This window comes from Pan troglodytes, chromosome 6, assembly GCF_028858775.2.
Source record: "Pan troglodytes isolate AG18354 chromosome 6, NHGRI_mPanTro3-v2.0_pri, whole genome shotgun sequence".
NCBI classification, from domain to species: domain Eukaryota; kingdom Metazoa; phylum Chordata; class Mammalia; order Primates; family Hominidae; genus Pan; species Pan troglodytes.
Window position 1 is genome coordinate 166248376 of NC_072404.2, and position 69054 is coordinate 166317429.

The following is a 69054-nucleotide window of genomic DNA, read 5'->3' on the forward strand; positions in this document are numbered from 1 at the left end:
GGGATTCCACAGCCAATTGGGAGAAAAGCGCTCTCGAGGGTGGGGGTATGCTTTTTCCAGGGCAGATGGGGTTCAGCCCAAGTTACGGGGCAGCTTTGGTCCACTCTGGATTTGCCTGGATTCGCGTATGTGGGGGCGAACGCGTCTTATCGGGGGGCGGCCGGCTGGGGCCAGGCAGCCCGGATCCCAGCCGAGGAGGTGCGCGGTGCTGAGAAACCGTGGGAGCGACCATAGAGAGCGCGCGGGCGGAGCGAGCGGCCGGATGCGGTCACCATAGAGACGGGTGACTGACAGGCAGCGGAAGAGGAAGCTGCGGACAGGGGCTGTGAGGTGGCAGCGGCTGCAGCGGCGGAGCCGGCGCCTCAGCGGGCACTGGGGTCTGTTCCCCCTTCCCCGTCCCTGCTCCCTGCCAGGCGCGTGCGGGACGCCGCTCTTGGTCCCCACGCCTCCGCCCCGCCCCCTCCCGGGACGCCGGGAGACCCCGGCCGTCCTTTATCCGGTGTCCGCCGGCCCCCGGCCCTGAAACCCGGGCCTCCTCCCCGAGGGCCTTGGGCGTCCCTCCTGGTCCTGCGCTCGCGGCCTCGATGCTGTCTCTGGCGCGGCCTCCGCTCCCGCCGACTGGCCTGAGAACGAGGTCTGTGCCCCAGTCTCCCGGCCGCGACCTCCGACCCCGCCTCGCAGAACGACCCGAGCTGGTCTCCCGAGCCCCCTTCTCAGCAGCCCGGTGACGTGGCCAGTTTATTTCTGTTTTCAGACGAACGGCGAAGACTCGCGTCGGGCCTTCGTTCTAGGGCTAGACTTGGTCTCTGATCGCCGAGAGGTAGCGCAGGGGTCCTGTCGGAAGCTGGCCGCGCTTCTGTTTGCGTTCCCAGGACCCTGGCATTGTCTCTAGTTGCTGCTTGTGCTCTCTCTTTGCTTTTGGTTTGCTTCAATTGGCCCCTGGGGCCCTGGTAAAACCAGGCACCGAATCGCTCGCACACAGTAAGAGTTCCAGTCCCCGCCTGCTGTCTCCTCAGCAGCTGGGGTTCCGAGGAGAATGCCCTGCAAGATGGCTCCATCGGCCATGGCGCTCCTGAGAGGCTGTCAGTGCTGAGTCACCGATCTACCTCATTCGGGTGGGCAGAATTTATGTGTGCCATGCGAGTGGCTCCAGACCGCTCCTGAGTGGGAGGAGGGGTTCCTGTAGCCGTTGCGTCTTCTCAAACACGGGGAGCAGAGTAGAAAGAGGCTCTGGCCCCTTCCCTTGTGCCCACCGGGCCTGCCGCAGTGGCTCAGCAGCCCCTTCAGTAGCCCGCCTGAGGACCGATGCCAGAGGCAGGCATTCTTCCGGAAAGGCCCACTGAGGCAGGCTCCGGCTTCTCTGGTTGGGGGCTGTTGTTTTGATGGATCGTGTGTTTTTCCCTTACCTCTTATCGCTTGCTGTCATCTGTTGACTTAGGCCCAGTCTGCAGATGTGTGTAGTGTTCCTTTTTGGGTTAGCTTTGGCAGTATTGAGTTTTACTTCCTCCTCTTTTTAGTGGAAGACAGACCATAATCCCAGTGTGAGTGAAATTGATTGTTTCATTTATTACCGTTTTGGCTGGGGGTTAGTTCCGACACCTTCACAGTTGAAGAGCAGGCAGAAGGAGTTGTGAAGACAGGACAATCTTCTTGGGGATGCTGGGCCTGGAAGCCAGCCGGCCTTGCTCTGTCTTTGGCCTCATTGACCCCAGGTTCTCTGGTTAAAACTGCAAGCCTACTACTGGCCTGGTGCCCATCAATCCATTGATCCTTGAGGCTGTGCCCCTGGGGCACCCACCTGGCAGGGCCTACCACCATGCGACTGAGCTCCCTGTTGGCTCTGCTGCGGCCAGCCCTTCCCCTCATCTTAGGGCTGTCTCTGGGGTGCAGCCTGAGCCTCCTGCGGGTTTCCTGGATCCAGGGGGAGGGAGAAGATCCCTGTGTCGAGGCTGTAGGGGACCGAGGAGGGCCACAGAATCCAGATTCGAGAGCTCGGCTAGACCAAAATGATGAAGACTTCAAACCCCGGATTGTCCCCTACTACAGGGACCCCAACAAGCCCTACAAGAAGGTGCTCAGGTGAGAGCAACGTGTGTGCATAGTCCCCAGAAACTGGCCCTGTTTTGGGCTGGTGTAAATCCTTGCCTCTGCCTTTCCATTGGCAATCGGCGTCGGGCGACTTGGAGCAATTCTGGCTTACTTTCCATCATGGTTTCTTTCTGTTTTTTCCCTCCTTCTTAGGTCTTAGAAAGTCTCACATTCATTGGTGTTAAATTAGGGTTCGATGTTTTTTGTTTGTTTTTGTTTTGTTTTGAGACGGGAGTCTTGCTCTCGTCGCCCAGGCTGGAGTGCAATGGTGCGATATTGGCTCACTGCAACCTCTGCCTCCCAGGTTCAAGTGATTTTCCTGCCTCAGCCTTGCGAGTAGCTGGTATTACAGGTGCACACCACCACGCCCAGCTAATTTTGTATTTTTAGTAGACACGAGCTTTCTCCATGTTGGTCAGGCTGGTCTTGAACTCCTGACCTCAGGTGATCCATCTGCCTCGGCCTCCCAAAGTGCTGGGATTACAGGCGTGAGCTACCGTGCCCAGCCAGGGTTCGATGTTCTTGAACAGAGTAGGAATTGCATCTAACCTACCTAATCTATCCTTGGTAGACTCCCTCCCCTCCCAAATCAATTCCAGTGTCAGCTACTTAGTGGATACTCAGTTCAGTACCTAATTAATATTGACAAGGAAGGAAGTTTCTCCCTTCTCAGCCCCAACTCACTCCTAGAGGGGGATGTATATTCTGAACAAGCTGGGTTCCTAAAGATTAGGGAGTTGACCCCTGGCACACTGGTCTTTCCACAGGACTCGGTACATCCAGACAGAGCTGGGCTCCCGTGAGCGGTTGCTGGTGGCTGTCCTGACCTCCCGAGCTACACTGTCCACTTTGGCCGTGGCTGTGAACCGTACGGTGGCCCATCACTTCCCTCGGTTACTCTACTTCACTGGGCAGCGGGGGGCCCGGGCTCCAGCAGGGATGCAGGTGGTGTCTCATGGGGATGAGCGGCCCGCCTGGCTCATGTCAGAGACCCTGCGCCACCTTCACACACACTTTGGGGCCGACTACGACTGGTTCTTCATCATGCAGGATGACACATATGTGCAGGCCCCCCGCCTGGCAGCCCTTGCTGGCCACCTCAGCATCAACCAAGACCTGTACTTAGGCCGGGCAGAGGAGTTCATTGGCGCAGGCGAGCAGGCCCGGTACTGTCATGGGGGCTTTGGCTACCTGTTGTCACGGAGTCTCCTGCTTCGTCTGCGGCCACATCTGGATGGCTGCCGAGGAGACATTCTCAGTGCCCGTCCTGACGAGTGGCTTGGACGCTGCCTCATTGACTCTCTGGGCGTCGGCTGTGTCTCACAGCACCAGGTGACAGCTCTTTCAAGTCAGTCCCAGTCCCTGATAAGCTAGTGGGGGATGAGTGATTGGCCTTCCTCCCAGCAGCACCTTAGGGGCCATTGTTCCCCCTTCCTGGCCACTGGCCGCTCTGTGGGCCCTCCGTTGCTCACCTTTGGCAATCTGAGAACCTGGGGCTATCAAAAGTAGTATCTTGTTAGGAACCCCTAAGCAAGACCAAAGGGTGCTCCTACTCACCAGTCCTCCCCTGCCCCCCTGCCCTCCACACCTCCCCCGACATCCACACTTCAGTTATGGCAGTGTGGGCATGTCTTAGAGATGGCTACTCCCCAGAGAAGTGAGGTGATCACTTTTCCAGCCCAGAGAGCTGCCCTGTTTCTTGTGCTGGAGAAGAGTGGAAGAACCCAGAGGTGGCTCATCCTCTCAAACCAAAGTATTGGGAGGATTTTCTGGCTTGTGTCATTCATTCCCTTGAAGAACAATGGGAATCTTTGGGGGAAGAAAGTATCATTATTATTATTTTTAATATGTTATTTCTGTGATGGCTCCTTGCAGAGCAGGGCTAGCCCGTAAGCAATGCACTGAGAGTAGCCGAGAGTGTCCTTAGTTGCCTACTTGCTTTCTACTTTCCAAAATGTGGGCAGTGAAAGAACTGGGGTTAAGCGAGGTGCTGGAAAGGGTGCCTCTTCTGTCCTCTGTTCTAACGCAGCAGTGCTAACAGATGTGAACACTGAGTATGGTTAAGGGCGGTTTGGGACTGGCAGCTCTTGTGTGTGTCATTGATTGGTCTGATTGTCCCTCTAGGGGCAGCAGTATCGCTCATTTGAACTGGCCAAAAATAGGGACCCTGAGAAGGAAGGGAGCTCGGCTTTCCTGAGTGCCTTCGCCGTGCACCCTGTCTCCGAAGGTACCCTCATGTACCGGCTCCACAAACGCTTCAGCGCTCTGGAGTTGGAGCGGGCTTACAGTGAAATAGAACAACTGCAGGTGAGCTGAAGAGGAGCAGGTGGGCAGAGGACCGCAGTCAGAGGGTCAGAGAGAGCCTGAGATGTCCAGGCGTGCAATGAACGAGCAGCTGGCAGTGGGGCTGGGCTAGGCCCTGTATAATGGCAGGGCAGGAAGAGGCCGACCATACTTAAATTTAAAGCAACTACAGGGACAAAGGTCTTTGGGGGTCCAAAGCAATCATAAGGTAAGCTCCCAGCACAACTTGAATGCAGCTAAAGGGGTTTGCAAGTAGACTCTGAGGATCAGGAAGCTCTGCACAGTGTTCAGACAGAATAGTTTTAGCTCCTCAATAGTGCCTGTCCACTGAGGAGGCAAAAACTCTGAAGTTTCTTTACTTCTAGAACTGTCCCAAGAAAGCCCAAGGGTAGAAGGGAGAATTCTCAAGTTGAATGTCGGGCTTGGCAGAGGTGGAGTATAGATGAAAACAAGGGTGTGATTATGAAGAGGATGTGAGTCCTTTGGGTATAGGAGAGAAAGGCTGTTGAGCTTCTATTTCAAGATACTTTTACCTGTGCAAAAAGCACATTTTCCACCTCCTTCTCATGGCATTTGTGTAAGGTGAGTATGATTCCTATTCCGTCTGCATTTTAGAGGTGAAGAATAATGTACAAGGGATGCAGTGATTAGCAAGGGACCTCTCACTAAGTGTTGATGGAGTTAGGACAGAGCTCAGCTGTTTGAATCTCAGAGCGCAGGCAGCTGGAGCTGGGTAGGATCCTGGAGCTGGCACTAATGTGAGGTGCATTCCCTTCAACCCAGGCTCAGATCCGGAACCTGACCGTGCTGACCCCCGAAGGGGAGGCAGGGCTGAGCTGGCCCGTTGGGCTCCCTGCTCCTTTCACACCACACTCCCGCTTTGAGGTGCTGGGCTGGGACTACTTCACAGAGCAGCACACCTTCTCCTGTGCAGATGGGGCTCCCAAGTGCCCACTACAGGGGGCTAGCAGGGCGGACGTGGGTGATGCGTTGGAGACTGCCCTGGAGCAGCTCAATCGGCGCTATCAGCCCCGCCTGCGCTTCCAGAAGCAGCGACTGCTCAACGGCTATCGGCGCTTCGACCCAGCACGGGGCATGGAGTACACCCTGGACCTGCTGTTGGAATGTGTGACACAGCGTGGGCACCGGCGGGCCCTGGCTCGCAGGGTCAGCCTGCTGCGGCCACTGAGCCGGGTGGAAATCCTACCTATGCCCTATGTCACTGAGGCCACCCGAGTGCAGCTGGTGCTGCCACTCCTGGTGGCTGAAGCTGCTGCAGCCCCGGCTTTCCTCGAGGCCTTTGCAGCCAATGTCCTGGAGCCACGAGAACATGCATTGCTCACCCTGTTGCTGGTCTACGGGCCACGAGAAGGTGGCCGTGGAGCTCCAGACCCATTTCTTGGGGTGAAGGCTGCAGCAGCTGAGTTAGAGCGACGGTATCCTGGGACGAGGCTGGCCTGGCTCGCTGTGCGAGCAGAGGCCCCTTCCCAGGTGCGACTCATGGACGTGGTCTCGAAGAAGCACCCTGTGGACACTCTCTTCTTCCTTACCACCGTGTGGACAAGGCCTGGGCCCGAAGTCCTCAACCGCTGTCGCATGAATGCCATCTCTGGCTGGCAGGCCTTCTTTCCAGTCCATTTCCAGGAGTTCAATCCTGCCCTGTCACCACAGAGATCACCCCCAGGGCCCCCGGGGGCTGGCCCTGACCCCCCCTCCCCTCCTGGTGCTGACCCCTCCCGGGGGGCTCCTATAGGGGGGAGATTTGACCGGCAGGCTTCTGCGGAGGGCTGCTTCTACAACGCTGACTACCTGGCGGCCCGAGCCCGGCTGGCAGGTGAACTGGCAGGCCAGGAAGAGGAGGAAGCCCTGGAGGGGCTGGAGGTGATGGATGTTTTCCTCCGGTTCTCAGGGCTCCACCTCTTTCGGGCCGTAGAGCCAGGGCTGGTGCAGAAGTTCTCCCTGCGGGACTGCAGCCCACGGCTCAGTGAAGAACTCTACCACCGCTGCCGCCTCAGCAACCTGGAGGGGCTAGGGGGCCGTGCCCAGCTGGCTATGGCTCTCTTTGAGCAGGAGCAGGCCAATAGCACTTAGCCCGCCTGGGGGCCCTAACCTCCTTACCTTTCCTTTGTCTGCCTCAGCCCCAGGAAGGGCAAGGCAAGATGGTGGACAGATAGAGAATTGTTGCTGTATTTTTTAAATATGAAAATGTTATTAAACATGTCTTCTGCCAAACTGTTTTTAGGTCTAGGGAAAATTGAGTAAGGAGAAGAATCCAAGGGAAGGGTATGGGGAGTTGTCCCGAGGGACCCACTGCCTCCCCACCTTCTTCCCTCCCCCTCCCCTCCCCCTCCCCTCCCCAGTTTCCAATGACCACACGGCTGCTGTCAGATGAATGACTTTTAATCCAGCCCCACACCCCAAGGTGGCAGAGGAGTGATGCTGGAGCCCGGGGCAAAATGCTGGGGCCCGGGACACGGCTGAAAGTTCCGTCGTGCTGCTTATTTTTGGGCTCCTAGGTGTTGCGCACAACCAGCGACTGCTCCAGCTCCTGCCTGCGCTGCTGGATCTTTAGAGGAAGTGAGAACAGGAGCAGGTGTCAGTGTTCTGGTGAGTGATCAGGACAATCCCACCTACTGACACCGCCTGCCCTGAAAGAGCATCTGGGAGCAGGGAGGGCCATTGCATGGTGAGGCAGTGTGGTGAAGCTTTACTGTGGGGAGCTGCGAGGGCTGCCCACGAGCTGAACAGGGAGGTTTCTCTTGGAGTTGAGGATGGGGAAGCCTCAGGGCAAGGGTCCCTGCGTACCTTGCAGTAGAAGTAGCGACTGACGGCCTCCTGGGACCAGGGCTGGTGGTAGAACTCAGCCCGGCGCTCCTCTTCGGGGTTGCCGGCTACATCTGTCATCACCTGGGAGGGAGCGTGGGGTGAGCCCTGAGCCCTGAATCCCCTCACCTGCCCCTGGAGTACAACGTTTACTCTCTTTCCCACTGTGCTTGTCTTCCACTCCAGTACTCCCTGAGTCTCCCTCTTCACCTTGAGGTCCCGGCTCTGGGAGCGGAGCAGGTCTTGGACATAGCCTTTGGGGTCTCTGGAGAAGCTTAGCATGAAGTCCCTCTGGATCTTGAGCTGGTTTATGGACTCAATCGTCTCATGGATCTGCAGGTAGAAAGATAGATGCTTTCCACCTGGCTGTGGTGATGTGGGAGACGAGGGGAAAGGAAGCGGGTGGGAAGGGGAGGGAGAGGGGGTTTCTTCTGTGAAGGACAACCCCTCAGAGCCCCTGATTTCTCTGAAGTCCCAGGGGAGGAGGGGATGGGCAGAACTAAACTTGGAATGAGGTTCAGCTCCAAGCAGCATGGAAGGGCCATGTGTGTCCCATTGGCCCAGAGTCTGGTCTCTCTTTTTTTTTTTTTTTTAATTTAACCCAGACTGCTCATCTGCAACCACACCCTGGTCTCAGAAAAGTCTCCTCTATCATGTCTGGGTTAATGTCCCACTCCAGCTCTGGGCTTGGGCCCCACCTTACTGTCCAGAGCACTGATCTCCTGCTGGTTGGCCGTGGACAGGAGGAAGCTGCTCATCTGCCCCTTTAATGGCTCCTCCACCTCCACGTCAATGTCATAGCACGCCGTCTTCTTCTGGTCTGAAGGGTCCACGCTGCCAGGGAAGTCCAGCCCTTCGTGTCCACGATGCCCCCATACAGGCCCCAGGGCCCCGGGGCTGGGGCAGATCCAACAGGGAGGGAGAAGAGATGGGAGTGGGAGGAGAGGGAGGGGCAGGGAAGGCAGGAACGAGATCATTCCCTGGTCTGAGAAGCAAGCTGGGGCCACCTCACCTGATGACATGGTTGATGACAATTGGGTCAGGGGGCAATAGCAGGGCTGTGAGGCGCTGGGGGATCTCAGAAAACTTCAGCCGGGGACAATCAAAAATCTGAAGCAGGACAATTGGGGAGAGAGAGATCACTCTTCTTGAAGAGATCATCATGCAGCTGTAGATCCTTTTGTTCTGGAAAGGCCACAAGAAGCTGAGAGGAAGTCTGATTCCTCAGTGCGCATGGGGATGGGATTGGGGTGGGCTGGTCTGGTGGTGGAGCCACCGGTATGGCTGACAAGGTAGGGGGTGGGTCAGTGTGGGGCAGGGGTTGAGAGTGCGGGCCCTGGGTCAGCCTGCTTATGTATCAGTCCTGCCTCTGCCACTTACTATGCAACCTGGAGCAAGTTAACACCTCAGGGCTCAGTGTCTTCATCTCTAGAGTGGGGATGAAAAGAATACCTATCTCCCAGGGCTGCCGTGAGAAGTCAGTGAACTAATACACATAAAGTGCTTGGGACAGTGCCTGGCACATGGTAAGTGCCCAATAAATATCAACTGCTATTTTTACTCCTCAGGTTTATCTGCCGTATTTATTTTTAAATGCATTAATAAGAATATTCTCTGTTTTGGTGGAATTTTGCTCAATCACTTTTGCAGCAGTTTGATTTTCCTAACTGCCCAGGAGAGTAGATAGGACAGGTATTGTCACTCCACTTCAAAGATAAGGAAACAAGGTTCAGAATTGCTGAGTCACTTACCCAGAGTCCAGACTCAGGACTAGAACCTGGGGATCCTAACTCCAAGTGCCAAGAATATTACATTCCAGAAAGCGGTTGGCTTTGTAGGGTTTCCAGGTCTTCCTAACTTGGGGGGGCTAACATGGATTGGCTGCAGCACAGAGCTAATCCACAGTAGGGCCTGAACTAGAATCCTGGTCGGTCTCTTGGCTCCAAGACCATGACTGTGTACTGCTTCTGCTACTCAGGAATCTAGAAGGGAGGGGTGGTAGTTACCTTGGTAGAGGTACTTCCCCTGCTGGAGAACTCCGCCTGCTCCCCAGATCCCAGGGTTCAGGAGAGAGGTTACCTGCTGGAAATACTTGTCCCCATTGATGTATTCCTTGTCATGGGAGTCCTGCAGCCTGTTGGTCTTCACATACTGCCACAGGGCCTGGACGATGGCTGAGCGGCTCTGTGTGTGCAGCCCCAGCAGCCGGGCTAGGCGGGGATCCAGTTTGAACTGGGGAGGCTGGGAAAAGGGGACTGTGAAAGTTAGACCAAAGGGAGAGAAAGGAAGGAGCCCAGGGCCAGGCCATTCAGGACTAGGGGGATGTGTTGATTGAGGAAACATGCCCCTGGGGAAGGATAGGTTTGGGAGGGGAAGGAGGTCTCTCAAGATGCACCACTTTGGGACCTAGCCCTGCCCTGAGGGCCTTGTGTGGCGTGTATGGGGCAGCATGGCAGGTGCAGACCTGGTAGTCCAGCATGAGGAGCAGCGTGCAGCGCACACTCAAGTCCCCAGGCCGTTTCACCTGGAAGCCATCCGTCTCCTGGGTCGTGGGTGTCCGATGCCACTGTCCAGGAGAGAAGAGCTGTGTCTCCCAAAGGCCCATCTGGAGTGGTGGGGCCCAGGACTCTAGGGTGGTCCCTGACCCAAATCTGTGCTGGTTCTTCAGAGATTCTGGCCTGTGGGAGGGTGGCAATTCAAGGGCGGAGGGGCTCTTGGTCTTACCTCAACGAGGTGGTTGTCAGGGCCGTAAAGATCTTTGTCCAGCTCGATGACCAAACTCTTGAAGAAAGAAGAGAACTTCCGCTTCTGTTTGCTGGGCTGTGGGAGAGCAACAGGGACCATGGGGGCAGAACAAGGACGAGGTGGGAGGAGCAGAAGGAGGCCAAGTTGGCAGCAGACAGGGCAGTGGGCTTAGATGAAATCCTCTGCACTTGGAATGTCTCTAGGCCTGCCCCCAACCCAGCCTGGGCTGACTCCCTAGCCCTTAGTGCAGACACCTTGTTCTGTTCTCAGTGCAGCCCATGCCCACCCCAGGACACCTGGAGAGACCTGGGCCGGGACGTACATCATCCAGGAGCTTCCCCTCCACCCGTAGCTCCCAGGAGGCAATGCTGCCGTCAGAATCCTCAGCATCAGGCTTCGCAGGGTTAAAAGTGTTGGAGATATAGAGTCGCAGCTTCCGCTTTTGCTGTAGAAATAGAGTGTAGAACCGGGCGAATGCTGTGTGCTCCCACCCCGACCATCCTGCTTCCCCATCCTGGTCACGCGACTCTAGAGTCCCCTTCCTACCCCCGAACTAAGGCACCTTCATGGGCCTCTTCAGAGCCTCCTGGATGTCCACCCGCTTCCGCATGATGGTTTGATCCAGTTTCCTCTCAAATGCCAAGAGGTCCATGTAAGCCTGGGACTCGGGGACCAGCTCCCGAATCTGGAGAAGGAGGAGCAGGGCAGGAGTCAGAGGCTCAAGTCCAGGGTTGTACCATGGAATGTATGCATGTTGTACAATCCTAGGGTACAAAAGATGTCGGGGGAGCCATCCTACTTTTGGGCATGTAGCTTTGACAGTGGGAACAGGACGTCTCCCCAGGATGCCATTATCCAGCAGTAGGGGCCTTGCTGTGTAGGGATAACAATTGCTTCTCCCTTTAGGAAGTGCCTTGTGTTTCATCATCGGGGAGGAGGTAGCAACAGTGGAGCTCAGCAAGCACTAGCCTTTAGTCTCCTCATCCTGCCATTGTCCATATCATATGCCTGCTGGGCTTCCCCTGGGCCCCTGCAAAGTGCCTAGTAGGGGCTCAGTCCCTGAGACAGTTGGACAGCGGTGCTTCCTTCTCTGCTGGCACCTTGCTCAGCCCCCACACCTGTCCCAACTGTACTGTCCCCATACCCAGCTGGACCTGGGTCTCTTTAGGATGCTCAGGATCTCTGGCCACCTTCTATCCCCTTCATTCTGCCTGGCAGCTTCGGATCCCCTAGCTCTTGCCCCCTCCTGGTCCCACAGCTCTATGTCTTAGTACCACTTGGATCAAACCCCCTGACAGGCCCCTGTGTTCTGGCCCCAGTGGCTCTGCTGCTTCCCTCCACCTCACCCCCTCCCTCTGGCCTGCGGAGCCTCACTTATTAATGAGCTTTTTTAAACAAAAAGTGAAAGTGACTGTGACGCTGAAGCTCTGCTTCTGAGGGGGGAGGGGAGGGCGGAGCAGCAAAGGGTGGGGGGTGGGCTGGGGGCTGCTGTGAAAGGCACTCACCCTTTGAGGGAGGATTTTGTCAGCCATCTTCCTCCTCTTGGCACTGTACATTTTTTAAAGAAAAAACCAGGTTACCATGGCGACAGATCTGGGAGTAACGAGGCCACCTGCTAAATTATCCCGACATCTCCGCCCGCCTGGCTGGGGTTCCCACAGCCCACTTGTCTGCCCGCCCAAGGGCTATGACGGTGGTGTGTGGAACTGGTGCTCTGTCCTCTCTCAGGACACAGGAGTGACCCATCCATTCTCTGGCCTGGGAGCCCCCTTCTACCCTGCCACATCCTCAGGGACAGAGAAATTTAGACTTAGGAGGGACTGGCTGGTGGGGGCGGTGCTGCCAAAAGATGCGAGCTGCAGACGTGTTTGAGGAAAGGTGGGGATGAGGGAGGACAAAGGAGAGGGAAGCCAGGTTCTGAAGACCTTTTCTGGAAAGCAGGGGGTGCCCTGTCCAAAGGGGCCTAAGCTCAGAGGGAGGGAGAGAGACGAACTCCTTCCTATCCATGGAGCGGGAGGTGATGGTGTGAAGCTGGCGGGACTTGCACCCCTTCCAGCCACCCTGGGCTTGGAAGAGAACACTGATGGGCTGGGGGTACTCATGCCCTGGGACTACCTGGCAACAGGGTGAGGGACATGCTGCAGCCATAGGCGCCCAGAATGTGCATGGGTGTGACTTCAGGCTGAGGCCAAACTGACTAGGCCCGGGGTAGTAGCAGCTGGATGTGGGCTCTTTCTGACCCACTAGCTGCTTCTAACTAACCCAAAAACCCCCAGAAAAACCTTGGCGGGTTGATCAAGAGATGAAAACGCAGCCTAGAGAATAGCTCCATACTGCCCCCGTGTGGTGTTCTCAAGCACTGCCCCCTCCCTATGCAGAAATCTAAGGCTAACAAGCGGATTTCATTAAAGGTCTGGCTTGTTTTAAACAGATTATCTATGTGTAACTCTCCATTTATACAAGATAAATCAGGGAATTACCATTTGCTGTACAAAATGACGATGCACTTTACTAAAGAATTCATCATGGGATTCCTATAAGTGGTGATTTTTTCCCCGATGTGTAAAAAATAATAATGAGGTAAAATTGATATTACACCTTTTATAGAAACCCATCTGTTGTGCAAAAAAAGCATGTGTATTTGGCTAAATACTGAAACCCAGAGGGGCACTGCTGTTGCCAGGAGCCAGCAGGGGCTTTGAGGGTGCCACCAGCTACTGGAGGAAAGCAAGGAAATGGGCTGGCCCTGGTGGCTTGAGAGCAGACCTGGGCCAGAGTACCTAAGAATTAAGAGCAGGACTGGGTAGAGACCACCTACCCACAGGGCAAATGCCCAAGCTCCACCCCCATGGTCAGAGAGTCCCATTGAGAAAATCTGGAGTGGCTTTGAAACAGCCCTGGGGCCGGCAGGAAGGCTCAGCGGAGAACCACACTTTGGGGAACACAGTCCTACAGCTCTGCCCTCAGTCCCACTGGAAGCCCCGCCCCCACCCCAAAGACTGAAGCATCACCCAGAACCTGATGGGTGGAGAGAAGGACTGAGCAGGTGACAAGGAGAAGGGTGAGGGGAGCGTGCAGGGAAGCTGTACCGGCTGCCGACGGCCGCAGCCTGTCTCTACCGTGGGCACACAAAAGAATCAGGCCGGTGCCCCCTAAGCCCACCTCCCCAGAGGGCATCCGACCCGGGAAGCCTCGCTCCCTGCTAATCATTCTTCCTCGCCCCTTCCAATCCCCGCTACTCGCTTACCTGGTCCCTGCGGGTCCCCCAGGGCCCGCCCCTGCACGCCCCCTCCGCGCCGGGCCTCCCACTCACCTGCGGCTCCGCGCGGGGGCGGTGGGCACCGGCTGGCCCTGGCTCTGTGCCTGGCTCTGCCCGGGCGGGGGCGCTGCTCGCTTGCGGGCGGGCTCCATGCCCGCGGGGGCCAGGCCGGGTCGCACGGCGGGGCTGCCCATGTACGGGGAGCCCGGGGGGCCCATGGGCGCCCCCTGGTGGGGCATCCGGGCTCCAGACGGCATCCCGGGGCGCTGGGGGTGGGCGGGGGTGAAGCAGAAACGGGCGCCCGTGGGTCAGACCAGGGCCCCCCGCTCCAGGCGCGGTGAGCCGGCGTCTCCCCTCCCCCACCAGACCCTCGGCTGGTGACCCTGAGCGCTGAGCGATGGGTGGGAGCGATGGGTAGGAGGGGCAGGGGCGCCGGAATCTGCGCGGCTCTGGCGGAGGGGCTTGGCGTCTGGCTGCAGGAAGCTAACTGAAGCCAGGCACCGCACAGGGCATTGCGAGCCTCGGGGCTGCGGAAGGTACCGCAAAAATGAATATTAATGGCGCCTTTCAACCTTTCAAAGATGTTCACATCCACATGCTCCTCTGCAAGACAGCCTGAGCAGGTCCTTTCATCCCCACTTGACGGATGGGGCCACTGTGGCTCAAGGAGAAAAATGACCTCGCCAAGGTCACACAGCTCATCCTGGCCCAGGCAGCCCCTGAAGGGCTGCCTCCTGGGGGCCCAGGGCTTTGCTCTCTGCGGCTTGGTTGAGGTCCGGTACCCGGCTCCCTGCTCCGACTTCTGCTCCTCCTCCTGCTCCTCCTTCTCAGGCTTCACTTCTTGGGCGGTTCTGCCTGGTACTCACTAGCTCATCTCAGCCACTCTGCTCCCTGTGTCCCTGCTTTTGACCCTTGGGTCCCAAACCCCACTCCCCTCGGCTGACTCCAAGTCCTCACATCCAGGGTCTTCGCTGACCAAGCTGCCCCCATAATTTGCTCCCAGGGTGAGGGCTGGAGGCAGGGCAGGCAAGGGCAGCCTGCCGGGGCGCCCCAGACACAGCCAGGATTCTCTGATTGGGAGAATCCTGTGTTAGAGGTGTTAGAGGTGGGCTGCCCAGGGGGCCTGGGGTGGGTCAGGGCAGTGACACTTGCACTCACATTTCCCTTCCTGTCTGCCCAGGTCAGCAGTCACCTCCTCCTCTTCCCATCCCCACCCCAGTGAGGTCAGCAGTCAGGGTTCACGGGGGCTGTGGAGACTGAGAGGAGGCGGCTCCTCCTCCCTTGCCACTACCCCTGGGTGGTCAGATGGGGTGTAAATGAGATGCAAATGCATCGAGCGAAGTGTTCCAAACCCCACTTGTCCAGACTCCAGAAGGGAGATGGGGAGGGCCAGAGAGAGTTTCAGGGGCTGTGAAACAGAACGAGCGGGGTGGGATGGGGACTGGGACCACGAAAGCAGGAAGAAGATCGGAGGGCAGGGGATGCTGACCCTGGCACTGTTAACATGGACACACCACCCACCTCACCCCCAGGCACGAGGAGGGGCCCCCTTGGGCTTGCTGTTTTCCTTCCAACTGCTACCTCTCCCTCCTGGTCCTCCAGGCTCTGTGTCTAACCCTAATGTCCTCCCACCCTCGGTCAGCAGCTGTCTCTGCCTATCTCTCCTGCAGTGAAACCTGCCTGTCCATGTGTCTGCTTCCCTCACCCCACCTGACCCTGTCACTCACGCCTCCAGGGTAGCAGCCCAGAATGGAGCCCAGGCCTGGCCACCAGCTAGGTGGGGCACTGGGGCTCACAGCCACTCAAGAACTGAAGCTCTAAGTTGACCAGATTAAAAAAACAGTCCACGTGTACAGCCTCTCCCCACTAGATGGGCCTTTTTAAAGGGGCTCCCACCAGCAGCCAGGTTAGGACTGGTAACTCAGCTAGCTGACATGGACACCTTGGGAAGTTACCCCCAGGGGTCCCTGGGGCTGGAGGACAGGCCACTCCAGGGAGGCCCCCTCTTCCTGTCAGCTGCTCTCCCCAGTTACCAAGGCCAGGGATACTGGCTCATCTGCTGAAGAGGCCCTGAGAGGGAGGCTTTCAGAGCCCCCAGAGAGCTGTGCCCGCCACCAGCCCCATCCCCATGAAAGGCCAAAATCCTAGGGACTCTGGCCTTACTGAGAGGGTGTCTTCCTTGGGGTCACAACCAAATTTGGCCATGGTAAACCCGACAGCTTCCTCTACACAGGGCCTCCACTCCCTCACCCATCCCAAGAGTCGCAGCCCCTGCTTCTCCCATTCCCCACCCCTCCATACCCCTCCCAGCCGGGCCCTACTGACTCAGCTCCAGCCTCCCGGGCTCCCACGTGCCTTCACAGCCTGCCTGTGGCAGGACAGTGCTCCCCTGTCCCTTCGGTCTCTAGGCCTCATGTCCCCAACTCCAGTCCTTCCTTCACACCTTCGAGGAATTAAGGACATCAGCTTCTGGTGGCTGAGTCCGCCAAGGAGACCCTCAGAGCCCCTAACTTGGGCTAAGTCCCTAGAGCGGTCCTCTCCCCCACCCTAAGGCAGAAGCTCCAGAGCCCTCCCGCTGGGATGCAGAGGTGGCTCAGCCTGCGAGCTTCCCGCTACAGTGCCTCCAGGGTCACCTGCTCCTTGCTCCGGAGACACAAACAGTGACACTGTCCCAACGGATGAACACACAGCCCAGCCCAGCCTCTGCCATGTCCCCATCCCCCACCCCCACCCCCAGGGCAGGGGCAACACCTGGGCCCACAAGGAAAAGAACGAAAGTCAACCTGTCGGCTACAGCGAGGACCCCCCACTTGGGGGGTAGAGTCCCCAAGTCCCACCCCCGCCCCTGACAAGAGCCATGCAAACGCCTCCCTTCCCCGCCTCGCGTCAGACCCGGCCGGCCGCCTGGCGACGTGTTCGGGTGCCAGGGCGCCAGCACAGTCCCGGGGCCGGGCCGTGGGCCATGGCGCCCCCCACTAGAGGGGTGGGAGAGCGGGAGCGCCCTCCCGGCCCCTCCCGATCAGCCCTCCATTCAGCCCGAGCCAGCTCGCTTGCCCTCCCCCGCTAACTTTCCCCCACTCACCACCCCATGGACCAGAAACTCAAAAAGTTTGCTTTTCGTGGCTTTGCGCGCCCCTCCGGCAACTTCGTCCGCGGCCATCGGGGTGGGCTCAGCGGCTCCTCTCACTCTCTCTCTCTCTTCCTCTTTCTTTCCCTTTTCTGCCTTTTTTTTTCCTCCAACTCTCCCCTCTGAGTCCTGCTGGGCTCTCTCACACTTCTACTCGAGCGGAGTGGGGAGGGGGCCCCTTCAGGGCTGCCCTGACGGCCCACGGCCCACGCCGCCGCCGCCCGCCCGCCGCCGCCGCCGCCGCCGCCGCGGCTGCCGCATTCCTGCACTGATAAGACAGAAATAGTCCGGCGGCCCGGGGTCTGCCTGTTGACTCGGCGGGGACGGGGCCGCCTGCCTTTCCAAGCCCGCTGTCCAAACAGCGCAGATAAGCGGCGAGGCGCGCCGACCAGCCCGGCCGCGGGCGCTGGGCAGCAGTGCTGCAGCCCGAAGCCGCCGAGGCCCGCGGGAGGCGGCGCGGGGAGGGGACGCCAGGGGAGGCGGCGGGGGGTCGCCGGCCACCGGCTCTCGCCACAAATAGTTTCTCCGTCAGGGAATTCGCCGGCCGCGCCAGGCAGGGAACAGTCAGTTCCAACTTTTCCCCCAGCGGCTCCTGCTGCATTTCTGAGGCCCTTTCCCCAGAGACCTGGCAGGCCGAGCAGGGAAACATTCGCTGGCAGGAACCGGGGGAGCCCGGCCCGCGAGGCCTCGCGCCTGCCCGGGGCCGGCGGCGGTGGGTGTGCCCGGGCGGCGGCGTGGCCCTGCGTCCACTGCTGTGTGTGCCCTTGTCTCACACGCCGTGTGTGTCCGCGCCCTTTTGTGGCGTGGCAGCTTATGTGCGTGCAGACAGACGCCCTGTATGTGTGCCTCCCTCCACGACAGCCTCCGTGCGCGCGCGCCTGCGTGTGTGGCAGGACATGGCCTGTGCCTTTCAGCTCTGTGCGAGGCTATTTCTGGGTATGTGAGTCTTTGTTTGCCGCTCTGTGAGAAAGTGAGGGCAATAGGGGAAGTATTTCAGAAAGAGGGACAGGGATTGTGCTCATGAGAACAGGAAGAGAATGAATGTGGGGAATGGCGCAGCGCCAGGGGGGTGCTCGGGTGGGTGCGTGGAGAGAACGAGGCAAGCCGGGCTTGGTTTCCTTGGGGTGGGGGTGGAGTGGGGTTAGGGGACCCAGAGGAGTTGGGGCAGCTGGCCTGGGTATAGTGGGTATATTGGGCCGGCCTCAAGACCCCAAAGAGAGGGGTCTTGAGGCTGGGGTGTGGGGTGGGGTGGCAAGGGAGCCCCAGAAGGGGCGTGTGGAAGGAGTTGGCAGTCCCTGGAGTGGAGGAGGGACCGGAAGGAGGAGGGGCAAATCCTGACATACCCAGGCTGGGAGTCCTGGGCCTACCCAGGTCCCCAAAGGCCACGCCCCTTTTTCCTCCTTCTTGGGGAGGAGCCCGTGGGCTTTGGAACAAGGCCCCTTGGGTCAAGTTTGGGGGTCTGCTGGGGCCTCACTGTGAGAATCCAGGTGAGGGCGGGACCATAGCCTAGTGCCTAGGGGAGTTTGTTGAAACACTTACTTGAAGTTGGGCCCTGAAGACTGAAGGGTACTGACCCTAAACCCTTCAGAATGCCTTTGCCCAGGGGGTCCTTTCTGCCCGCAGCCTGATTTCTGCTGGCCCTGGCTGTGCTCTTGGCTGTCACTGTTCATTTAGGTGCCCACTGTCAATCTCAAATGTCAGGGAGGGCATCGGGTCCAGGATGCTCGTCCACCACCCCCAGCTTGAAAGGGGACCTAGAGATCCCCTTGCTACCAAATCTCTCCCAGGGCTTTAGCCTAGACTCCCCCACACACACCCCCACACACAGAGCCTGGGCCCTGACACGGTGGGGATGGGTGGGTGGCCTGCCTCTGTCTGCCATAGGTCATGCTGCTGGGAACCTGGGGAAGTGACTTGCCCAGTCTGCCTGCTAACCTCCAGAATCCCCGCTCACTCCCATTTCTTAGCCCCTGCCCCCGATTCTTTTACCTGGAATGCCCTTTGCCTGCCCACTGCCTTCCCTCTGCTTGTCCAAATCACACCTATTCTTTAAAGCCCAGCCCAGGCCCCACTTCCTCCAGGAAGCCTTCCTTCGTCCTACTTGTATGCAAAGATTTTTCTCTTTTCCAAATGCTCATTGCCATCTACCCAGCACCATGAATTGGCATTGGACTGGCCTGACGTGCACTGTGCTTCAAGGACGTTAGCTTCGCTTTCCCAGAGAGGCTAAGGTCCCCATAAGGTCAGAGACTGATCTTTAACTCCCACTCTTCCTCCATGCCTGGGCACAGGAACTCAACAGCACCCCAGATACCTGATGCTTGCAAAGCTCAATGAGCCAATGCATGGAGCTGGTACTCTGCCATTTACCTGATGGTGTGAGTTACCATGGGCACCCCTACCCACCACGGGTGTGTCTAGCAGGGGCATGGGAAACCACAGGCCTTGGAGGTTCTGGGGGTTGGAGATAGACACCCCTAGGCTTTGTTAAAGCTCAGTGTTCTCAACTATTGGAGAGACCTTTTGGGAAAAGAAGACAGCAAAGGCGATGCTGGGCACTCCAGTTTGGGTAGCTGGGAAGTTTGAGGCAGGGCCTGGGAGATCCCGGGCTTGGTCTTGGTGGTGGAAGAGGTTGCAGGAGGTAGTTAGACGAGGGGCTATGGTGAGGCCCCTGTGGAGGAGCTGGTGAGCTTCACCCAAGTCCATACATAAGCCCCCTCCTGAGCCACCCCTCTGGGAGACATCCTTAAGTGTACACAGACAATAGATACACCTTGCACACATACCCTCCCAACACACACACAGCAGGCACACACACCAATGCAAGCGCCAAAAGGTCGAGGAAGCCACATGGCTCTGCACACACAGGCACACCTTGAGCACCTCCACATCCCGTGGTGGGCCCCATTCACAAGGCAGGCCCAGACACATTTGCGTACTGCCTTTAGGTGGGCGACAGGAGGAGCCTTCAGACCAGAAAGCTGGGGCGGTGCCAATGTGGGGGCCCGGGCCAGGGCTCCCTCCTCACAAAGGCCAGGATCCCCAATGGCTTAACCCCAGAAGGGCGCTCGGTGTGCCACGCCGCCGATGGCTCCTGCGGGTGGGAAGGAGGCCCGGGAAGAGCCTGGATTCCTCCCAGCGCAATAGGGCGCCCGCCGCACTTGGGGCAGGCCGTGCGCCTGTCGGGGGCGAGGGCGGCCGCCCGGCGCCCGGCGCCGCAGTCCCCCCTGCCGTCCCCCCATCGCTCCTTCCCTCGCTGAAGCACCACCAGCACCAAATGGCAAAGCGCCGCTCCCCGCGCAGGGAGAGATGCGCCGCGGCCTGCGGGACGGGCTCGGCCGCCTCGCCCCCACCGCGCCCGAGCGAGCGGGCGGCGGCCGGGGAGCTGGGGGGGCTCGGGCCGGCCCGGCCCGCGCCGCCCCTCCCTCCGCCCGCGCCGGTCCCCGGCCTGGGCATGCGCGCCGCGGCCTCCCTCCCGGTGAAGGTCAGCCTGGGGCCCAGCTGCAGGACTCCGCGGCGGCCGGGGAGGCGGCGGAGGGAGGAGGGATGCGGGGAAGAGACTTAACTCCTTCCCTGCGGGAAGATGGCCACCTAGGCCGGGCCCCAGCCGCAGTCCCGCCCTCCTGCCCTCCGTGAAGGTCCCACCACCGGGACTCCGCTCGGGGGGCGCGGCAGGAGGAGCGGGAGAGCGGGGAACATGGAAGAAGGGGCTGGAAGGAGAGAAGAGAAGCTGGCGAGGGGATAGGGAGGAAGGGAAGGGAGGAACAAAGGAAGCGAGACTGGAGGGAGAACGGATTGCTTGGGAGAGAGCTCTTTCCTCTATTCCCTTTTCCCTACACCCCCAGCAATAAAGCTCTCCTTAGGAGAATACGATCACCCTCACTGGGGCGGCCTGAGTGAGTGTGTGTGTGTGTGTGAGAGAGAGAGAGAGAGAGAGAGAACGCGAGAGGAGAGGGAGAGAGAGAAAGAAAGAGAGAGAGAGAGGGAGAAAGTGAGACCACTTGGCGCTCTGAGGACCACAAAGCCTTGGTTTCGGTGTTCTGGCCATCCCTAAACCAGGCCCCACTTTCCGCCATCCAGCCTACCTGCCCGGGCTAAGCACCAGCCCCAGGGGACCTCTGGCTAGTCCTTGGGGTCACGCCCAGCTCCAGAGAGGGAGGAGGGGAGACTGTACCTCAACCCCCGCCTCTGGTGACGGTCAGCAGAGGGGACGCTCCGAAGGCCAGGCCAGGGGCATCAGGCACCTTCCTCCTCCTCCTCCTGGCTGCCCCCATGCTGCTTCCAGGCCAGGGCAGCTGTGCACTTCCCTATTTGTGTTGGGATGTTTCTGTACCCCCGACACTCTCTGCTGCTATCAAGGGGGCTGTTTCTCTGTGTGACTTTGTCTTTCTGTGTCACTTTTGCAAACATACACGAAAGAGACAAATGCAATATATAGAAGCAAAAAACAAAGAAAAACTAGGACACCAAAATAATGGTGCGACCTTGGGCAAGTCGCTGTACCTCCCTGTCCCTCAGTGTCCTCAGAAGTGAAAGGAGAGGCTTAAGTCAGAGCATTCCTAGAGCCCTTCCAGCTCTGAAATCCAAGAATTTCCTAAGACAGAGGCAGGAACCAAGGCAGACTGGGAGGAAGGAGGGGGACAGAGGGAGGGAGCAGAGCGACGGAGCTGTGCCAGGAAGCAGACCCGCACCGAGTGAGTGGGGGCTGCTCACCATGAGTGAGGCCTGGTCCCAGCTCAGCACCCCCTCCTCTATGGGGTCCTCAGGGACGCGGCCCTCCCACTCACTCCCTCCGTCCTCCCCTCAGAGTAGCTCTCTCTGGGTGGCTCTGCCCCTGTCACGCACACCTGGCTGAGCCCTCACCCCTCCACCTTCAGCATCCAGACAGCAGTGTGGGCCTTACCTTGGGGTCCCCAGGGTCCTGTGCGGCAGGCAGGTGCATGCGAAGGTTAGTGGAATGAATGAGGCCTCCTTCCTCTCTTTGCCTGCGTGGGATTCCTCAGTCTAATGGGATGCTCCTTGACACCCCTCCCACCACACACAACACAATAAACTGCTGGTGGCAGGAGGAGAGCGGGGCTGGGCCGCTGGGATCGGAGCATCCCGCTGGCCCACAGGGAAGGCACATTTTGGATTCACAGCGGGTTTTCTCTTATTCCCCATTAATGAGGTGGTCGCTTGTAGCAGGTCACACACCCCATAAAAACGTGCCACACAGGCCTGGTCCCCATTTCTGCAAGGACAGGGCTGGGCTGTGGGATGATGTTTACATGGGATCCTGAGGGGTGCTATAACTTCTCTCCTACCTTCCAGGGTGTGGCTCTGCCTGGCGGGCAATAGGGCCACATCCAGGGACCCTGAATTGGACAGTGCCCTGACCTGCTGGCTGTATGGCCCCTGGAGGGAGGGATGGGTCACTCAGAGCCATCCTCACTCTCCTCTCCTCTCCCTCCGGATCAACACCTGGCACATCTGGCCAGATTCAGTGGCTTAGATGTGGCTGAAACCCAGGGCAAACACAAGGGGATCGCATGGCCTCGGGACTCATAGGGTGGTTGAGACTCCAAACAGTAGCCAGTCTTTCCCTCTCCTCCTCCCAGGTGTGTGGGAGCCATCTCTGGCTCCACTGGCCTCCTGGTTAACAGGCAGCCAGGGCTGGGAAGCCCACCCATCCCCATAATATCCCCTGGCTCTGCTAAGGCCCCACTCCTGCCCTGCCCCAGCTGTGTCCCAAATGCCTGAGGTGCCAGGGGAGTCACCCAGTGCATGTCTGAGACATCCTACCTACCTTCCCATCTCTCTACAGATGCTGGCTGCATCCAGATGTTGGCTGCCAGGGATCTGGGGGGCAGCCTTGTGGCTTCTGGTCGACTTGGGATCTGCTCATGTCGGGCTGTGTGGCCCTGGGAATGCCATTTCCTCCCTGGAGCTCTGTCCTCATCTGTGACATGAGGGTGCTGCTGCCTTCCCTCCAACCTCTGCCTCTGGAAATGCTGGCAAGGCACAGAGTGCTGCCCGCTTCACCAGGGCTTTGGGCCAGGGCCCTGCCTCTTCCACCCTGCCTGGTGTGGGGAGGCTTTGGCCACCCTGCTAGCTGTCTCCACGTGTGTCCTGTGTTCCCCAGGCCCCAGCCCTCCTCTTTCTTAGTGAGGGGAGCCCCATTCTGGCACCTCCAATTCTCATCTCTGTCTTTTGCAGCTAACAGCTCCCCATGACAGTGTCAGGACAATCCTGGTGACCCAGCGTCCTGCCCCTCACCTCGGGAAGCTTCTGAGGACTTGTGAGGCAGGAACGGGCCTCAGCTACTGCTCTGAACAGGTGTTTGGGGGATTCCTGCCAATCACTGCATTCTGGGGTCTGGGTGTCACCGGAGTGAAGAGAAGTGAATAGTTAACAAAAAGTCCATCTGCATTTCTAAACAAATTTTTGGGAATATTAAATCAAATGGCAGCGGGCAGTGGGATGTGTAAATAAAACCCCCGTGGAAGTGCTGCGTGGACTTACCGCCCGGCTGTCCTTGCAGGTCTGACACTGCACCTTCCACTCTGCACCACGGGGCCAGGGGAGCCCTCGACCTGCCCTCGGCCTTGAGGGCACTAGGTTCAATCTCATGCTGCCCTTTATCCCCAACTGCATCAGTCACCACAGAAAGCCCCAGACCCCCTCAACTCCTGCACTTTGAGCCCCACAAGGCCCTAGACCCTCCTACAGTTGCCATCTCTCCCCAGCCCCTGAAACCCTCCTACTGTGTTGTCTGTCCTAAGGAACATTTCCAACATGCTCCACCTCTTCTGGAAGCATCCTCTTTGCCTTCCAGAAGCAGATGCCAGGCTCCCTTCCAGCAGTGGCTCAACCACTGGCCTAAGGGTGGGTATGGCCCCCCGTTGCCCCTCACTGCTGTTTCCAGAGCCCTGGCTCTGCATCTTACCCCCAGCTAGGGAGGCTTCCTTCGTGCGGATTCTGGCTCCTGGCTCATGTCACTCTCCGGAGCACCACTCCTGTCCAGCCTGCTGCATGCTCTTCCAGACATCTCTGGCCTCTCTGTTCCTTGGCAGCTCCTTTTCCAGTGATCCTCCCTGTTCCCTCAGCCATGCACTCCCAAGGTCATCTCTTAGATCACTGCAGCAACCGCAGCCCCCCACTTTCAGTCCCATGCACCCTACTCGCTGACCACCATCTCCTCTTTTTCCTCTTTCCAGTTCACCCTGTCCAGCTCCCTGACCTCCAAATCCTGCGACTCCTCTGGAACCTCTGCTTCATTTCACCACTCTGCACCCCTCCCCACAGCTTGCTCTTACACATTGAATCTCCTGGCTCTTTTGACAGTGACACATAACACACAACTGACCATTTTAACCTCCCTTGCATGTACTTTTTTTTTTTTTGAGACGGAGTCTTGCTCTGTCACTCAGGCTGGAGTGCAGTGGCGCGATCTCAGCTCACTGCAACCTCCCCCTCCCGGGTTCAAGCAATTCTCCTGCCTCAGCCTCCCAAGTAGCTGGGACTACAGGTGCCTGCCACCATACCCGGCTAATTTTTTGTATTTTAGTAGAGACGGGGTTTCACCGTGTTGCCCAGGCTGGTCTCAAACTTCCTGACCTCAGACAATCTGCCTGCCTCGGCCTCCTGAAGTGCTGGGATTACAGGCATGAGCCACTGCGCCTGGCTTTTTTTTTTTTTTTTTTTTGAAACAGAGTGTCGCCCTGTTGCCCAGGTGGCGTGATCTCAGCTCACTGCAACCTCTGCCTCCTGGGCTCAAGCAATTCTTGTGCCTCGGCCTCCTGAATAGCTGGGACCACAGGTGCACACCACCATGCCTCGCTACTTTTTGTATTTTTAGTAGAGACAGGGTTTCACCATGTTGGCCAGGCTGGTCTCGAACTCCTGACCTCAAGTGATCCGCCCACCTTGGCCTCCTGAAGTGCTGGGATTACAGGCATGAGCCACTGCACCTGACCCCTTGCATATACTCTTGACTCTCTTAAGAGGTAAATCCAGCTTCACCAACTCCTCCCCTGCAACCACGCACCTGAATGTGGCCAGAGAAAGACACACAGCCACCCCACCCGGTCTCATTGTGGATTCGGCACGAGCTCAGCTGGCATTGTGCTGCCCGGCAGGCCACTCTTCTCACAGCACAGTCACAAATATGCCCGCTCCCACACCCCGACAGGAGTTTTTTGCAGCTTCTCCCTCCTCTGACTTCCAACCTCTCCTCCATCCTCCTCACTCCCAGCTTGTGCCCCTGTTTTCCCCTTCACTGAGAAAAAAGAAGCTTCCGAAGAACTTCCAGAGCCTCCCACCACACCCTCTGCCTGCCAGCAGCTGATCCCGTTCCTCCAGATGAGCTATCTGTGCTCCCGACTACAGCCAGCCGTGCCTCCGTGTGCCAGCTCCGTCCCTCCTCCACACCAAGGACACTGCTCCAGCAATTCTCTCCCACACCATCATTTCATCAACATTCCCCTCTCCCCTGGAGTTCCCCCAGCAGCATGCACAAGTACTGTTATATCCCCATTGGAATAAGCGCTCTTCTTTCATTTTTTATTACGTTTTAAAAAATAGAGGCGAAGTCTCACTATGTTGCCTGGGCTGGTCTCAAACTCCCGGGCTCAAGTGATCCTCCCGCCTCAGCCTCCCAAACTGCTGGCATTTTAGGCGTGAGCCCCTGCACTCAGCCTCCTGAAACAATCTCTCTTAACCCTACTTATTCTATAGGTTGCTGCCCAGTAGCAACAAAACTTCTGAAAAGAGTTGTCTCATTTGTGCTCCTCCATTCTCCCTGAATCCCAATCCTGTCAGATGCAGCTCCCGCTGCTCCACTGAAATGCTCCTGGCAGGGCCACCGGTAGCCTCCACATTGGCAAATGCTGCCGTCAGTTCTTAATCTACTGCAAACTCCGCCTCCTGGGTTCAAGCGATTCTCCTGCCTCAGCCTCCCGAGTAGCTGGGACTACAGGCACCCGCCACCACACCCGGCTAATTTTTGTATTTTTAGTAGAGATGGGGTTTCACCATATTGGCCAGGCTGGTCTCGAACTCCTGACCTTGTGATCCGCCTGCCTCGGCGTCCCAAAGTGCTGGGATTACAGGTGTGAGCCACTGCACCCGGCAAAGTCACAACACTCTGTCCTCTTTCAAATATTTCCTCCCGTGGAGGGAGGACACTTCCCCCTCTTGGCTGACCTCTTGCCTCCCGGGTTGCTCCTTCTGAGTCCCCGGGGACCATCCAGTTCTCCTTCCCTCTCCATGCAGGAGCGCCAGGACTCAGGCCTGGGTCCTCCTCACCTCTCCACGCTCACTTCCTCGGAGATCTCATCATTTTTGCGGTCTCATCACGTCCAGCACCACCCGTATGTCGGCAGCTCCCAGTTTCCTCCAGCCCGGTCCTCTCTCCCAATCCTTGGACGCATCTATCCAATCACCTATTTGGCATTTCCACCTGGGTCTTCAGTGGACAACTCAAACATGGTCGGTCCAAAATGAGCTCCTGCTCTTTTGCCTCAAACCCCATCCTCCGCCCAGTCTTCTCCCTCCTTCCAGCTGCCCAGGCCCACACCTTGGAACACCCTGGACCCCTGCCTTTCCCTCACACCCTACATCCACTCTGAAGGCTGCTGGACCCAGCAGCCCACTGCTTCTCACCTCTCCCTGGATGCCGCCCGAGATCCAAACCACGGCTACTGGGTAGCCTGCTTCCAGCCTCACCCCAACAGTCTGTTCTCAACATGGCAACAGGTTCTTTAAAAAGGGAGTCAAGGCCGGGCGCAGTGGCTCACACTTGGAATCCCAGCACTTTGGGAGGCCAGAGGCAGGTGGATCACTTGAGGTCAGGAGTTCGAGAGCAGCCTGGCCAACATGGTGAAACCCCGTCTCTACTAAAAATACAAAAATTAGCCGGGTGTGGTGGCATGCAACTGTAATCCCAGCTACTTGGGAGGCTGAGGCAGGAGAATCGCTTGAACCCAGGAGGCAGAGGTTGCAGTGAGCCAAGATTTCGCCACTGCACTCCAGCCTGGGCAACAGAGTGAGACTCCGCCTAAAAAAAAAAGAAAAGTAAAAAGGAGTCAGATTATGGCATTGCTCTGCTCTAAACCCTCCGGGCCTCCCATCTTATTCCAAGCAAGGGCCAAGGTCCTGAAGGTCCTGCAGGATCTGGTCTCATCCTTACTCCCTGTCCCCTCTGCTCTCACCTCTTGCTATCTCCCCCGCCACCTTCTCTCTGCCCTGGCTTCTGGGCTCCCTGTGGTGCTTTGGAAACTCCAGGTCCGTGCCAGCCCAGGATGCTCTTCCTCTGGCAATCTACATGGCGGACTCCTCACCTCCCAAAAGCCTTTGTTCACATGTCTCCTTCTCAATGAGGCACAGTCTGTCTCCCTGATTAAAAACTGCAAGCCCTCTCCCTCCACACGCCCATTTCTTTTATTCCCCTCCACTTTCCCTACAGGACCCTACCCTTCCACCCTTCTATATCATCTACTCCCTTACATTGATGCCTAACTTTTCTTTTTCTCCATTAGAACGTAAGCTCCAGGCCAGGTGCGGTGGCTCACACTTGTAATCCCAACACTTTGGGAAGCTAAGGTGGGTAGATCACCTGAGGTCAGGAGTTCGAGATCAGCCTGGCCAACATGGTGAAACCCCGTCTCTACTAAAAATACAAAAATTAGCTGGGCGTGGTGGCGGGCACCTGTAGTCCCAGCTACTCGGGAGGCTGAGGCAGGAGAATTGCTTGAACCGGGGAGGCAGAGGTTGCAGTGAGCTGAGATCACACCACTGCACTCCAGCCTAGGTGACAGAGAGAGACTCTGTCTCAAAAAAAAAAAAAAGAATGTAAGCTCCAAAAAGGTAGGGGCTGTGTGTGTGTGTGTGTGTGTGTGTGTGTGTGTTTCTAAAGGAGGCAGGGCTTTTTATCTGTTTTCTTCACTGCTAAATCCCAAGTACCTGGCACATGGCAGAACCTCCAACATGTGATGGGTGGAGGTGAAGAGAGCCCACTCCGAGCCCGTTCAGGATCTTCAGCACAGATTTCCAAATGCCAGCTGAGGTTACAACCTGAGACTTGTTTTGTTTTGTTTTTTTTTTGAGACGGAGTTTCACTCTTGTCACCCAGGCTGGAGTGCAATGGCGCTGTCTTGGCTCACTGCAACCTCTGCCTCCTGGATTCAAGCGATCCTCCTGCCTCAGCCTCCCAAGTAGCTGGGATTACAGGCATGCACCACCATGCCCAGCTAATTTTTGTGTTTTTAGTAGAGACGGGGTTTCACCATGTTGGCCAGGCTGGTTTTGAACTCCTGACCTACATGATCCACCCACCTTGGCCTCCCAAAGTGCTGGGATTACAGGCGTGAGCCACCACGCCTGGCCGAGACTTGTTATCATAGGAGTAATAACATCGGCTTAGATTTGTATAGGACTTTACCATTGACCAAGCACTTCCACACACAGTAACCTGTCTGATCCCAACAGATAACCCTATCAGGTTCCTGGCAGGGTCCCCATTATAAAGATAATGAAAATGAGGCTCTAAGAAGTTGTGTGACTTGCCAAAATTCACTGTGCTATCACAGGGTGGGGCTAGGATTGCAAATCAGGTTTCCTGTCCTCAAGGTCCCTGGGTTTTCTCCTTTACCCCAAGCTGCCTCCCCAGTATCCCCGTGCTAAAGCTTGCCTGCTGGGGGTAGTGACAGACTAACCAACACACGCACCCCACCTTCCCCAAACACCTGCCTTTTAAAGAAGGAAATCAAGATCCCTGGAAGCCTGCAGAGCTAAGCTGAATTACCCTTAATTATCCTTTTAAACACACCCCTCAAAATCTCAAGCTGATTGTTCGAAACATTGGGAATACAAATTCTAGAAAATGTGCTACTACCAAGGTGTCTGAAATGAATTTCAAATTTGAGAAGGTTCCCTTTGTTACTGTGGAAATATTACTTTTTAGCCAAAAACAAGAAAAAAAAATGAATGCTAGTTAAACTTGGAACAAGCCCCTTGTTCCTCTGGCTTCTGTGGTCCTCACAACCAAGTGTAACTCCTGTGCGACATACACACCTGAATCCCATGGCGACACACCACCCCGCCCCCTACCTGGACCTCAGTCGGCTATCCTTTGGGAACATGTCGTTACCCCGACATAGCCAAGCGGTGCCCTCGGACAGCCCCCTACCACCTCACCTTGCCTTCCTGGTGCCACTTGGTGCTAGGTTTGGAGAACTTGGAGGATCCAACTGGCCCTTAAGAGGGGTAGGAGAAGCGATGAGAACAGCAACAGGCTCTGTCTAGGCCGAGTGGACCATCAATTTCTTGGAGAACCAGGCAAACGTAAGTGGGATTGAGAAAGAGATGGGGCTTGTGAGGCTTGTCCATGACCAAGGACTTCACAGTAAGCTCAGCATCTTGCCGTCCCCACACAGCACACTAGTAACTCAGCAGACTTTACTCTGGGGCTCAAATGGCTACAGTGGCACCAAGAAGCCTCATGAAGACTCACCAAGGGGTGGGCGGTGGGGAGGTGGCAGATGTTGGGGCGTGCTCTCAGCAAATCCTTGTAACTAAGGCTGGCTGTGCTCTCCACCCCTGCCTGAACCCACTGCCCTGAGCAGGGTCTCTGCAGTCCACAGTGTGATGGCTCCTAGCCTGGATTCTAGAACAGGGTTTCTCCAGTTGGCACTGCTGACATCGCAGGCTGGACGATTCTTTACTGTGGGAGCTGCCTTGCACACTGTATGATGTCAGGAGCATCCTTGGCCTCTATCCTCTACCCAGTGTGGCAAACAAAGTATCTCTAGACATTGACCCTTGTCCCTGGAGGGTGAAATTGCCCCAGGGTTGAGAACCACAGCCCTTAGGTCAATTGGTTCTGGGTTCAAACCCCACCCAGCCACTGAGTGACCATAACCCTAATCATGTTACCTGACCTGTCTGAGCCTCAGTTTCCCCATCTGCAAAACTGGGGGTCCCTCACATGATGCATGGGTGGATGTGAAGATTAAAATGTGGTTGAGCATGTGCAGAATTCAGCACAGTGCCTGGCACAGGGTCAACACTTAATGAGCAGCAGCTGTTAACATCAGCTTCCCATGTGGTCCTGCCTGCCTGTCCCACAGCCTGGATTCCCTGTGGCCTTGGCTGCTGCTCATCTGCCTTATCTCCCGGACTTGGATGATCCTGCTGCCAACCAACCCCCAGCTAGGGTGGGGCGCAGTGGAACCAGGGAGCTCTCAGAGCCCTTCAGCGGCAGGCTCATCACAAACGGCATGACGGGTACAGGCGAGGGCCGAGCTGCTGCTCTTAGAAGCCAGCCAGGTGATCATTCACAGTGGCTAATTATGGTGGCTCTGGGAGCCCTGAGGGAAGTGTGGGGTCTACTCAAGCCACTGGACGCTTCCTTGGGCAGAGAGCAGCCACAAGTGTTGTTAGCATGTAGGGGTCATGCCGTGGGAAGCCTGTGGCCCCGCAACTGAGCTGTGGGGGCTGCAGCTTGGGCTGCAGGACAGGAGGGAGACATTCAGAAGCCACCACACGTAGCACATCCACTGCACTTCAACCTTTTTTTTTTTGAGACAGGGTTTTGCTCTGTCGTCTAGACTGTAGTGCAGTGGTGTGATCACAGCTCACTGGACCTCCTGGGCTCAAGCTATCTTCCCACCTCAGCCTCCTGAGTAGCTGGGACTACAGGCACATGCCACCATGCCCGGCCAATTTTTAAATTTTTTTGTAGAGACAAGGTCTTGCTACATTGCTCAGGCTGATCACCAACTCCTGGGCTCAAGGAATCCTCTCACCTTGGCCACTCAGAGTGTTGGGATTACAGGCGTGAGCCACCATGCCCAGCTTTGGGACTTAAATTTAAAAAGACTTTGTAAGGCCAGTTATTGGCCTAGAAAAGCTGAGGTTTGGGAACTGCTGGTAACGGCATCCGAAGAAAAGTAGGGCCTCCTCCCACCCCATGCGCTCCTCTGCCTTCTGTCCTCTACGCGTTTAGTGAGCACCTCTTTTGGGGCAGCTCCTGGGAAGTACTGCCCATTTACACGCATGACATGGCCTCTGCCCTTAAGACCTGGTGGTCATCGAGAAAGACAAGATGGATAGAGGGCTTTGTGCCAGGTGTGTCCTTAGGGCCCCACGGGAGCAGGGAGGAGGGGCCCCTAACAGGGTGGGGCAGGGCTACCCCAACAGGTGTCTCAGAGTAGCGACACCTAAGCAAGACCCTGAGCACAGCCAGGGAAAGCCCCAACTGGGTGGGATGCCCAAGGCTGGCATGGGGTGCTGTGGGTCTCAGGGGCTGTGCCTCCTTGGGCTCCTCTGTGAAGGTCAGGGGAGAGGCACCCAAGATTCATGCTTTATCTTGGCGAGAGTCATGAATAGTGGAAAGGGCAGGACAGGTGCCCTGCAGAGCCCAGCAGGCTAAAACTAGTAACAGGGAAGCCAGCACACACAACTCTTACTGGGAGCAGCCACTGTTTGTTCTGAGCTCAATTAATGTTCACAGTCACCCTACCTTGCGAGTACAATCCTTAACCCACCTTACAAGTGGGGAAACTGAGGCCTAAGGAAGCAAAGTGACTGGTGTAAGGTTGCAGAGCTAGTAGGGGTGGAGCTGGGATTTTCATCCAGGTAGCCTGTGTCTAGACTAGATCCTAGCCCAGAGACTGTGGGCAGACTTGATGGGAAGAAGTGGAATGTGCCAGACACTCCTGCTAAATGTTTTTTTTTTAATTAAAAAAATGTCAAGGGGTGTTCTGAGGGATCTAAATCAAGGCCGAAGCTGTAACCACACCTTCAAACCTGGAAGGCAGCTGGGGAGGGAGGGGAGAGAGAGGCAGGATGTCCATGTGTCCACCAAGGCCCTACCACTTTCACCAAGGGGGCCTCCTCACCAGCCTCAAAGCCCTGTCTTTGCCCTCCCCAGGTTCCACCTTGGAGAATGTCCCTGTTATCCCTCCAAACCTCAATCCTGCCCATCTACATCGCCATATCTTTTAAGCCATCCAATTCCCTCAGCCCAGCTCCAGGGTCTGGCCATTTTCCATGCTGTTCCATGGTTGTTATTATGAACATCTTCTTCTCCCTTGGCCCTCCTATTTAATCCATAGGCAAATTTTATTGGTTTCACCATTTTCTGATCTCTCAGGCCCACTGGTCTCTGCATTTTTTTCTGTCATCACCCTGGACCAGGCCAGCACCATCTTTCTTCTGCACTGATCGTCCCATCTCTCCATTCTGTCTCTCTCTACAGCATGGCCAGAGTGATCTTTTAAAAAATGCAGTGAGGACCATAGTACATCCTTGCTTAAGATCTGACAATGGTTTCACAGCTCTGACAGAATCCAAATTCCTTGCCAGGGCTCACAGGGGTGACTCCACCTTGTGGGTGCCTTCAGCTCCACCAGTCCCTATCTGGTCCTCAAACTCATTGGGTCCCTGCCCACCTCAGGACCTCTGCACCTGCCATTCTCTTGACCTGCAATGATCAGCCACTGGGTCTGAAGGTCAGGTTCCTGAGGACAGGATTTTTTTTTTTTTTTTTGAGACATAGTCTCACTCTGTCGCCCAGGCTGGAGTGCAGTGGCGTGACCTTGGCTCACTGCAACCTCTGCCTCCCGGATTCAAGCGATTCTCCTGCCTCAGCCTCCCAAGTAGCTGGGACTACAGATGCCTGCCACCACACCTGGCTAATTTTTATATTTTTAGTAGAGACGGGGTTTTGCCATGTTGGCCAGGCTGGTCTCAAACTCCTGACATCAAGTGATCTGCCTGCCTCAGCCTCCCAAGGTGCTGGGATTACAGGTGTGAGCCACTGCACCCGGTCAAAGTCAGGATTTTGCCCCAAAACAGAGAGGAGCTAATGTCAGCTCCTGCCTTGGAAAGTGCCCCAGGATGGCAGTGGCTTTTGGCACAGGGTGTGGGAAGAGGAGAGCATGATTGTAGGCCATCCCGAAGCCCAGGGTGAGTGCTGTGAAGATGGTCTCACACAAGAAGCCACCAGACCAGGCCAGGTCAGCACCTGGGGTAGGAACTGTGGGAGTTCCTCTGGAGGACGGAGGCAATCACCCCCTAAAGACCTAACTCCTCAGCAGGCCACCTCCTTCTCCCTGATGCAGAGGTGAGGAGGTAAATGGTGGGATCCATGGAGTTCTGGGGAGCCCAGTGGAGCTGGGCCCAAGCCTCTGCTGGAGGCAGTGTTGGCAGCCAGCATGGGGCAGAAGCGGTGGTGGCGGTGGAGGGGGAGCAGACTGTGGGGCCAGGCCCGGGACTAGCTGGGAAGCTGGCATACTGACTGCCCAGGGTAACTGCCAGAAGGGGAGGCTGGAGGCTGCCCTGTGGCTCTTCATGGAGCCAGGTGGGGAATTAGTGTTCTAGCAGCCCAGGGGCCCAAGGACTGGACAGTGGCAGGGAGTCGACCTGTCCCTCAGGGCGTTGGCTCTTCCTGTGATGGGGATAGCCCAGGGTTTTGAATGCCTGTCAGCTCCCTGAGGCTCCGACCATCTCGCTCCTCTGTTAGACACATCTCCAAATTCTGAAGGCACCTGTCAGAGTCCCCCTGCTATGGGTTGAACTGTGTCCCCCAAAATTCATATGTTGGAGTCCTAACCCCTAATATATCAGAATGTGACCTTATTTGGAGAGAGGGTCCTCAAACAGGTAATCAAGTTAAAATGAGGTCATTAGGGTGGGCCCTCATCCAATAGGACTGGTGTCCTTACAAGAAAGGGAAATTTGGGCACAGAGACTTGCACAGAGAGATGATGATGTAAAGAGACAGAGGGAGAGGATGCTCAACTTCTAGCCAAGGAGAGAGGCCTGAGACAGATCCCTCCCTCACAGCCTTCAGAAGGAACCAACCCCGCTGACACCTTGATTTCAGACTTCCAGCCTCCGACGCTGGGACCAGGAATCTCTGTTGTTTAAGCTGCCAGGTCTGCGGTCCTTTGTTGGGGCGGCCCTAGTGACCCAACACCCCCACAGCTCTGCTCTTCAGGACTCCCAGGGCGGTCATCACGAGACCTGCCTGCTAGTCCACCTACCACCTGGGCCTCCCCTTGGAACATCCTCTGGTTTGCCCGATGAAAGCAAGGCCTCCAAGCAGGGTGCAAAGCACAGGGCAGAACCCAGGTCAGAAAGCCTGAGTTTGAGCCTTTATTCCATCATCCATTGACAGGAGGATAAAAGTGCCAAGTCACCGTTAACCTCTCTGATCTCGGTCTCCTCATCAGTGGGTATTTATCATCTTACCTCTCTCAGTGGGTTATTGTGAATAGCAAAATAGTAATGATTTGCCATATGTGAAAATTCTCTTTAAGTCACAGAGTACTGAGTAAAGTCATCATGGCCATTAATTTATCACTCTTTGGTAATCACCCGTTGCACTGTGGAGTTGAATTGACCTTATTGTCAATTTAACCTCAATTTTTTTCTTTTCTTTTCTTTCTTTCTTTGATACGGAGTCTCGCTCTGTTGCCCAGGCTGGAGTGCAGTGGCGTGATCTCGGCTCACGGCAATCTCCACCTCCTGGGTTCAAGCGATTCTCATGCCTCCGCCTCCTGAGTAGCTGGGATTACAGGCACGTGCCACCAGGCCCAGCTAATTTTTATATTTTTAGTAGAGACAGTGTTTCACCATGTTGGCCAGGCTGGTCTCAAATTCCTGACCTCAAATGATCCACCCACCTCAGCCTCCCAAAGTGCTGGGATTGCAGGCGTGAGCCACCGCACCCAGCCATTTTTTTTTTCTACTCTACGCAAAACATGTCTCCCTATCCCCTACTTGTAAAGTTGTCTTTTTGTCTCAAGAATGGACACGGAACATTTACTCCTGTTAATATTCATCTTCTAAGAATTAGCCCATAATTCCTAGAAGGTGAATGTTGACAGCTTTTGAATATTAATTCTGTTCTCCAAAATATTCACCATCTTTTCTGGCTGTGTGTTATTTACAAATCCAGTGAGTGTGACCATCAACCTGCATCTATATCTTTGCTGAATGTATTGAGAAAGGGACAGGAAGCAAGACAAGGCTCTCTCTCTCCAGACTAATGTACACCCTTTGGGGCTTCGTCTTTCTTCAATTCTTAGCAAATTTGCCCAATTATACTAACATCCAGCTAGCAATGTGCTAGTGTGTCATGTCAGCAGCTTAACATCAGCCAATATGGGAGTTTTTGTTTGTTTGTTTGTTTTTTGAGATAGGGTCTGGCTATCGCCTAGGCTGGAGTACAGTGGTGTGATCATGGCTTATTACAGCATGGACCTCCTGGGCTCAAGCCATCTTCCTGCCTCAGCCTCCTGAGTAGCTGAGACTATAGGTGCATGCCACCATGTCTGGCTAACTGTTAAAATTTTTTGTAGAAATGGGGTGTTGCTTTGTTGCCCAGGCTGGTCTTGAACTTTTGGCGTGAAGCGAGCCTCCCGCAGTGGCCTCCCAAAGCGCTGGGATTACAGGCCCAGCCACTGCACCCAGCTAGTGGTATTTATACCACAGGAATTGGCGAACGATACAAACCGGAGTTCTGCTCCCACTCCCCGTCCTGCCAAGAGCCAGTTGTTAAACATTTACCGGCACGCCACTGCATCCAGCCCACGTTTATGTATCATACCCTAAAGATATAGGGAAACACTTTGTCAAACACCTCCAAATTAACACATAGAGCTTCATGGAGCTTAGCCTACAAAACAGTTCAACATGCATTATCCAATTTGGTTCTCTCCACACTCCAGGAAACTGAAGGGATGACTATTACTATATCCATTTTAAAGACAGGAACACAAGGCGTAGAGAGTTCTTTAAAGACTGACTCAGAGCTGGAGAGCGAGTTAATGTCGAAAGTGAGGCTCGAACTCCTGTTTTCTGATCATAAGGTCCGTGTTCTTTCTGAGTCACTATCTGACTGCTCCCCCATTCGTTATCGAATGTACTGCAAAGTCCTCAGGGGTTGGTACTCCAGGTTTAAGACACAGACAAGTTGAGAGGGATTGTACAACAGCCCCTGCCCTTCCCATTAGCAGCCATCATGAGGATTTATGAGCACTGCTTCTCAAACTGGGATTCAGATCTGTTCTAGGGGGAGGGTCCTCAAGTTTTTGAAAAGACTCTGCATTTTGTTTATAATTTCATTGTTGACAAGAAGCCAATTGAAGTGACAGCAGGCCAGGTGCAGTGGCCCAAGCCTGTAATTCCAGCACTCTGGGAAGCTGAGGTGGGCGGATTGCTTGAGCTCAAGAGTTTGAGACCAGCCTGGGCAAGATAGCAAGACTCCTCTCTACTAAAATTTAAATATATTAGCCGGGTATGGTGGTGCACACCTGTAGTTCCAGCTACTTGGGGCACTGAGGTGGGAGAACTGCCTGAGCCCAGGAGGTTGAGGCTGCAGTGAGCCATGATCGCACCACTGTACTCCAGCCTAGGTGACGGAGCTGAGATCCTGTCTCATAAATAAATAAATAAAGTGACAGCAATTCTTAATGCAGTGTTTCTCAAACTGGGGGCCCTGAGTTCTCAGGGAGAAATGCTGGTTTGTTTTCTGGGCTGGGGGATAGAAGGGAGGACAGGGGACAAGTGGCAGGCAAGGAAAGCTCAAGGTAAGTGTTACGAACTGGGCAGGGCAGATAGGTTTTGCTCAGCCCTCACTGTGTCCTAAACACTTTAATTAGGCACCAACCTTAAAGACTGAGAGATTTCACATCAAAGCCAGATTTCCAGAATCTCTTAAAAAATGAGAAATTTGGCAAGACCAGACCACCAGTCCACTTAGAGACAATCGGTGGAGCTGAGGAGGGGCTGCCCCTTTTCAGAGGGGCGAGAGCCCTCCGATTTGCCACATCTCCTCCCCATTCCCTATTTTAGGGGTTACAAACTCAAATGACCCTAGACACAGCAGTGAAAGTCAATGAGTGGAACAGGCTGTGTGTGAGATGATAAATGGCCTTTGACCTTGAGCCTCAGTGCTGGGGGCAAAAGAGGAGGGGATGGGTTGAGACCCTGAATAAAGGGGTGGCTGTCTTGTCCCTGTGAGGGCCCCTGAGGTTTGGGCACAGCAAATTTCTGAGGGCTAAATGTGGTGGAGAGACCCCAGTTGGGACTCTTGCCCTGACCACTGGGAAAGTTCCTTCATGCCCTGTGCCTCAGTTTCCTTATCTGGAGTGATGATGATTATAACAGCACTTACCTTATAGTGTTGTGGTTAGGATAAATTAAACCACATAAAATTCTCTCTCTCTTTTTTTTTAATGTAGAGATGAGGTCTCGCTTTGTTGCCCAGGCTGGTCTTGAACTCCTGGCTTCAGGCGATCTTCCTGCCTTGGCCTCCCAAAGTGCTGAGATTACAGGCATGAACCACTGCGACTGGCCTAAAATTCTTGAAATAGTTCTCAAAGCCCACAATGATCCCTCAGTCTTTACTGGCTGCTATTACTCTGCCCCCAGTCACTTCACTCTTTCACTTCCTGCAGGTCACTGTGTTTGTGGCAGCTGCTCTTGAATCTGAGGTGGGGGCTGTGATGGCAGGTGGCGGGGGGAGACATCCCTGCCCACTGAATGGATCTAAAGTGTCTCAAAGACAGACTTTTCTTCTGAAGGAAGAGGCCTGGGTAAGATGCAAGTGAGGTGATGGTGAAGGGGGAGTTAGAAGGGAAACTGAGGCAGGAAAAGGCAAAAGCACAGTGCTGCTTCCTGCTGGGCAGAGTGGAGTGGGTGCTGTAGACCTGAAGCTGGAGCTCAGCTTCTCTTGCATCTACTTAGGCCCCCACGGGGGACACCTTCCCACCCACTAGCACCTCCTTCAAGCCTACGCACCCTCGAGTCCCCTGCTGTGGATTCAGCTGCCAGCCCACCCTGAGCCATCTCCAGGGACCACAGGGCTCTCTCCTGCGCCCTGCTGGCTCACTTTTTCTTTTTTCCAATTAAAAACTTTATGAAAGGCAAAGAAGACAGGCCTTTCACATCTGCAGACTGCATCAGGCTGGATGGGAGCTGTGGGCTGGAAAGATGGGCTAAAGCTAAGATAGCTCCATGTTGGGGCTGACAGATATGGAACAGGAAGAATGGACTTCTGGGTGTCTGGGTGGTCGCCAGTGGCGTATGCGGGCAGCATGAATGGCAGGCTGGGACCTGCAACCAAGGGAGGCATTGGTGGCATTAGATGGTGCTCTGGGGTCCACAGATGACACCTGGAGCAGGGACAGAGCTCAGCATCCCACGTGAACACTTGCAGTGGCGAGGGGCGCTCGGTGAACGCAGGCATTGTGCAGAAGGTCCGCCATCACCATTGCTTCTTTATAGAAGGGCTTGATGTCCCATTCTACAGATGAGACATGTCACTCAGAAAACTGAGTACCCCTTCCCCATCTGCCTGGCTGGAAAGGGAGAGCTCACCTTCTAGCACAGGCACAGGTGGCTCCAAGTGTGGGCCATGGCCTTGGGGGGTCTTCAGCGCTCCCCAGGGGGCACAAAGGCTGTGAATATTTGAAAGAGCCAGAGCTGGATGTTCCAAGCGGAGACAGAGCCTGTGCGAAAGCTGCCTCCAAATGTTGAAAGATGGTCAGATGGCTTGGAGGGAGAAAGGGGTTTCTCCCTGCAACTCCAAAAGGCAAACCCAAGGTCAGAGGGAGTGACATTCTCCCTCACCATAGGAATAACTGAAGAGGGAATGAGCCTGGAGCACTCCTCCAACCACGGAGTTACAGGAGGGAGGCGCGGGGCACGGGGCAGCTCAGGCAACAGCAGGACAAGGTTGGCAGGCAAGGAAGGCCCACTCTTGCATCGTGGTGGTGTAGAGAAGGTGAGGCTGACAGCACCAAGAGGGATCTGGGGCTCATTTTAGAATCAGCCGTAGAGCCACCCCCTCTCTGTCCACTGCCTCACACATTTGCTCATTCATTCAAGAAATACTTCTCTGTACTGTGTGGAACAAGACAGATGCAGCCATGCCTTTAAGGAGCCCTGCAACTCAGTATTAGCCTCTTTGGTAGGTGCTGCAAGACAGAAGATACTGGGTCGGCCTTCACGCCCAAGCCGGGTGGGAGAAAGCCTCCCTGGAAGAGGTGGAACTGACGTGGAGGCTTCAAGGATGAGTGCAGTTAGCCAGGTGAAGGGAGCTGGGAAGGGTGTCGGAGGTGCAGGGAACAGCATGTGTGAGGGCCCTGAGTGAGGGCACAAGAATGAAGCCACTAGGAAGTGGAAGGCGGAACAAATCAGATTTGTGTTTAGGAAGCCCATTCTGGTTACTGTGCTGGGCTGGGGTCTGATGCAGGGACAAGGCTGAGTATGCGGCACTCAGATGGGGGCAGAAGATCACAGTGTGTGGACCAGGGCAGTGACGTGGGAAATCAGAAGCAGATGGAATTGACACTTATCTAGGAAATAAAATCAAATAAAAGGATGTGGCAGTTGTTCCAATGGAGAGGTAAGAAAGGGGGTGGACTTGGTCACTTCAGGTCTGGACCTGAGCCTCAATATCACTGTTTAGCAATGTGGCCCATCCACCCCACTGCAGAGGGGCCCTACTCCCTTGTCTTCATGTGTTCACAAGGAAACATGTACTGTATTCCCAGGAGAGGAGATACCGGAATGACCCTGGCCCTCTCCCCACCCTTCTTCCCTGCGGGAGGAGGCTTTGTCTGATGAGGTGGTGAGGGCCTGCACCAGCCGCACAATCCCTTTCCAGGGCGGGTGGGGTGAAGGTGCTGAAGGCAAGGCTGCTTACCCTGTGGCCAGCGTTCCTCTTCTAGACGAGTCTGTTTTAGGACACAGATCATCTCCTTCTGTTCCCATGCCCAGGTAAGCAAACCCAGGTTAGGGAGTAGGACCTGCCTTCTACACTTGGGCCTCAGGTTCAAGCCTCTCTTCAGCTCGACTTTCCTTGCACTTAAGTTAACTGATGCCTGTGCCTGTTTTTCCATGGGTTCAGGACCTGTGGGGAAAGACCAGGACTGGTCCCTCCTCATACCCAAACTCACCTGTGGGGCCTGTGTGCTTAAGGAGCTCTTTATTTCCTATAAGGATATTACCCCTACCTGGAGAATGTGACTCTGTACTTAATTTCCAATTTTAAATAAACCTTCCTGCTGCCTGATATTTATCAGAAACATTGTTGTAAATATCAATATAGAGAGTATTTCCTGGCCAGGCTCGATGGCTCATGCCTCCCAACACTTTGGGAGGCTGAAGTGGGAGGATTGCTTGAGCCCAGGAATTTGAGACCAGCCTAGGAAATACAGTGAGACCTCATCTCTACTAAAATAAAAACAAAACAAACAAAAGCTAGGGGGCATTGTGGCTTACACTTGTAGTCCCAGTTACTCAGGAGGCTAAAGCAGGATCGCCTGAGCCCAGGAGTTCGAGGCTGCAGTGAGCCATGATCACACCACTGCACTCCAGCCTGAGCAACAGTGTGAGACTCTGTCTCTTACAAAAGAGAAAGAGGGTATTTCCTGAAGGTAGCAATGCATTCCTCTAGTTGCTCCAAATTTTAAGTTTGGGTTAAGCAATATTACCAATAGGTTTATGGCTGGGGAGTATTGTGTTGGTCCTTGCCTTAGCCCTAGGAAGCAGTTGTGACACTGTTGAGAACATTGCGTAACTTTGTCACATGGTATCCCCTTCATTTCCTCATACAGGAGAGACCTCCCAGTGGCTCGGGACCAGAAATCACGTGATTTGAGCAAGTTGTTTGATTTTTATCTCATGCACAGTGTAAATCATGTAACTGCTTGCTTCTCTGCTGGCATCGGGGTCTCTGGGCCTCACGGTTTGCATTTGGTGCAGTAGCCACATCCTAGGCAACACCATGTTTTCTCTACTTTATCTCTGTCTCAGTTTCCTCACTATATGTATCTTTGCAAACTACCTGAAACCCTTTTCAGGATGAGGAGGAGCATAAGAACACCTCCTTGTGCCTTCCTCTCCTTCCCTTATGGCACAGTGTCCCTCACTCTAGGGCATTTTCCCAGAACGATCTTCAGTCTGGGAAAAAGGTTCACATGGGAGATGGTCCAAGTTTGTAAATTCCAGTAGGAGGCCTGTGTGGGGCACACGCTCATGAGGCACGTTCTCAAATCCCTGGAAGTAAGTGTAGAGTGCCAAGAATCGGTGTCACAGCTTGGAAAGTCAAGAAACCGAACGCGCTATCCCAAAATGTGGGCCTGGCTGAAGTGATCAGCCCTCCTCTACGGTCCTTTATGAGTCACCAAGGATTCCCACACCCCTCATTAGCAAGGAGCACAGGGGGACACAGCAATGGTCCCTACAAGATGTTCCTCAGCCAAGTACCCGTCAGAGGCAGGCGGTGGCCTCAGCTTGGCCCCTCTGGTACAGCAATTCCAGATGGTTAGGAGTCCAGCCACAGCTGAGGGAAGTCCACTCATCCCCGATGGGTGGCTCAGCCTCCTCCCGGTGACACCTCTAGCTCATTATCTCCACCACTTAATTGTCACTAATCATGAGCACTCACTTGCAGTCACACCGCCAGTTTTGGGGTGAGGACGGACGCCTAGGCACCAGCACCAGGGCCTGTCAGCATCCAAATGCCCAAGTGCCTGCCTGGCTGTCAAGAGCCTGCAACGCACACCGCCGATTGCATGTGAATGCGACTCCGAGATAAGATGCCAAACTTCCACCACCTTGTCACTCTTGGAGCTGGGGCTTCTGACTCACGGCCAGGGTCACTCTGGGGCCAGGTGTCACTAGGATGGACCTACTGCCCCAGGGCTCCAGCTCCAATCTTCACAGGCCTCCTCTGCCCTCCTTCCCCTGTGCCCATCCTGCAGTGACCCTTCAGGAAAGGTCTGGAACAGCCCAAGGCTCCCTCTGACTGCTGCTGGGGAGCCCCTTAGGGCCTAACGAAGGGCATGTCAAATATTAGGAGGACTCTCCACGTGGGGGACCACTTCAGGTGCACCCCTCCAGGAAGCTTAGCTGCCTCCCATCAGCCTGCCCCCCGTTCAACCTGGCCTCTACCCTCAGACACCCCAGAACTGTAGAGTGCTTGGTTTAATATACTAGTTCTCACCTTTTCTTTATGAATTTCAGCTATAACACCAACCACCACAAACTGAGCAACCAGTCCCCAGTTCACCTCAGGTGCTGGGGAGGTGTTGGGGATGAGGGTGGGATGTTTGCTTGGAGGCCTTGACTTTCCTGTAGGTGGACTGGGGCTTCAGGTGTGGGGCTGGGCATGCCGCCACCAGGTGTGTTTCCTTGGTGATGGGTACCAGGTGACTGGCGCCTGCTGCTGCCCTGTGTGGCTTGGATCCTCTGGGCCAGGCCAGCTTCCCCAGCAGCCGGTGCCCTGCCCCATTTTGCCCTGGGCCTGCACCTCACTGGAGGAGGAGGGGCACTGGGGGAGTTTGAAGGGGAACGGGGCTGTCCCTGGCCTTCAGAGCAGCCTGGCAGGAGGATGAGTTCCTCTGCCCACTTCTGAGGAAGGAGAAGCAGAGAAAGCACTCTCATTCTGCCCACAGCCCCAGGCCTCCCCGAGCCTCAGGCTCCTCTGGGCCATTTCCAGTTGCACCTTTCCAGGACTTTCCTGATGTCTCCCTCCTCAGTGCTCTGAGGCCTGTGTGGTCTGTGGCCCTTTGTGCCCAATTGTCAAGGCTGCTCTCCAAGGCCGCAGGCCCTGAGGACAGGGACTGGGCTCCACATACCTTGAGGCCCTGCCAGTACCCACCCTGTTGCCAGGTGCCTCCCACCAGTGAGGCCAGCCAGCATGATGATGGGTGGGGCTGGGCAGGCAGAGCTCAGACCAGACTTCAGTTCCGACCCCTTACCATGCCAGCTGGGGCTCTGGGGCAGGTGGCTTTTCTGCCCAAAGCCTCAGTGTGTCCTTCTGGACAAGTGGGGACTGATGCGGACAAATGCAGACCATCTTCCTCTCACTCCTTGGGGAGGAGGCTTAGGAAGGCCCTACAAGCAAGCAATGGCCCAGAGTGCATCAGAGCTAGAGGTCCGCCTGGGGCAGGGCAGGGTTGGCTCCCACTGCGGGCTGTGCAGTAGACGGCTGCCACCTCCCTCCTGCCACAAGCGGAACCCTGCCTGGGGCCCTGCAGGGTTTTTAGAGGTTTCTGAGCACAAGTTGTGCCAAGGAATCAGCAGGTTCCTTCCAGCTCGCAGAGAGCATGTGGTGTGTGTGCATGTGAGCATGTGCACGTATGTGCATGCTTTTTCATGTACGCAGTGAGAGGAGATGGGGTGTTGTCTGGCTGTCTAGGTGGGGAGGAAGTAGAGCATGCCAGAGCCCAGACCATGCTTACATGAACCCAAAACTTGGTTTCAGGCTAGCTTGTCCCTGGCTCAGAAAGGCTTTGAGAGGCAGGACCTAAGGACACCAGGAGGTGAGAGGACACGCAGGAAAGGGAGTGTGGGATGGAGGGAAGGACATTAATGACAGGTGTCAGCAGGGGTGGGGAGAGGGACAGAGAGGCCCTGCCATGGGCACTAAGGAGTCCAGCTGGGGGCAGAAATGCCGGGAGGGGGCCATATGGTGGGAGCAGGAGCCGAGGGCTGGCCGACTCGCCATGGGGCCCCAGAGCTTCTGCTCCTGGGCTGGCAGGGGAGGAAGCACCTACCTGTACCACGGTGGGTGGGTGCTGAAGACCTGGAGTCATAGACGGCAGGGTCCTGCACCTGGAGAGTCATCCAGTGCCCCCTCGGTGCCTGGGCCCGGAGCCCACCATGCCTGCAGCACCAAGGGCCATTCTGAGGATCTGAAAGGAGAGGTCAGACCCTGAGCCCCAAAGTAGATTCAAGGAGGCCTCGGGAAGCTGCGAAGAAGCCAAACTCCCCGGAGTGGAGGTCTGAGGAAGCCAGGACACTGCAGGAAAAAGGGCCTAGGATGGAGGCAACCAGCATGGGCCAGCTGGGGCTGGGGTGGCACAAGGCAGGGCGCAGGTGGGAGCAGTATGTGTGGGAAGCAGACAGAGACCGGCCCCAGGGTCCTGCGGGACAAAGAACTTGAAAGACAGAGCAGGGACCCCAGGCAGAGCCCAAGCCCTGACTGGAGAGGCCAGTTTTGGGGGTGTGGCAATGGTTGGAGGGAGAGAGCTGGGCATTGGAGGCAAAGGCCAGAGGGCAGGTCAGGATGGTAACTGGGATGGCCCTGGAGCCCAGGGGCATGGAGGGACTCCAGAGGTGGCAGGCAGGTAGTCAGCCTGCTCCATGACTACCAGCTGGCCTAGGCGCCTCCCTCCTGGTCCCTGCTAGTACCTGCTCTGTCCTGTCCTGCCCTGCTTCCTTCCTTGCTGGAAGAGCAGGAAGGCCTCCAGCTCGTTGGGTTAGGACCCAACTTATGAACTGAAGTCCCTGAGCAGACGGTGGGGCATGGGAGCTAAGAAGAGAGCAGTGCTGTAGGAGCGGGGTGTGGGTGACAGAGGTGGGGCTTGGGAGTGGCTCAGGGTCTGGTTAAGCCATGTGAGCAAAAGGGGCTGCTGCCCATGGATCAATCCTGAGCAGGGTTGGGAGGAAAGGGGATGAGGAAGGAGGCGGCTGGAGACAGGGAGTGCTGGGGATGGGAGAGCTGGTGGGGTCCGGGAGACAGAGTGGGAGGGGAGGATGAGGAGAGGAAGATGCGGTAGGGGAGGGGCTACCAGTCCAGGGTGGGGGGAGGTGCCCTGCAGGAAGGTGGGGGACAGAGGGACAACCTGAATAGGAGAGGGGTATCCAGGGAAGACGGTGGCCAAGTGGAGACAGAGAAGGTGCCAGGCAGGGGAATGATGGGAAGGTGCTAGGTAGGGGAAGGAGGGAGAGGATGCCAGGCAGGGGAAGGAGGGAAGGTGCCAGACAGGGGGAGTAGGAAGCAGAGCATGCCAGGCAGGAGCAGGTTGAGAAAGTGCTCGGCAGGGGGGAGGTGACAGGCAATGGGAGGAGGTGGTGCCAGACAGGGGGAGGAGGGGAAGGTGCCAGGCAGGAGGGTGCCAGACGAGGGAAGGAGGGGAGATGCAGGTGGAGGGAGGATAGGAAGGTACTGGAGAGGGAAGGAGGGGAAGATGCCAGGCAGCGATGGGGAGGAGGTGGTGTCACAGAGGGGCTGAATGGGAGTCTGCCAGTCAGGGAAGAGGTGCAAGGAAGGGGTAGGAGGAAGAGGTACGAGGTTGGGGTGGGGGTGGAGGGAGGTGCCAGGCGGGGGGACGGAAAGAGTCAGGAGTGGGGGGAGATACCTGGAAAGGAGGAGGGGAGGAAGATGCCAGGAAGGGAGAAGGGGATGCCAGGTAGGGAGGAGGGGAAGTGCCAGGTGAGGAGAAGGTGCCAGGCAGGAGAAGGAGGGGGGATGCCTGGCAGTGGGAGAAGGGAAGCCAGGCAGGGGGAGGAGGGGGAAGCCAGGCAGGGGGAGAAGGGATGCCAGGCAGGGAGGAGAAGGGATGCCAGGCAGGGGGAGGAGGGGGATGCCAGGCAGGGGGGAGGAGGAGGAGGAGGATGCCAACAGAGGCAAGCAGAGACTGCCAGGCAGGGAAGGCGGGGGCGTCGGCGCAGCGCGGCCGGGAGGCGCCTTCGCCAAGGGCCGTGGGGGCCGCGCGGCGCGGGTCGCTCACCTGCTCCCCCGGGACCCCGGCCCGGAGCACGGCCGCCCGCTCCCCGCTCGGCGCTCGGCTCGGCCCGGCGCCTGCGCCGCTGCAGCCCGGAGCGGGGGAGGCGCAGGGAGCGTCTGCAAAGAGCGAGGAGCTTAATAATGAGTTAGGGACCGGAGCAGGAAGCGTCGCCCCATCCAGCCGTCGGTGTGCTCGCCAGCTCGGAGGCCCTCGGCGGGCCCTGGCCAGACCCGTTGTGATCTTCAGCCTGTACACAGATGTGTCGTAGGTCTGTGCTTGCATCTGCACGCCCACGAGTCACACACGCAGTCAGCATCCTGTGTGGCCGCAGACATCACCTACACTAGGACCACACACGCGCATGCACGTGGGCGCGCACACACAGGCACACAAACAGTTGTGCTCACACAGATTCAGTCAGATCATCCTATGTGGCTGCAGACATTACCTAGACGAGGTCCCGGACACCCATGTGCACCCCCCACCCCCTCAAAACGCACACACCCTGGGAGGCTTTGGGTCCATCAAGCCTCAGGGCGATGTTCTCACTAATGCCAATCTTCTCCTTTTATGTACTCAATACTTAAATCTGGCAGCTTGGAGAAGCCTATTCCCAGCTTCCAGCCAGACAAGCCCAGCTCTGGCCATCTCATGGGCTCTTCCAGGGCCCCGCCTCACACGGCTGAGCTACCACAGTGCCCAGCACAGAGGGGGACCCCAGCTTACCTGCAGAGTGAAGGAGCCCTAGAGAGCTCAGGCAACGGCGGGGGAAGTGGGAGCACCTCCCTAAGCAGCCAGCGGGCAGGGAGCCTGCCAAGCATTTGGGGTCAGGTGGGCCTGGCAGGCCCCCAGTAGGAGGCAGGCAGGCAGCAGGGACCCATGGTCTGAGGCTGAGGTCAAGGTCAGGTCCTTCTCCCTCAGGTTCCCGCCTCTGCCCCCGCAGATATCCAGCCTCTCCCCAGGCCAGGTCACACCCTCAACACTAGGAGTATTTTGGGGTCTGGGCTCTGCACTGCCTGGTTTTGTCTCTGTTATGGGCAGGCCCAAGGCAGAGACAGAGCTTTTCCACCCCTTCCCTTTCTGGTATCTTCCTATCCTCCTTCATCTGAAAATATTTGTTTTATTTTTTTAATTTTTTTTTTGAGATGAAGTCTTGCTCTTGTCCCCCAGGCTGGAATGCGATGGCGCGATCTCGGCTCACTGCAACCTCTGCCTCCTGGGTTCAAGAGATTCTCTTGCCTCAGCCTCCCAAGTAGCTGGGATTACGGGCACCTGCCACCATGCCTGGCTAATTTTTGTATTTTTAGTAGAGACGGGGTTTCACCATGTTGGCTAGGCTGGTCTCGAACTCCTGACCTCAGGTGATCTGCCCGCCTCGACCTCCCAAAGTGCTGGGATTACAGGCGTAAACCACCGCACCCGGCATGTTTTAAATTTTTAATTGTGATAAAATAATGTAAAATTTACCATCTTAGCCATTTTGCAGCGTATGTTAGGTTTTGTAAAGTATTTCACATTGTTGCGCAACCAGTCTCCAGAACTCTTTCCATCATCCCAAACTGGAACTCTGTATCCATCTAACAACAACTCCCCCTTCCCCCTTCCCGTCCCCTGGCAACCACATTCTACTTTCTGTCTATAAATTTGACTACTCCATGTACCTCATATAATGCCTTTGTGGCTGGCTTATTTTACTTCACACAATGTCTTCAAGGTTCATCCACATTGTAACACGAGTCAGGATTTTCTTCCTTTTTAAGGCCGAAATGTATTCCACTGTGTGTATACACCCCTGTTGTTGTTATTGTATTAGAGACGGGATCTTACTCTGTCGCCCATGCTGGAGTGCAGTGGCATGATCTAGGCTCACTGCAGCCTCGGACTCCTGGGCTAAAGCAATCCTCTAGCCTCAGCCTCCTAAGTAGTGGGACTACAGGTGCACACCACCACACCAGGCTAGTTTTTGTATTTTTTGTAGTGATGGGGTTTCGCCATGTTGCCCAGTCTGGTCTCGAACTCTTGAGCTCAGGCGATCCACCCAGCTCGGCCTCCCGAAGTGCTGGGTTTACAGGCTGGAGCCACTGCACCGTTGTTTGTCCATTCATTTACTGTGGGACACTTGGGATGCTTCCATCATCTGGCTGTTATGATTTGTGCTTTTACTCCCCTTTTAAAACACGCTGACATCAAACAGGAAGGAAACTGACCCTGGCTTGGCCCAAGGAAGACGTTCTCAGCCTTCCCACGCCCCTTCCCCCAGCACCTGTGTTTCTACCTTCAGGAACCTTACCCCAGGCACTCTTACACCTCTGGCTACTCAAAGGACCCGCTATGGACATTTTAACCACATTTGCTTACTTAATGCCCTTCATCAAAACCGATTCTTCTACCCGTTTTCATGAAGAGGCCTGAGTCCATGGTAAGGAGGAGTCCCTGCTGTCCTTCCTGGGGACACTTCCCTTTGAACGAGGGGTTTTTGGAGGTGCAGCGTCTTATAACCCCAGGAAACAAATCTGGAGGCAGTGCTTGGACAGCAGGTGTGGCAGGGAAGGGAGAGGTGGGGTGGGTATTTTGAGTGGGGAGAGCATTGTCCAGTGAAGTGGGAGAGGCTGAGAGCTTCTGCATGGTGGGTTTTGGTGCAGCTTGAAAGGCTTCCTGGGACCCAGCCCCTGGTGCCCGGAGGTCAGCGCTGGCTTCACTCCCTTGGGCCGAGGATAACCTGTGTATAGGCAGTGTCTGCCCTCTCCCCACCATCTGAATGGCCTTAATGCTGCCTTCCCCTCCCACTGTCACCAGCTGTTAACTTCGCAGAATAAGGGTGGAAAAACCCTTCCAATGAGACAGGTAGTTAGTTTCAAAAGTGAGGAGGGCAGTGAGGTGGCAGGGTCCTGTCATGGGGATTGGCAGAGCGGGCCCAGAAGGAGAGCAGGCAGCCAAGACACAGTGGGGAGTCGATGGGCACAGGCAGCATCAGACAGACAGGCCTGGCCCGGGTGGTGCAGGGCAGAGCAGCCAGATGGGCATTCGGTCCCCTCTGACCCTGGCCCCACACCCCACAGCCTCCCTTTCTCCTCCTTGGCCCTGAGAGCCTGGACTGGGGATAAGGTTATCAAGGATAAGTCTGTGCCTCCCCAGGTGTCAGGGGAGGGACATAAATTTAGGGCGGCAGGTCTATCCCAGCACTCAAACCTGATTTCTAAATATCTCTTTCCTCATTTATCTCTCCCTCTGAGCTGTGCCTCTGTGAGGACAGGACTGGGGCCCATCAGCCTGAACACTCTAGGGCCTAGCACAGTGCCTGGCACGGAGTAAGAGGAAGATCACAAGCCGTGGTGGGTGCAGGTGGGAGTCCTGGGAGGGTGGGGTGCTTTGGGGACCAGGGAGACCAGGCAGGGGTTAGACTGGGCTATAGGGTTAGGGGTCACGTTCAGGCATTCAGTCATTCAGTCATTCGTGAGCGTCTGAGGCTGCTCACTGCAGCACGGCTTGTATAGCAAGAATTCAGAAATGGCCTGCATGGTCATCAACAGGTGACAGATGACATAAATCCTGTGACAGCTGTAAACGGTGACAGGATAAATTTATCATTCAATGAGTGCTATCAGACAATGGGGAAACTGTCCATATACTGATCTTAGAAGGATCCCAAAGATCTGTCAAATGAGAAAAAGCAAGATGTGCAAACAGTACATAAAGCATGCTTCCACATGTGAGTGTGTGAGCATGTGCTGTGTGAACATGTGCATGCACACGTGTGAGTGTGTGCACATGTGGTGTGTGTACACTCCTCCAGAAAAATGCAGAAGAAACTGGGCAGAGTGGTTGCCTCCGGTGAGGCTGGAGGACTGGGTTGGGGGAAGACTGACTTTCCACTGTGTATTCTTTTGTACATTTTTGAATTTCAAATATTTCACCTATTCAAAAAATAACTAAACATTTACAAAAACCACTCGTATCATCATTTAGACTTTCAATATATTCTGAGCACCTGCTACATAAAATCAGACGCACAGCTATGTGCCTTTAACCATGAACCCACACATGACCCTCTCTCTGCTCATTCTCTCGTTCATTTTGCATTTTCCTCTCGAACCTCTATTATCAACATGTGCCTCAGTAATAGGGGTGAGGATGAATGAGATGCCGCTTGACCTACGGGGGAGTTAAGACTTCTAAACAACTGGCAACACCAGCTAGAAGGGGCTAGTGCCATCACAGAGGCCAGGCCAAATGCCAGAGGAGAGATAGTAGAATGGGACATGCCAGGGGCTGGGGGAGGGGGGGTAACAGTGCAATGAGGACACCGAGCTTCAGTTTCACAGGATGAGGAGCATTCTGTGGGTGGATGGCAGTGGTGGCTGCACAGCACTGTGAATTTCTTCAGTGCCACTGATCTGTACACTTAAAACAGTGAAGATGGTAAATTGTATGTTATGTGTATTCTACCAAGTTTAAAAAAAATAATAAGTGAAGGCTGGGCTCAGTGGTTCATGCCTGTAATCCCAGCACTGTGGGAGGCTGAGGCGGGCAGATCACCCGAGGTCAGGCGTTTGAAACCAGCCCGGCCAACATGGCGAAACCCTTCCTCTACTAAAAATACAAAAATTAGTGGGGCATGGTGGCACATGCCTGTAATCCCAGCCACTCAGGAGGCTGAGGCAGGACAATCGCTTGAATCCGGGAGGTGGAGGTTGCGGTCAGCCATGTGCCACTGCACTCCAGCCTGGGCGACAGCGTAAGACTCCATCTCAAAGAAAAAGAAAAAAAGGGAAAACATGCTAGAAGGATGGAAAGAGTGTTTATTCACCCACCACCTGTTGGGCTCTGTGGCAAGTGTTTGATCTTCCAATGGCCCTGCAGGGTGGACATTATTATTCACATTTACAGACGACAGGACACAGAGCCCAGGGAGATCTGTGACATGTTTGCGGCCACATAACCAGAAAGTGGCAGAGCTGGGATTCAAATCCACATGTGTCAGACTTCTTCCCCCTCAACTGGCAGCCTCTGGGGAAGGGAGTGGGAGCTGGAGGGTGGGGACATTTCACAGAAGAGGCAGCCTTGGTGCTGAGTGTTGAGGGGCCGTTGAGTCACTACTGGTAGGCAAGAAGGGTAGGAGAGATCCTGTCTTGTGAGGAGCAGCCTGAGCTGCTGTCACGGGTGTGAACAGTGGGCAGTGTGCCTGTGGACCCACCAGCGTGTTGGGGTGGGAAACAAGGCCAGCAAGGGGCATGCCTGAGGCGGAGGCTCTGAGATGCTCACAGAGGTGTGGGCTTGTCCTGGGCCATGGGGCACCGGCAGGCAAAGCTCTTAACCTCTCTGGCTGGCTGCCATACCTCCTGGAGCTCTTGGGCCTGCTTCCGGAAGACTTTCAGCACCTCCCACTCTATTCCTGATGGTCCCTCAAATATCCCCACAGATCAGGTCAAAAATTCCAGAAAATTTTCTTGAGCCTAGGAGTTCGAGACTGCAGTGAGCTTTGATCATGCCACTGTACTCCAGGCTGGACAACAGAGCAAGACCCTATTTCTAAAAAAAAATAAATAAATAAGAAAAAATGTTCAGAAATTGCTCTGAGGTTAAATCAGATTTATTTTTGATTTAGTGTTTTTCTTTTCTTAAATAGTCCCCTCCCCAGTCATATGAGCTTACAGCCCCACAACCTGGACCTTCCCCTCCCTGGCTGAGCCAGATAGTAAACTATGAGTATTTTTTTTCCTGGATCCCTTTTGTTTTCCCTGGAGTTAATGATCAGCTTTTTTTTTTTTTTTAAATAGACTTTATTTTTCAGAGCAGTTTTAGATTTACAGCAAAATTAAGCAGAAAGTACAGAGATTTCCATAAACCTTCTGCCGCCATATAGGCACAGCCTCCTCCACAATCATCATCTCCCATCAGACTGGCTGCCCACAGCTGTCATCCTGGAGTCTCCCTTCACCACAGCCTTGGGGATTCTGTTCACCTCTCTTCTGTTCATTTATTTATTTAGCAAATAAGTATTGAGTCCTCACTATATGCCCAGCATTGTTGTAGGCACTGGAATACAGCACTGAACAAAATGAGAAAAAGTTTCTGCCCAGTCAGAACTTATAATCAAATGGGAGAAATAGGTAACAGCCAAGAAAAATATGTGAGGTGTTCATTCCAGTCATGCAAGGCTGGTTCAATATTCAAAAATCAACCAATGTAATCTGCCGTATTAACAGATAGAAGAAGGAAAATCACACCACATTGAGCAATGCAGGAAAAGCATTCAACAAAATTCAGCAACTCTTTATGTTAAAAAAAAACTCTCAGAAAAATAGGAAAAGAGGGAAACTTCCTCATCATGATAAAGGGCATCTACAAAACACTTTGAGCTAATATCATACTTACTGGTGTGTGAAAATTATCAGAATCAAAATGGAGTCATGTGTGTTAAAAACCCTGACAAACAGAGCCAGGTAAGGCCACTAAGGGAGAATTCTCACCCACAATGCCTGATAACAAGAACTATCACAAAAGACTGCAAAAACCACAACCTTGCACAAAGCCCATTGTAACCTTACACACACACAAATACTTCTGTGAGGACTTCCACTTGCCAACTGCCTGTCCAATCTCAAATTGGGGCCACCCTTGTTATTGATTTTTATAGCCAAGGATAATTATCTCAAAACAATTATGTTAATTCTCTTCATTTTTCCTTTAAAAACCTTAGTCTTGCGGGCGCAGTGGCTCACGCCTATAATCCCAGCACTTTGGGAGGCCGAGGCAGGTGGATCACGAGGTCAGGAGGTCAAGACCATCCTGGCTAACACGGTGAAACCCCGTCTCTACTAAAAATATAAAAAATTAGCCTGGCATGGTGGCAGGTGCCTGTAATCCCAGCTACTTGGGAGGCTGAGGCAGGAGAATGGCGAGAACCCGGGAGGTGGAGCTTGCAGTTAGCCGAGATCACGCCACTGCACTCCAGCCTGGGTGACAGAGCGAGACTCCGTCTGAAAACAAAAACAAAAACAAAAACAAAAAACCTTAGGCTTCCTTTGTTTCCCTGAATATGCACATAATTTGCTATTGCGTGCATATTCCCATTGCAGTGCTCTATTCCCAAATAAATATCATTTTATTTCAGCGAGTCTCCCTCTCTGTTTATTATCTAGGTTGACAAGTGAAAGACTGAATGCTTTCTCCCTAAAATCGAGGAAAGGCAAGGATGTCTACTTTCACCATGCTTCTTCAACATGCTGCTGGAAGTTCTAGCCAGTGCAAGGCAAGAGAAGGAAATAAAAGTCACAGAGATAATAGAGAAGAAATAAAAGTGTCCCTATTTGCAGATGACATGATTGTCTACACAGAAAACACCAATAAGACTACAAAAAACCTCTTAGGACTAATAAATAGGTTCAGCAAGACCACAAGATATAAAAGGATAAGGGAGTCCAAACACGGTGGTTCACACCTACAATCCCAGCACTTTGGGGGGCTGAGGCGGGAGGATCATCGGAGGTTGGAAGTTTGAGACCAACCTGGCCAATATGATGAAACCCCGTTTCTACTAAAAATACAAAACTTAGCTGGGCGTAGTGGCTCACGCCTGTAATCCCAGCCACTCGGGAGACTGAGGTACTAGAATCACTTGAAACTGGGAGGCGGAGGTTGCAGTGAGCCGAGATCATGTCCCTGAACTCCAGCCTGGGTGACAGAGCGAGACTCTGTCTCCAAAAAAGTAAATAAATAAATAAAAATAAAAATAAAATAAAAGGATAAAGGATACAAAATTATTATAATTATACTTCTGTATACTAACAATGACCAAGTAGATACTAAAATTGAAAATACACTATAATTGACAATTGTCTAATAAAGTGGAAATACTTAGTGCAAATCTAACAAAACACGTACAGCACTTGCATGCTGAAAACTACACAACATTGGTAACAGAAGTCCAGGAAAACCTAAATAAATGGAGAGACATAGCAAGTTGATGGATTGGAAAATTCAACATAGTAAAGATGTCAACTCTCCCAAAATTGATATACAGGTTTAATTCAATTCCTATCAAAATCCCTGCAAGAGTTTTTGTGGATAAAGAGAATATTATTTTAAAATTTACATGGAAAGCAAAGGAACTAAAAATCCCAAGATATTTTAAAAACAGAAGAATAAAGTGGGAGGAATCACTCTACACCATGTTAAGTCTTATTATATAGCTACAGTAATAAGACAAATGTGGCATTAGCAAAGGGATGGACACACAGATCAATGGAACAGAAGAGAGAACCCAGAAATAGACCCATGCAAATAAGCCCAACTGACTTTTGACAAAGGTTCAGAGTAATTCAATAGAGGAAAGATAGCCTTTCGATAAATGGTGTTGAAACAGCCAGACATCCAAAAGCAAAAAAAAAAAAAAAAAACAAACTCCACCTAACCTTCACACCTAACCTTCACATCTTATACAAAAATTAACTCAAAATGGATCACAGACACAAATGTAGAAGATTAAGCTATAAAACTTGTAGGGCAAGCATGGTGGCTCACGCCTATAATCCCAGCACTTCAGGAGGCTAAGGAATTTGAGACCAGCCTGGGCAGCAGAGCAAGACCACATCTCTAAGAAAAAATTGGCCAGGGGTCATGGCATGCACCTGTGGTCCTAGCTGCTTGGGAGTCTGAGGTGGAAGGATCCCTTGAGCCCAGGAGTTCAAGGCTGTAGTGAGCTATGATCATGCCACTGCACTTCAGCCTGGGCAACAGAACGAGAGCCTGTTGCAAAAAAAAAAAAAAAAAAAAAGAAAAGAAAAGAAAAGAACTAAAACAAAAAACCAACTATGAAACTTTTAGAAAAAATATAAGAGAAAATCTTTGGGATCTTGGGCTAAGGGCCAAGTGAAGAATTCTTAGACTTGACACTAAACGGCCAATCCATAAAAGGAAAAACTGATAAATTGGATTTCATAAAAAAAAACCTGTGTTTTGTGAAGACTTTTGCTCTGTGACAGAGGATGAAAATAAAAGTCACAAATAGGAGAAAATATGTATCAGCTACTTATCGACAAATAACTAGTATTTAGACTATAAAGAAGTTTTAAATCTCAGAGGTTAGAAAAAAATCAGATAACTCAATTAGAAAATGAGCAAAAAACACATATAGACCTTCACCAAACAGGACCTACAGATGGCAAATAAGCCTTTGAAAAGATGTTCAACATCAGCAGCTGTTACACTACACACCTCTCAGAATGGCTAAAATAGAAACCAGTAACAACAGCAAACGCTGGCGAGGATGTGGAGAAACTGAATCACTCATACATTGCTGGTGGGAATGCAAATTGGTACAGCACTCTGGAAAACAGTTAGGCAGTTTCTTATAAAACCAAACATGCACTTAACCCAGCAATTGCACTCTTGGGCATTTATCCCAGAAAAAGGAAAACTCATGTTCCCCCAAAAATCTACATACCAATGTTCAGAGCAGCTTTATTCCTAATAGCCAAAATAAACTGTTGCACACTCATACCACGGCATACTACTAAGTAATAAAAAGAAACAAAACACAGCTACACAGGGGAACCTCCAAATTATTTAAAAATTATTTCAATTTTTTGAGTTAACTGAAAGTGTGAAAAAGCCATTTTGAGTGAAAAAAAGCCAATCTCAAAATGTTACATACTCAATCATTCCATTTATATAACACTCTTAAAATGGCAAAATTAGAGAGATGGAGACCGGATTAAGGCTTGCCAGGAGTTAAGGAGGGGACAGGGTGGGAGGGAACTGGGTGTGGCTATGAGAGGGCAGTCTAAGGAGCTCTCTTAGACTGGAAACGTCCGGCCGGAATCTTCACTCTTGTGCCAGGCTGATAATGGCTCCCAAAAATATGTCCACATCCTAGTGCCCAGAACATCTAAATGTTACTTTATCTGGAAAAAAGGTCTTTGCAGATATAATTAACTTGAGGATCTGGAGAGGAGATTATCCTGGATTATCTGGGTGGGCCCTAAATGGCATCACCAGTGTTGTTAGGGATTTCTCTCTCTCTCTCTCTCTCTCACACACACACACACACACACACGCACACACACACACACACACACACACTGACCCACAGGAAAAGGTGATGGGAAGGCAGAGCACAGAAAGATGGATTAGATCAGCTGCCAGATGCTAGAAGAGGCAAGGAACGGATTCCCTTTGGAGTCTCCAGAGGAAGCACAGCCCTGCCTATACCTTGACTTCGAGCTTCTGATCTCCAGAACTATGAGAGCATAGATTTATCTTGTTTTCAGCCACCCAGTTTGTGGTAATTTGTTACAGCAGCTACAGGAAACCAACACAACTCTCCTCCTTGTGATATCGTGCTATAGTTTTGCAAGATGTTACCACTGGGGACACTGGACAAAAAATACACATCTCTGCATTATTTCTTACAAATGCATGTCAATCTATAATTATCCCCAAATAAAAAGTTTAATTGAAGGATGGGAGCTGAAGGGGAACGAAGTACAACGTCCCTTGATTTTCAGGGTCTGTTAGAGGAACAGCAATGTGGCTGATGGACTGTGAGGTCGGAGAGATAATGGCCTCGATGTGTAGGGGGCAGTGAAGAGGATGGGTTGTACAGGGCTTTCTGCGGGTATTTAAAGACTTTGTCCTGGCTGGGCGTGGTGGCTCACGCCTCTAATCCCAGCACTTTGGGAGGCCGAGGCGGGTGGATCACAAGATCAGGAGATCGAGACCATCCTGGCTAACACGGTGAAACCCTGTCTCTACTAAATATACAAAAAATTAGCCCAGCGTGGTAGCATGCGCCTGTAGTCCCAGCTGCTGGGGAGGCTGAGGCAGGAGAATGGCATGAACCTGGGAGGTGGAGCTTGCAGTGAGCCGAGATCGCGCCACTGCACTCCAGCCTGGGCGACAGAGCAAGACTCCGTCTCAAAAAAAAAAAAAGACTTTGTCCTTCACTCTGAATCAGATGGGAAGCCACTGTAGCATTTTGAGCAAGGATAGACATGATCTGATATTCATGTAAGTGGGCCAGTCTGCTGCCATACTGAGCATAGACTGTGAGGGACACAGTCTATGGCCCTTAACTCAAGGCAGGGAGACCAGTTAGGAGGACAGTGCCACCATTCAGGTAGGAGGCAATGGCTGGTTTGAATAAGATGGACTGGATTCTGAGTATGTTTTGAATAAAAGGTTCGATTCTGAGTATATTTTCAAAGTAGAGCCAGTGGGATTTGCTCTCAGATTGCCCATAGGTATGAAAGAAAGACAGAAGGTAGGATGGCCCTAAAGATGTGGCCTGATCCCAGCTGGAAGCATGGGGCTGCTGTTACTCACATGAGGAAGGTTGGGAGGATAAGTTTGAGATGCTTATTGGACATCCAAAAGAGATGTCAAGCTGGCACTTGGATGTAGGAGGCTGGAGCTTAAGCTGGAAATACACTTTTAGGAGTCAACATTTAGCTGGTAGTTTATACCATGAGACTGGTTGAGCTCACCAAGGGAATGAACATTTAAAGAGAAGAGGCCCAAAGCCTGAGTCCTAGGGCATTCCAACACTAACAGGTCAGATACAGGGAAAAGCCAGGAAAGGAGGCTGAGAAGGACCCACAAGAAGAATGTGGCATCTTAGAAACCAACTCTAGAGGAAGCATTCTAGGGAGAAGAGTGATCAACCATGTCACGTGTTGCTGGTGGCCAAGTAAGTTGAAGACTGAGACTTGGCTGTTGCCTGTAGCAATGAGGAGGTCATTTGTTGACCTTGGTGAAAGTTTTGATGGGTCTGTAGGACAAAGCCAGAAGGGGAGAAGAGGAATTATAGACAGCAACTAGAGACAGCCCTTTAGGGCAGTTTTATTGTGAAGAGGAGTTGGAGGGAGAAATGGGGTTGCAAAGGTTTCTTTAAAGTGGGGAAATTTACAGCATGTTTGTGAGCTGATGGGAATGAGCCAGTAGAGGGAAACATTGATGATGCTGGGGGAGGGAGAAGACAACAGTTGGGGCAGTTTTCTTGAGTAAGCCTGAGACAAAGCAGGAGTCATTCATCTATAGCAGCAGTTTTCAACTTTGGATGTATGTTAGAATCACCTGGAGAAAAAAATCAAGTTGTAAAAAAAATCGCCATTAGTACACCTCAGACCCATGAAATCAGGGTCTCTGGGGATGACTTTGCAGAGAACGTGGGGAAGGAATTTTATATGGGCACCAAACAGGCAGGTGTGAGGCATAGTTGTGGGAGCATGTGGAAGTTCTCTTCTGATGGCTATTTCCTCAGTGAAATAGGAAGCAAAATTATCAACTGAGCGTGAGGAGAGGGGAGGAGATTTTGGAGGTTTGAGGAGAAGAGCAGGTGTGGAATGGTTATTTAGGTGTGGAAAGGCTGCAGTCATTGGTAATGATGAGGTCTAGGGTAAGGCTAGGGAGATGAGATGCGAAGGGAGAATAAAGGGCAGGCTCATTGGAGGAGAGGAGGGTAGGAACTGAGAGGCTGGGGTCCTGGAAGGATCCTCTACATGGACATTCAAATTATCGGGAATTGGCCAGGTGTGGTGGCTCATGTCTGTAATCCCAGCACTTTGGGAGGCTGAGGAGGGCAGATCACTTGAGATCAGGAGTTCAAGACCAGCCTGGCTAGCATGATGAAACCCTGTCTCTACTAAAAATACAAAAATTAGCTGGGTGTGGTGGTGTGTGCCTATAATCCCAACTACTCGGGAGGCTGAGGCAGGAGAATCATTTGAACCTGGGAGGCGGAGGTTGCAGTGAGCCAGGATCATGACTCTGCACTCCAGCCTGGGCAACAGAGTGAGACTCTGTCTCAAAAATAAATAAATAAATAAATAAAATAAATAAATAAAAAGCCAAATGATCAGGAATTAAGACGGGGGAGGTGGCAGAGAGAGAGATGTAGGAGGGTTCTGCCTGGATCTCAGTCAATGGAAGGTGGAACTGGGGGAAGGGCAGCCTCACATTCAATGCTTCAGCAAAACACAACTATCTATAGGCCCCAGGTGTTGCGTCAGAACTCTTGTTTCTTGTATTCCATGTCTTCCTCTTTTTTAGTTTAATTCCTTATTGGGGTGATTCTCATAATTGTATTTTATTTGTTATTATTTTGCTAAGACTGGTGCAGTAGTCTCCTTACTGGTATTCCTGCCTCTAGTCTTGCTGCACTTCATGTGGCCTCTGACAAACCTCACCGCTTCTCTACATTTCCTCCAGTGTAACTTCTTGAACTACTAAATTGGCCCTGATCACTTCCTTGCTTAAAATCTTGCCGTGAGCCACCATCCCTAACAATAATCAGCTCAGATTTGTCGATCCCTGGCTGTGGCCGTCACTGTGTTGAGTGCTTTATGTGTGTTCTCTACGTTGATCCTCATAGGCACTCCAAAAGGCATGTCTGATGATTGCCCTTATTCCATAGGTGATGACACTGAGGGTAAGGGAGGTTAGGTAACTTGCCCGATGCCTTGTAGCTGACGTTATCACAGCATCCAAAGCTTCTTATAATTGACCACTCTCCCTATACACTTCCTTCCTTTCTTTCTTTTCTTTCTTCTTTCTTTCTTTCTTTCTTTCTTTCTTTTTCCTTTTCTTTCTTTCTTTCTTTCCTTCTCTCTTCCTTTCTTTCTTTCTTTCTTTCTTTCTTTCTTTCTTTCTTTCTTTCTTTCTTTCTTTCTTTCTTTCTTTTTTTATGGGGTCTCGCTCTGTCACCCAGGCTGGAGTGCAGTGGCGCAATCTCAGCTCACTGCAAGCTCCACCTCCCGGGTTCACGCCATTCTCCTGCCTCAGCCTCCTGAGTAGCTGGGACTACAGGTGCCCACCACCATGCCTGGCTAATTTTGTTTTTGTATTTTTAGTAGAGATGGGGTTTCACCGTGTGTTAGCCAGGATGGTCTGGATCTCCTGACCTCGTGATCCACCCACCTCGGACTCCCAAAATGCTGGGGTTATAGGCGTGAGCCACTGCGCCTGCCCTATACACTTCGTTTCTTACCATTTCTTCCCACCTTGAACTTTGTGCTTCGGCAAAGCTGAATTCTTAAAGGTCCCAGGACCAGTCAGACTCCTGGTAGGAAGGATGTGGCACAGAAAGAGGGTTTAGTTAAAGAGCAGTAATGAAGGGCCCCTTAACAAGAGGTGGGCAGGGCTAAGGGAACCGACGATGATGGTAAGGCACCCAGACCCCAGCACCAAAGGGAGACCAAGGGGCGAGGAGCAGGGCTGTGCTATCAGAACCATGTTGGAGTTGAGACCATGGAAGAGGGTGTGTGTCATAGGAACTACGGGGACATGCAGCCACTGCCAAAATCAGGATAAATCCCATGACTCACCTTTCCTCCACACCTCCAGTCTCCTGCTGGGGCCTGCATTGGCAAATCCAACCAGAAGCCAGAAGATAAGAGAGCTGGGGTAATGCAGTCTGTAGAGGTCAGCTTGCTTGGGCATAAATGAAGCAGGAGAAGGATAGAGAATGGATCAGGAGGGACAAAAAGCATTTCTGTCCCTTGCTTAGAGGAATAAATCCCATGACCCCCACCCAGGGGAAACACAAAGTCCCATCAGCCACTGGATTATTGGTGATTTCAGTTCAATCATACTCCCAATAGGAGCCAAAGCAATAATGTTAGCGACCAACGCTGCTCTTCATATAAAGTAACAGGAAAAAAAGGGAAGGGAAAAAAAAGCTCTATCTTGCTGGTCACAAGACCTAAGTTGATGTTGATCCTTTTGGCTTCCTTCTTCCACCCACTGGTGGAAGCAACATCTCTGCTGCTCTGATTTTACCTCCTTGGCTGACCCAAATCTTCATCCCCACAAGATACAAGTTCTTAGTAGCCCTGTCTTTTTTTTTTTATACGGAGTCTCACTCTGTCGCCCGGGCTGGAGGGCAGTGGTGCGATCTTGGCTCACTGCAAGCTCTGCCTCCTGGGTTCACGCCATTCTCCTGCCTCAGCCTCCTGAATAGCTGGGACTACAGGCACCCACCACCATGCCTGGCTAATTTTTTGTATTTTTAGTAGAGACGGGGTTTTGCCATGTTAGCCAGGATAGTCTTGATCTCCTGATCTCGTGATCCACCCGCCTCGGCTTCCCAAAGTGCTGGGATTACAGGCGTGAGTCACCGTGCCCGGCCCTTAGCAGCCCTATCTTTATGGGGTTACCACTGTGGCCACTGACCATCACTATTGGACAGGAAGAACTATGAGTCACCCCAGTAAGTGCTCTGGTCCAGATAGAACTCTCTTTACCCCTATTCCACAGCAGCAGCCAATTCCCCTTGGTAACTGGGTACCTGAGCAGTACGGTGACCCCCTTTGACACCTATGGATTCGGCAGCACGAGAAGCCCAACCTGGCCAGTAAGAGGCTTCAGCTTCCAATGGAGTGAAAACAAGATGTGTTCTCTCTTAAAAGTGGCTGAGGCTGGGCGCGGTGGCTCACGCCTGTAATCCCAGCACTTTGGGAGGCCGAGGTGGGCAGATTACCTGTGGTCAGTAGTTCGAGACCAGCCTGGCCAACATAGTGAAACCCTGTCTCTATTAAAAATACAAAAATTAGCCGGGCATGGTGACACACACCTGTAATCCCAGCTACTTGGGAGGCTGAGGCAGGAGAATTGCTTAGGCCGGGAGATGGAGGTTGCAGTGAGCCGAGATCGTGCCACTGCACTCCAGCCTAGCCAACAGAGCGAGACTCTGTCTCAAAAAAAGAAAAAAAAAAGTGATTGAGAGAGAACACTTACCATGGCTCATGCCTGTAATCCCAGCACTTTGGAAGGCCGAGGTGGAAAAATCTCTTGGGGCCAGGAGTTGGACACCAGCCTAGGCAACAGAGTGACACTCTGTCTCTAAGAAAAATTTTTAAAAGTTAGCCAAGCCCAGTGGCACACGCCTGTAGTCCTAGCTACTCAGGAGGCTGAGGTGGGAGGACTCCTTGACCCCAGGAGTTCAAGGTTGTAGTGAGCTATGATTGCACCACCGCACACCAGTCTGGGAGATAGAGCAAGACTTTGTCTTAAAACGTGGTTAAGATGATAAATTTCATGTTATCTGTATTTTACTACAACAAAAAATATTGAAAAAAAAGGACCCAACTCCCACCCATTATATTGGCTAAAATCAAGAAGACTGACCAACCCAAGCACTGGCAGGAAGGCAGAGCAAATACTGAAAAAGGCTTGGCGGCTTCTTGACATGTCTCCCATATGACCCAGCCATTCTACTCCTAAATGATTATTTCCTGCCTTCTCCACACTCTTCAAATCTCCAGCATCTCCCTCAGAACAAATAAATTGAGTCTCCAGGAATACTCTCTCAAAGAACAGGAACCAATGTATTCTGGCTATAGGGGAAACAGCACCATATTTTGGCCATTGGCTTAAAGTATCTACCACATCGTCTAGGGGAGCACCCCAGCCTCACAGGGTTCTGTCCTCCACTCGGTGCCATAACTGAGCCTTCAGTGGGCCATTTCCCAGATTCACCCACACAGTTGCAACTGAGCGATAGGCACAGCGTAAGACCAGTGGATTCTCTGGGCATAAACTCAGTGCCACAGGTCTTTTGTTATTATGAGTTCCTTGGTTGGAGATGATGTTGTAGGGGTTACCATGACAATAAATAGGGCATTCTGGAAATTTTCAAACAGTGGGACTGGCAGAAGCAGTGCAAGTAGGGAAAGCAAGTCTGTATCTGGAATAGGACTCCACTCTTCTTTTGTTTGTTTGTTTTAATAATAAAATTCTGTTAGTTACTCCAAAGGACTCCATTCTTAAGAGGACAAATTGATAGCCGCCTCATGAAGGAGTGATACAAAGTTAGCATCAACCTATTTCCAGGGGGCTGGCTGGTTCCTGTGGATGGTGCAATGTCAGGGATTCAATGTTGGTTATTTCTAGTATTTAGCAGTTTGGGAACTCAATGGTAATGGCATCCATATGAGCCCCAGTGGCGGGTACCTACTGGGGAAGGATTGGGTAGGGGAAAAACAAGCTGGCTGACATTCACAGGAGGAATTGATCATTTCATCAGCCTGATCATTGAAAGCCTCCTCTGCAGTGGGTGACTCTGATGGGAATGTGCATGATACATGAGTATCTTCATGTGGTGCCCATTCTGGGACCTCGGTCCACATACCTCTTTCCAAGACTTCCTGGTCACCAGTCTTCTGGCTTTGACCAAAGTTCCTGACCAGCCACACAATCTATTACCCATTACCCATTAGTCAATGTAGAGCCACACCCTAAGCCATCTTGCCTCCAAAGCAAAGCAGACAACTAGATTGGCTAAAATTTGTCTACTGGGAGGCTTTCCCTTCACTACTGTCTTCTGGGCCCATTTCTGCATGGAACTTAGTGCAGTGGTCATACACTTCCATCTGATGACCCTTCTGTAAACAATAGATTGATTTTTCTTCATCGTCTATTAAGTGGGCAGAGGGAACTCACTATGAAGCCATAGTTGTGAGTTGAGGGAGAGGTAGCAAAAAAGTAGGAGTGGATACCATTAAAGTTTGAGCTGCTGACCCGGGCAATTATTTGTACCTTCTGGACCTGAGCGAGCTTATTCTTACAGCTGCTATGCAATGCAAGCTGCACACATTCAGCTTTATGACTTCGTGGATTAGATAAACTCAGCTCACGATGAACAGCGCATGCCGCACCGTTACTTGGTACTCCAAGGACAGGCATTTAGTCCTTACAGGATCTAGATTTAGATTTTCCCACCTATTTATTCTTTCCCAGGATCATTATTCTTTATTGCATTACTGTGCTTCCATCTGGTATCATTTTCCTTCTTCCCAAATAAATTGCTTTATTATTTGCTTTAGTGCAGGTCTGCTGGTAAAAATTCTGTTGGCGTGCTTATTAAAAAAAAGACAACTTTATTTTGCCTTTATTTTTGAAGGTAATATATCTTTTTCTTTTTTCCTTTGACTGTTTTTTTAAGATTTACTCTTTGACTCTGGCTTTTTGCAGTTTTACTACAGTGGAACCAAGCATGGTTTTCTTTGTATTTATCCTGCTTACAGGTCATACGGGACTTCTTAAATCTGTGGCTGAAATCTTTCATCATTTTTTGAACACTCTTGACCACTATCCCTTCATATGTTATTTCTGCTTCAATGTCTCTGCTGTCTTTCTGGGGCACCAGAATCATGTATATTAGGCTGTTTCACTGGGTCTCATGTGTCTGTTATACCGTTTTCTATATCTTACTTTTTTCTCCCTTGTCTATGTCCTTCAATATGAATATTTTCTACTGAGCTAACTTTTAGTTAACAAAGCCTCTTATCTGCAGTTCTCGTCTGCTGTTGAATTCATCTACTAGAGTCTTGAATTTAGCTATTTTATTGTTCAGTTTATGTTTTTTATTCTCTTTTTTTAGACTTGAGGTTTCTAACAATACTCCCCACCTTTTCCTTCCTATTTTATTGAAAATATTATTTTTAAATATTCTTTAATAATTATTTATCTTCTCGAACGTATGCATTAGTTCATTCTTACATTGCTATAAAGAAATACTTGGCCAGGCATGGTGGCTCACGTCTGTAATCCTAGCACTTTGGGAGGCTGAGGCAGGCGGATCACCTGAGGTCAGGAGTTTGAGACCAGCCTGGCCAATGTGGTGAAACCCCATTTCTACTAAAAATACAAAAATTAGCCAGGTGTGGTGGCACACGCCTGTAATCTCGGCTACTTGGGAGGCTGAGGTGAGAGAATCGCTTGAACCTGGGAGACGGAGGTTGCAGTGAGCCCAGATTGTGCCACTGGACTCTAGGCTGGGTGACAGAGCGAGACTCTGTCTCAAACAAAACAAAACAAAACAACTTGAGACTGGGTAACTTATAAAGAAAAGAGGCTTAATTGGCTCATGGTTCTGCAGGCTGTACAGGAAGCATGGCTGGAGAGGCCTCAGGAAACACAATCATGGTGGAAAGTGAAGGGGAAGCTGGCATGTCTTCACAAGGCCAGGGCAGGAGCAAGGGAGGGAGCGGGAAGGTGCTACACACTTTTAAACAACCAGACCTCAAGATAACTCACTCTCACTGTGACAACACCAAGGGGGATGGTGTTAAACCACAAGAAACCATCCCCACGATCCAATCACCTCCCACCAGGTCCCACCTCCAACCTCGGGGATTACAATTTGACATAAGATTTGGGTGGGGACACAGATCCAAACCATGTCAACATATTTATTTAAAAATCTACATCTAATAACTCCAATATCTAGATCACCTGTGAACCTGTTTCCATTTTCTATTCTCCCCTTGGTTCTCTCTCATTTGGTCTTGTTTTTGGTACGCCTAGTAATTTTTTTACAGCTTTACTGAGGTATGATTGATATGTAATAAACTGCACACATTTAAAATATACAATTTGATAAATTTTGGCATATGTATTTATTGTGAAACCATCACCACAATCAAGATAATGAATGTATCCATTACCCCCAGAAGTTTCCTTGTGTCCCTTGGTAATCCATTGCTTTCTATGTCCTCCCCCACCATCCCCAGGCAACCACTGAACTATCAGTATAGACTCATTTGCATTTTCTAGAATTTTATATAAATCAAATCACACTGTATGTGTTTTTGGTATGGCTTCTTTCACTCAGAATAATTATTTTGAGACTTATTGTGTAATTGTATATATCAATAGCTTATTCTTTTTTATTGCTGAATAGTATTCCATTGTGTGGATATACCACAATTTGTCTATCCATTTACCTTCTGATGAACTTGTGGATTGTTACCAGTTTGGGGCTATTAAAAAAAACAAAATGCTGCAACATTCTTGTACAAATCTTTTTGTGAAACTATGTTGTTGTTGTTTTAGACAGTGTCTCACTGTTACTCAGGCTGGAGTGTAGTGGCCTAATTATAGCTCACTGCAGCCTCAACCTCCTGTGCTCAAGCAATCCTCCTGCCTCAGCCTCCCAAGTAGCTAGGACTACAGGTGCAACACACAAGGCCTGGCTAATTTTTACATTTTTTTGGGGGGGAGGGTAGAGATAGGGTCTTGTGTTGTCCAGGCTGGTCTTGAACTCCTGACCTCAAACAGCCCTCCCACCTCAGCCTCCCGAAGTGCTGGGATTACAGGCATGAGCCACCATGCCTGTTTTCATTTCATATGTTTTCATTCCTCTTGGATAAATACCTAGATGAGGAATAACTGGGTCATATTGTAGGTGTATGTTTTATCTTTTAACAAGCTGCTAAGCTGTCTTGCAATGTGATTATACCACCACCAGTGTATGAGAGTTCCATTTGCTCTACATTTGCAGTCAGTCTTTTTAATATTAGCTACTTCAGTGGGTGTGTAGTGATATCTCATTTAAATTTCATTTTTGGCAAGGCATGGTGGCTCACACCTGTAATCCCAGCACTTTGGGAGGCCGAGGCAGGTGGATTGCCTGAGTCCAGGAGTTTGAGAACAGCCTGGGTAACATGGTGAAACCCCATTTCTATAAAATACACAAAAAATAGCCAGGCATGGTGGCACAGGCCTGTAGTCCCAGCTACTTGGGAGGCTGAGGCAGGAGGATCGTTTGAGCCTGGGATGTGGAGGTTGCAGTGAGCTGAGAGGGCGCCATTGCACTCCAGCCTTGGGAACAGAGCGAGACTCTGTCTCAAAACTAAATAAGTAAATAAATAAATTTTATTGTTCTTAGTGACTAATGATTTTGAGCATCTTTTCATGTGTTTATTTGCCATCTATATATCTTCTTTGGTGAAGTGTTCAGATCTTTTGCTAATTTTTTTCAAGGATGTGTCTCGATGGTAATTTTGATTGAATTCGAGACATTGCATGTGAAAAAGAGGTTCTGGATGATATGTATTCCTACTTTATATTGGCAGGCAGATGGAAGATGGGCAAATCACTTTGGTGCAGTTAAGGGTGGGCTGCTGGCTTTGCTCAGGCTGGCCTTCCTGGCTTCTCTATTTGCCTACAGCATAGCCCTTCAGTATCCTTAGGTGAAAGGTTGTATTTCATGTTCTTTCTGTTCTGGAAGACACTGAACCCCATATTCTGTCTCCTCTCTATCTTGACACCACTGAATGACTGTGTTTCAGCCTCTAACCAGATGCTTGCTGTTTGATTTCTTGCCCCTTGTTCTGGAAGGCCAAGGAGACTGAAGAGCCATCATGGGTGTGGCCACAGCTAGAGCCCTCTCAGCTCCAGGATCTTGAGGATAGCACAACCCAGTGAGATTCATGGTGGCTCCTGGTGAATCTGTATAATCCCCCAGGTCTAAGGTCCCAGGAGCCTCAGAAGCACCCGTGGAGGTGGGATGGATCCTGCCAGATCATTTCCAGTCCAAGCAGGTAGGGAGAGGTGTGAACTGAGTCCTGTTCCTATCTGGGATCTTCGTGTTCTTCCAAAAGTAAGACTCCAACCGGGGAGGCACCAAAAGCAGCAGGGAAGGGGAAGAGGTATGCTGATGGAAGAATGGTGACTGAAGGACTTCACCCCCCACCCCTACCCCTGCAGTCTAGAATGATCCTTTCATAAGCAGGATGAGTGGAACTTCAGGATTCTGGTGTCACTTACAGCGCTGCCTTAGTGAGCCTTGCTCAGGGTCAGTCGCCCCTAGTAGCTCCTGTGGGAAGGTGACCTTCCACTCCTGGGGGAGCAGGCAGAGCAGGAGGTCTCGAGGAAAAGACAGGAATGGGAGCATTTCCTTTGGGTTGTTAGTAACCCTGGAATAGCCCCTATGTCTTTTGTTGTTTAATATTTTTAACTTTTTCTTGTGAAAAAATTAAATAAATACACAAGCTGACTGGGTAGTCTAATGAGCCCCCATGTACCCATCACCCAGCTTCAACAAGATACAGCCAGTTTCGTTTCATCTATGCTCCTACCCACTTCCCCCTTCTTGTATTACCTTAAAGAAACTCCTAGACGTCATATTATTTCATTTGTAAGTACGTCAGTGTGCATCTCTAAACAGTAAGACTTCTTTTTATATATATGTAAATATATATAAAGCCATAATACATAATATATCAATATTCGATATTATTATCATATTAATAGCTAATACATTATGGTTTTCTATACATACAACCATAATATCAATATATGTAACCTATATATAACCATAAAACCATCATCGCACCTAAAAAATTAAAAATACCTTCTTCATTTCATCAAATATCCAGGAAATGTTTAAGTTTCCAGTTGTCTTCTAAACTTCTAAACTATCTTTTAAACTATAGCTTGCTTATTTGAATCAAGATTCAAATAAGATTTACACATTGAGATAATTTGATCCGTCTTTTAAGCCCCTTTTACCCTGTTTCTTGCGTCTGTATGAGCATGCATGTGTGCTTGTGGGTGTGCATGTATGTGTGTGTGTGCGCGCACGTGAGCATTTGCATGAGTGTGTATATGTGCATGCATGAATGTGTGTGCATGTGTGTGCGTGTGTGTGTATGTGTGTGTGCGTATGCATGCATGAATGTGCATGTGCATGTGCGCCTGTGCATGTGTGAATGTGTGTGCGTGTGTGCATATGCACACAAGAATGTGTGTGCATGTGTGCATGTCCATGCTGAATGTGTGTGCACATGTGCATGTGTGAATGTGTGTGTGCTCGTGTGTGCATGTGCATGTGTCAATGTGTGTGTGTCTGCATATGCATGCATGAATGTGTGTGTGCATGTGAGTGTGTGTGCATATGTGAATGTGTGTCTGCATATGCATGCATGAATGTGTGTGTATGTGAGTATGTGTGCATGTGTGAGTGTGTGTGTGCATATGCATGCATGAATGTGCGTGTGCCTGTGTGCATATGCATGTGTGGATGTGTGAGTGTATGTGCACGTGTGTGCATGTGCATGTGTGAATGTGTGTGCATGGGTGAGGAAGCAGGGCATTTGTCCTTCAGGGTTTCCCATGGCCTGGACCTCGCTGGCTGCACCTCTGTGGGGGGCTCCTGTGCTTTTCCACCAGGAGGGGCACCCTGTGGGGTTGTCTCTCCCTGTGATATTAACTGCAACGGATAGTCAACAATAGATTCATTAATTCAGCATTTGGTCCTACACTAGTGGGCCTGAAAAGCTTCCTCTTGGAGATGCAGGAGAAGGACAAGGCAGGCTCCTGTGTCCTCTTACTTCTCTCTCCCAAAACTCCGCTTCTCCAGACCTGCCCCAAGGGGTGCAATCAGAATGGTTCTCTTCTGCCCCAGCCCTCAGGGCCCCGCTTTTGGTGGGTCCTGGTGCCCCACCCTGTAGAGGGTAGATCCCTGCGGAATGAAGAATGAGGAAATTGATGAGACAGCAGCTGCCATCTCTGCAGGTCCTCCTTCCAGGTTACAGCCCAGGTGCTGGGTCAGGCCAGGAGGGGAAATGCCTTAAGGCAGTGAAGCTTTCTCAGCATCCTCAACTCAGGTGGCCTGACTGCTTGGTGACAGGAGTTGAGGATGGAACAAACCATCCTGATGGTGGCCCCTGAATAGAGACTTCTGGGCCACAAGGGAACAAGGATGTGTTGAGTGACAGCATGGTTCCTCAGGCAGACCCGGGTCCAGACACCAACTGCACCACCTAATCGGCTGTGTGCCATTGAGGACATTACTCCTGTCCCTGTCATAGGCTGATAGACACCAGGTCCCCATTGCTGGTACCTGTCAACCTTACCTTACTGGAAAAGGGTCTTTGCAGATGTGATTAAGTTAAAGCTTTTGACATGGGGACTGTCCCAGATGGTCCAGGTGGGCCCTAAATGTGGTGGGAAATGTCCTCATAAGAAAGGTAGAGGGACATTTTACACAAGGAGAAGACCACGCAAAGACGGAGTGGAAGAAGATTGAAAGACGCTGGCCATGCAGATAGGAGTGATGCAGCAACAAGCCAAGGTAAGCTGGCAGCCACAGGAGCTGAAAGAAGCAAGACTCCACTCTAGAGCCCCTGGATCCCTGATTTCAGAGTTCTCCAGAACTGGGAGAGAATACATTTCGGCTGTTCTAAGCCACCAAGCTTGTGGTAATGTGTTACAACAGCCACAGGAAACTAACTCATGCTGTATGCCTCAGTTTCCTCCTCTGCAGAATGTACAGTGGGCCCCTATGGCGGGGGAGAAAACCTGGTGGGAGGCTAGGAGGTGGTAGCTAGCAGGAACCCAGCCCTCCAAACTTGCCCACCTCCTCTCTTCACCCTCACAGTTGCAAGGTTTGTCCCAGTGGCTTTTGG

The 69054-nt window shown here is 52.7% G+C and overlaps 2 protein-coding genes, 1 long non-coding RNA gene and 1 other non-coding gene across 7 annotated transcripts; 3 read left to right on the top strand and 1 right to left on the bottom strand.

Moving 5' to 3' along the window:
- The first annotated feature begins 278 nt into the window (after window positions 1-278).
- Window positions 279-6624, top strand: CHPF2 (chondroitin polymerizing factor 2). Of its 2 annotated transcripts, XM_054655343.2 has the most exons (4): window positions 279-2079; window positions 2856-3420; window positions 4213-4395; window positions 5176-6624. In XM_054655343.2, the coding sequence occupies exons 1-4, from the start codon at window positions 1817-1819 to the stop codon at window positions 6481-6483; spliced, it is 2319 nt and encodes a 772-aa protein (XP_054511318.1). In that variant the 5' UTR covers window positions 279-1816; the 3' UTR covers window positions 6484-6624. The 2 variants fall into 2 exon arrangements, with proteins under 2 accessions (XP_054511318.1, XP_054511319.1); XM_054655344.2 differs by lacking the exon at window positions 4213-4395 and having other exon boundaries at window positions 281-2079.
- Window positions 6224-6340, top strand: MIR671 (microRNA mir-671). Its single transcript, NR_035981.1, has one exon. It is a non-coding gene; the product is annotated as a microRNA mir-671 (primary transcript).
- Window positions 6625-6776: 152 nt separating the features above from the next.
- Window positions 6777-44974, bottom strand: SMARCD3 (SWI/SNF related, matrix associated, actin dependent regulator of chromatin, subfamily d, member 3). 3 transcript variants are annotated; one of them, XM_016945944.4, is made up of 14 exons: window positions 44867-44974; window positions 42908-43045; window positions 13274-13485; window positions 11466-11508; window positions 10523-10645; window positions 10283-10405; window positions 9940-10035; window positions 9680-9781; window positions 9295-9456; window positions 8228-8325; window positions 7914-8049; window positions 7426-7548; window positions 7198-7299; window positions 6777-6958 (listed from the first exon to the last, which is right to left on the bottom strand). In XM_016945944.4, exons 2-14 carry the CDS (start codon window positions 42944-42946, stop codon window positions 6905-6907), a joined length of 1413 nt encoding a protein of 470 aa, XP_016801433.1. In that variant the 5' UTR covers window positions 42947-43045; window positions 44867-44974; the 3' UTR covers window positions 6777-6904. The 3 variants fall into 3 exon arrangements, with proteins under 3 accessions (XP_016801433.1, XP_054511321.1, XP_016801432.1); XM_054655346.2 differs by lacking the exon at window positions 13274-13485; XM_016945943.4 differs by lacking the exons at window positions 42908-43045; window positions 44867-44974 and adding an exon at window positions 16302-16560.
- Window positions 16916-22845, top strand: LOC134810594 (uncharacterized). The gene is made up of 2 exons (XR_010159067.1): window positions 16916-17282; window positions 22153-22845. It is a non-coding gene; the product is annotated as an uncharacterized LOC134810594 (long non-coding RNA).
- Window positions 44975-69054: the final 24080 nt, after the last annotated feature.

What these genes read in the sequence shown, in the direction of transcription:
- CHPF2 (XM_054655343.2), top strand. Translation starts at nt 1,817, where the DNA reads ATGCGACTGAGCTCCCTGTTGGCTCTGCTGCGGCCAGCCCTTCCCCTC. An exon ending in CCCTACAAGAAGGTGCTCAG is followed by an intron (nt 2,080 to 2,855) that starts GTGAGAGCAACG and finishes GTCTTTCCACAG; the next exon opens with GACTCGGTACATCCAGACAG. An exon ending in GTGAAATAGAACAACTGCAG is followed by an intron (nt 4,396 to 5,175) that starts GTGAGCTGAAGA and finishes CCTTCAACCCAG; the next exon opens with GCTCAGATCCGGAACCTGAC.
- SMARCD3 (XM_016945943.4), bottom strand. Translation starts at nt 16,379, where the DNA reads ATGGCCGCGGACGAAGTTGCCGGAGGGGCGCGCAAAGCCACGAAAAGC. An exon ending in CTGACAACCACCTCGTTGAG is followed by an intron (nt 9,782 to 9,939) that starts GTAAGACCAAGA and finishes TCTCCTGGACAG; the next exon opens with TGGCATCGGACACCCACGAC. An exon ending in GGGACAAGTATTTCCAGCAG is followed by an intron (nt 8,326 to 9,294) that starts GTAACCTCTCTC and finishes GTCCTGCTTCAG; the next exon opens with ATTTTTGATTGTCCCCGGCT.